Here is a 72,089-nt window from a genome sequence, read left to right as displayed (position 1 = left end):
TTTTATCTCTAGCTTCCTTCCCTTTGGACGCCACCATGCCTAAAAGCATGATCACAATGGGGCTCAAAGTTGACGTTTGAAATATTCCCTACAGTTTTTGGCGACTCTACTGGGGAGGATTTCTAATTTTGATTCCTAAAATTTATTTTGGCAATTTACTTTAAAATGAGTGGATGAGACTTGAAAAATTCTAGATATTCATTGTGCGTAATTTTAAATAACATTGTGGCATAAGCATAAAAAGGTCCGCATTGTGGCATAGGATTTTTACATGTAGGAAAAGCCGGAAATATCTTTCACAACTAGAATAAAAAAGATACTACGAAAATCGGAAAATCCGAAGAACACTGAAAACTGCCACGAAACGTAGGAACTGTCGTGAGACGACAGTGTCTATCGCGATACGATATTGCTATCGGCACGCGATAGACCCTGTTTTCTCGCGCCGAGTTCTTTCGACATCGAGCCAGGAATCTGCCTTCTTGTTTTGACCGATTCTAGTACTATCTCGTCGATTCTACTTCCTGATTGAGTTTTCCCTTCTTTTCTGAACCCATATGCGTTCTACATGTGGCTTTAGCCCTTGAGAATTCACGCTCCATCTACCCAATCGAACGCTCCGTGCAAAGACGGGTGTATTCGAGTTTGTGAATTCACCAAACCATAGAAGTACGTCTAACTTGCGGGGTCCCATCCATACGCGCCAACCCTTCCAAAGGTAAGGCTTCCGCGCGAAGCATCCGGACTCATAACCATGGACCCTCTTTGACCACCATAATCCCTGAACTTTAGAGAACTAAGGCCATGGTTAGGTTGACAACTCATTGCATCATGTTGTGACTATTTGACTACTTGAGCATTCCTTGCTTGCGCATACTTTATTTGTGATTAAGCTAACCTCTTGTGTTGACATTTTTTTTTTTTGTAAATAAAGTCTGAATTAAGTAGCTAATAACTCAAAAGGACTTTGCTTAATCAATTGATTAATTTATTTGGATCAATAAAGCCTAAACATATATGACTTAGAAAGATTATAGGCTTACCCTTTCGAAAAACTATCGAAAACAAATTAAATTGACGCCACACTTCGATTAGTGCCTCAGAACGTTAGCTTTATCGCGACGAGATATTCATATCGCGTTGCAATAGAGCCAACGCGATGTGATATTTCCATCGCTTCGCAATGGTTCGGTTTTTCTTTCTGAGTCTTTGCGTCAAATCTAAAATTTTAGGATCAATTGATTAATTTATAAAAAATGAGGTCTTAACTTAGCCCTTGTTTGAGTTTAATCATGTAGTCCAATGGTCATTACACGAGTCTTGAGCATGTTACTTTCACTCACGAGTTAATGCACACACTTTGTATATGTCTTTCACCATGACCATGTCTAGAGTCTTGTGTGCATTTTTCCTTCATTTTTTTAGGGGGGCAAGTTGGATATTATCCTCCCAACATTAACCATGTTGCTTAACATTTTTTTAAAAATTTGATTTAGTCCCCATACTTGATTCCCAAAATATGCACCCACTTTTTGCTTTTTTAACCCGATAAAAAAATTAATAGTCAATTTGAGTCAAGTCATTAAAAGAGTCAATGGTTTAAATTACAGCGCTTGGTCAAGGAGTGAAGGGCGTTTAATCAAGGATAACATTTTCGTTCAAGTACTACTCTTTGATAAACCGAATCGACATAAAAAGAAGTTTGTAATAATGGCCAGTCTAAAAGAATTCGAGAAGCTTCAACACATTGTCAATGGACTTGTCGAGATGCTTAAGGGGCTTACCACTCAAGTCAACGACCCTAGCAAGCAAGTGACAGTTGAAATCATCAAACGCATGGAAGATAGCTTGAGTCAAATCTATAATGACTACAAGTACCTTGGAATTAGCTCCAAAGGGGTCTCAGTGGACAAGGATCTTCTTCCATAGAAGTTCTCTACCAATGACATCCCTAAATTCAAAGCCATCGATAGTCCTTACTTCCATATGAGAGCCTTTGAAACAATCATGGAGATCAAAGGAATTGACAAGAAGGTCTTCCCTTCACTCTTCTCACTTTCTCTTGAACCAGTGAGCCAACAATGGTTCTTCTCCATGGACACCGAGAAGACCGCTACATGGGAATCCATTACACATGCTTTCATTTATAGATAAAAATTTAATATTCAAGTAGAAACTGATCATAGGGAACTTGAAATACTTAAGCAAAAACAGAACGAAGGTTTCACAGCCTTCTACAATAAGTAGAAGAAACTTCTGCTAGAAAATTGAAGTTCTTAGTGAGAAAGAGTCTGTAAGGATGTTCATCAAGAACCTCCAAGAAAAATATCAAAAGCACTTGAAATATCAATGCAATTTAAATACTTTCAAAGCTGTCTATAAAGTAGACATTGAAATTGAAGATGATCTTGCAAAACAGAAAACTGCTAACGATAGTAACAATAGTGGCTGGAAAGGAAAGAAGAACGACAATCCTTATTCTTCCAAAAACACCCACTCTAGTAATAATGTGAGTACCTTTAATCTAAATGATGTCCTAACCATGAATAATCAAGGACAAAAGAAGCAATTTAGAAGAGAATTCACCCTTGTTGGGATAAGCTACGACACTACTTTCAATCTCTTCATGCCAGGGTACTTATTACTCCCATTGGACCTATACAGGATCCTCCACTTGAAAGGAGGACATCTAATTGGAACCCGAACGCACACTGCAAGTACCATCAAGGCAGGGGCCACTCTACTGAAAGTTGTTGGAAATTGAAAGAAGCTATCCAACACTTGATTGATAACAACAAACTTCCAGTGCCTTCTGCTAGTAAGAAACCAAGTACCAATACTCCTCCACTTTCAGATTCCCTGGCAATTTCTGATGAACAAGACCTGAAGGATCCATCACTTTTTATCAAGCTAATTGAAGATCCTCCCATCGAAGAAGATCATGCCATCAAAGAAGAAGAAGAGATTTTCTTTGTGCCATGGATGATTTCCAAGAAGAAACTACTAATAAAAACATTGCTAGTCAAGGTCGTACTAGGGGCGGAATATTAATACTCTGCAAGAAATAAGTCTTGAACTTCAAGTTCTTTATAGGATGGTAGAAAAAATGGAAAATAGACATATCCTCGAAAAGGAAAGTGATTCCTCTCCTTCGGACACCGTTGGAAGAAAGCCCTTTACTTTCTACGTTGCTAAGCCACAAGTAAGAAAAAATAACAAGGCTTACTCGCCTATAGGCACCACCTAAGAAAGAGCCTTCGACATGCTCCTTGAAAGGGTATGGTCAAGCCTCTTGAGCAAAAGCCATTCGAATCCCTTAAAGAAAAGACAAATTCTACTGCAATTACCACCAATCTGGAGGACATACAACTGAAGACTGTTTCAGGTTCAAGTAATATATCCAAGGACTTGTAGATAATGGAAAACTATTCATCAAAATCCCAAAATTAGATAGCAGTAAAATTTGGGACGAGGATGCCAATATTAATGGGATTTGGGACAGCAATGATGAAGATGTGTACCTCAATGACATGGAGGAACCACCACTTGCTGCGCGTTACCCTGTTGAAGACTATAATGACATTTGAGATGAGGATGAGGACTCCCCAATCAATATGCTTACAAGGTCTGGGAGATTACAACCACCGGTCACAATTGTACCTATACCTACAACTCAACAAGTTCCAACACCCATTATAGAAGATAATGATATTGTCAAACAGCTCAAAAAGACTAAGGTTAAGATGAATGTTTAGAAACTCCTAGCTTCATCTCATGAACATATGATCGTAGTGGTGGATGCTTTGGCTAAGGTTGAGATGCTTTGGCTAAAGTAGTAATAGACTCCGAGACTACTCTAGAGGGATTGTCCAATTTCCTCACAAGTGACCTCCCTAGTCCTATCAACTTGATCACCTTTTCTAGACAAGGATCTACCCCTAGAAGGTGATAAACACAATAAAGCTTTAAACCTTACGGTGGTGTGTACCAATGACCCTTGTAGACAATGGTTTGGCAATTAATGTGCCCATTTTGTACGGCAAGAACGTTGGGAATAAAGGATGAAGACTTGTCTTCATCCGCACAAGGCATAAGGGCCTATGATAATACTCGTCACCAAGCCCTAGCGACCATCACTATGAATGTCACTGCAGGAGTCATTGAACATGGTACTACTTTTCAGGTAGTAGACATCAAGGCGTCATTCAACTTATTGCTGGGACGCCCTTGGCTTCATGACCTTAAGGCCGTCCTTTCATCCCTCCATCAACAAGTAAAGGCAATAGTTGGTGGAATTCCTTTCACAATCGATGCTTTTCCTATGAGAATCAAAGCGGTAGTTACACCAATCATTAACGTGGAGCACAACGAAAACGAAGAAGATTGGTGGGGCTTCAATGCAAAAGAGGTCTCATTTATTGATAAGGACGAAAAGACCCCACTTGACTATAACCCCCACTCAAATCTCGTGGTCAATGCTATTCTTAAGAAACAAGGACATTTTCCTGGAATGACTTTAGGAAAGAAGAAAGGAATAGCTAATTTAATGAGACTACCTAGCCTCCCTAAGATGGATACTTTTGGACTTGGTTTCGAACCAACTTTAGAGGACCTTAAGCGAGTCCGGGAAAAGTCTAATAAACGAAGGAGAACTCGCACCCAGAAAAATGCAATGCCAATGGAATCATACCCTCTCACTTTAAATGGACAATTCATAAAAGAAGGGAAAGATTATCCATGCTACGAATTTTCAAAACCGCTTGTTAGATATGGGATACGCCAGCTTGGTTTCGAAATTTTTCAAGATAGCAATTTTACAAGGAGCGAGTACCTCCATGCTTTGCCTTAAATGTCATGGGTCTCCTCTTTGGGTGAAAGGAATGGTGTCCGATAGAGGGTTCAAAATTATTAGAAAGCTAATTCTTCAGTGAGGTCAAGTGATTGGAATACCTAGGTGAAGGCCGCTTCCGATCAATAATATTAATGCATAATTAATATTACAGCTTAATCTCGACTGAACCCTTATGGTCGCACCCGAATCGAATAACCGATCCGAATCGACGAATCAATTTGATGGATTAGATGAGTCATTAGAGTATTATGAACAAAGACGTCGGATATCGAACTTAGAGCGTCGCAAGTCAAGTCGAATTTAGAATTTGACGAGACGTGAAATCAAGAAAGCGACAAGTTCGAGCCTAGCCGTTGCCTTGCATTGGCCTAGCCATGCAAGTGCTAGGCTAGGCGAGGTCACCAACCCATGCGTATCATTGGTGCCTAACATACCCTAGCACACGCACACCGCCAGATGTGTGCATGCGTGTGTATGGTGTTGTTGTGCATGGCTCAGCGTGCTAGCATAGCAGCGCTAGCCATTACATCATGCTAGGCTAAGCACCAAGCCCCTCGCTAGCCCGAAAGCATCGCAAGGCCAGCAGCATGCAAGTGCTTGCTGGGCCTTGTTATCGCAAGCATCGCAGGCATGATGCCTTGTATGCTTGCTAGCACCATCGTAGCCTCACACCAAGCTATGCACTCGCACAACACACACATCGCAGCAGCGTGCTGTGTGTGCGTGTGTGTAGCTTAGCGTGCTTGCTAGCGAGCAACACCAAGCCCACGCCACTCGCATAGCAAGCAGCACCAACCAGCATCACGCAACAGCATCGCAGCGATGCATGCGTTGGCTTGCTGTGTGGCTGCACATGTGCGTGGGCAAGCTGGCCAGCAACCCAGCCTTGGTGCTAGGCGCCAGCGCTTAGCCAGCCAAGTGGAGAGGTGGTCCGATTTTTTTGTGTGGGGACCAAGGGTTGGTGTTTGGCTTGGGGAGCAAGGTGAGTTGGTCCCCCTTTAGTGGTCCTCACCTACTCTCTCTCCCTCCTTGTGCCACTTGTAGCTTGTTGATTGATTTGCATTTTATTTTGTTTTTTATTAAAATAAAATAGAGAAAAATGCAAATCTCCCAAACTGATGGGAGGATGGAGATCAAGTCTCCATTCCCTATAAATACCCAAGTTTTGGGTTTTGGGAAGAACAGTTGAGTGGAACTAAAATGGAATCTCCTTAGAAAAGTGAGAAAACCTTAAGTTTGTAATAGTCTAGTTTTTATTGGTCAAGTCTCGACTAACTTTTGGGACTAAGACCGTTTGGGTCGGGTCGAGGGTGTGAGCCGTAGAAGGTCGTCGTACTTACGAGTGTTCGGCTTTGAAGTAAGAGCTCATGAATCGAGTGAAGCATGCGTCAAGGGTAAGAATGTCTTTTTCTCTTTTTCTATTTTATGTTGTTAATTATGTGATTAAATATTTAGTTGCTTTAATTAGTGAGCGGGTATTGGGCGGGTTTCTCTTCCGCGTAGCATTGGATGCTACGAAACCCAACAGCGATATCGGAGTCGCGCTCAGTTTAATTATTTTAACTAATAATTAATTGGGGTGATTTAAAATGGATTTAAATTCTGGTTTTGCTTTCTAATTAGATTAGAAGCTCGTTTTAATTAGTTTTAATCTCATTTTTACTAATTTTGGCCTACGAACCCAAATTTTGACTAAAAAATAGTGATTTTTGGGTGGAATCGATGTTTTAAATCATTTTTTTACCCTCTTCAAAAACTGTCCAGAAGCCAAAGTCCACCTAAAAACATGTTTTTTCGAGGAGTTTTTCGTTTTTGACGAAAATTTTTAAATCTTTAAACCTTGATTAATTATGGCTTGTCAAAGGTAGATTAAATGTATGATTGCATCACTAATCTACTGCAATTATAAACCTTATTAAGCATATTTATTAAGTCATAATTGATGCTTAATTTGGTGAGTTCATTTTTCACATATGCTTGAAATTTTCACATTTTTGCAAATAAATTGCTTCAAGTGTGAATGTTTATGGTGAACTTGTAATTTGAAGTTCTTAATATGTTAAAGATCCAATCTTTAATTTTTTATTTGGTTGGAACTTTGATTGCTAAATTCCATGTTGAACTAATTTTTGGATTTAATCATTTTTAAGTTGATTAAAGTCCTAAAATTTCAAAACTTGTTGTTGAAATTTAATTAATCTTCATATTGGAAGATGTAATTTTTTCAATTATACACAAGTTATTGTTAGAAATTTTTCATTGGATGAAAGGGTTTATTTTTCCAACCTCCTTAATTTTTTCAAATCTCATTATTAATTTATATTTGATTAAATTAATTATGAGTGTAGCCCTTTAATTTTGTAGCATCAAGATAGACCTAAATTGATTTAAAGAATTGTTCTTGAATAATTTAGGCTTTTGCACTATTTAAATTGAATTTAATTAAGTTGGACTTATTTTATTTTTCATTTTGCTCTAAATTGGTTCTAAAATAAATTTAGAAGTAATTTTATGTCACACATATATCGGGATTAAAATCTCGAGATAAAAGCACGCAAATCTAGGTAAAATCACCCAAGCGCCACCAAGGCTAGCCGGGCTGCTCACGTGGCTTCCTAGGTGCGCATGGTGGTGCTCCCACCTCAACTTGACGCTGATGTGTGGCGGGCTGGGAGTGCACACTTGGTGCATGCTTGCTGCGTGGTGCGTGGCTGCTAGACGATGCTCGCAAGAGCTACTGGGCAGCAAGGCAGCGAGCCCTAGCAGGCCAAGCACGCACAAGCCGCAACCTTGGTGCCTAGCAAGCCTAGCCCCATGGCTAGGATGCTAGGCAACTCGGTTTTAGTGGGATGATTTTTATGTTACGTGGGCTATGAGTTTTGCGAATTTTTGCCGTTTTAATTTTATTTAATTATTTTAACGAGGCTAGGCCTCGGTTCTTCCGGCTCTTGCAAAAATAATTTTGATAAAATTTTGGTTAACTGACTTAATTAATTGGATTAATTAAGTTGGATGCGGAATTTAGTGGGAGCTTCGTTAATTGCATGAACTAATTACATCTTAATCACATAAAATATTTAACAACTTTGACTAGTTTTAATTAGGAGCGTTAATTGGATTAACCACCTTAGTTAGTTACTAGTTTGCTCGTGTTATGCATTGTTACTTGTTTATCGTTGTAAAATGCATGGGCCATTCACATATGGTGAATGGATGAATGGAATGTATATTGTTTCACAGGTTTTGTGAAATTGGCAACTAGTGGGGGCTCGCCTAGGATAGAAAACACAGACTGCGATCCGTTATGTATATTTGTAAATCTAAATACGGTCTGTGTACCGTTGCGTATTTTTGAACCTTAATATTTAAATTATTCCTAGTCGTAGTGGCTAATAGATGCTTAGTTGGCGGAGATGTCTCGAAGACGGCGTTTCTAAGAAGACAAGCCAAAGAAGTTGCATCGGAGACCCTTGAAGATTTGAAGATTTCAAGGGGTCATGCTAGTTGCCAAATGCATCTTATACTTATGATTTATATATATTGTGTTTATATATGATTGAATTGTATGATAGATGCATGTTTAGGATTTCAAATGTTGCGATGATTAATTAAGTTCACTTAATCAACCAACATAGAAACCCTAGGTCCCTATAATATTGAGCCAAATTTTCCATTCCAAGAACGACACTTACCGAACTAAAGCGCGTGGTGATGGGCTACGCCAAAGCGAAGCATCACCGCTTCCCTAGGAACGTAAGGTATACTAGGTATACAAGTCGTCTTGGTTAAGCTCAACGATATCAGTAAGGTGTCCTTAGATGTCGTGGCAATAGAGATAAAAATATCAAGGAAGCATTAGATACGATGTTTTATCCAACCAAGAGTAGCTTGGAGCTATTAGCAGTTGGATTTCTTACCCTAAAATATTATGTGTTAAGACAAGCCAAAGCATGCTTAATCACTTTCTGATTTTTGGGATCTTGGAATCGTTTTTTTCTCGCCTAAAAGGGAATAATGTTAATGCGTGGAAAAAATGCTTAATAAGATTGAAAATATGCATGAATACTTTAAATATCAAACTGATTAGTTTATGAATGGTTTTTCATTCTTTTAATTATAGAAAATTGTCTGCAAGTAACTCAAACAACAAGTTTTCATTACGCTCAATTCTCGACAAGGAGAAGTTGAATGGGCCAAATTTTCTTGATTGGCAAAGGAACTTGTGTATTGTTCTCATGCAAGAGAAAAAGGAATATGTCCTTGATGAGGAAATGCCCGACACTCCCAATGAGGAGGTCACTCAGGCTACCCTTAACCGATGGCAAAGTGCTAATAGGGATGTCAAGTGCATCATGCTGGCCACAATGTCTCCGGACCTTCAAAAGACATTCTTTGTAAAGTAGACGACTTTTGAGATCATTTTTGAACTTCAGAATATGTTCCAAGAGCAGGCCCGAACTGATCGGTTCGAAAGCCACAGGCAGATCCTTGAGAGAAAGCTTAAGAAAGGAGAGCCAGTCGGCCCACATGTTCTTAAAATGATTGGATTATTTGAGAACATGGAAAAGCTTGATGCTAGGTATTCAACCGAGATGGCAATTGACATCATTCTCCACTCGCTGCACAAAGGCTATGATCAGTTCACGATGAACTATAATATGCACAGCATGGAGAAAACTCTCACCGAGCTTCATGGTATGTTGAAGCAGGCCGAGCAAACCCTCAAGGATGAGGGGAAGCATGACATGCTCACGTTGAGAAAGGGCAAGCCATTTGTTGCTAAGAGCGGCAAGGACAAGAAAGTAGCCTCTTCTTAATCCGATTCCGAATGTTTCTACTGCAAGAAGAAAGCACATTGGAAGAGGGATTGCCTCAAATTCAAGGAAGATAAGAAGAACGACATCGTTGCTTCTGTATCAGGTATTTTTGTTATAGCTTGAAACTTTGCTAGCAAAACATCATGGGTATTAGATACCGGATGTGGCTCGCACCTTTGTTCCAATGATTAGGGACTAAGGATAAATAGAAGGCTAGAGAAGGGAGAGGTCGAGCTTCGGGTCGGCAATGGAGCCAGGATGTCTGCCATATCCATTTGAATTCTCAGTTTATCTTTGCCCTCTGGGCTTGTTTTAGAACTTGACAATTGTTATCATGTTCCAAGAGTTACTAACAACATTATTTCAATTTCGGCGTTAGACGCCAAGGGATTTGAATTTCGAATTAAGAACAATAGTTGTTCGTTTTATTTCGATAATGTTTTATATGGTATGGCATATTCAGAAAATGGTGTTTATGTGCTTTCTCTAGACAAACAAGTTTATAACATTGAGAGCTAAGACCATTGAGTCGAATCAAACCTACTTGTGGCATTGTCATCTTGGCCACATTAACATCAAACACATTAAGAAACTTCTTCATGAGGGTATTCTTGATTCATTCGACTTGGAGTCGTTTGAAAATTGCAAAGGATGTCTGTTAGGCAAGATGATAAAGCAACCATTCTCCAAGTTGGGAGAAAGGGCTAGTGACTTATTAGGTCTAATACATACAGATGTATGTGGACCAATGAGTTCACCTAAAAGGAATGTTTGTCGATATTTCATTAACTTCACGGACGACTCTAGTAGATATAGCTATGTTTACCTTATGTCGAACAAATCTGAATCTTTTGAGAAATTCAAAGAGTTTCAGAGTGAAGTTGAAAATCAACTTGGCAAGAAAATAAAAGCACTTCAATCGGATCGAGGTGGCGAGTATTTGATCCATGAATTCGACGATCACTTGAATGAAAATGGTATTCTTTCATAGTTGACACCTCTCGGAACTCCACAATGTAACGGAGTGTCCGAAAGGAGGAATCGAACCTTGTTAGACATGGTTCGATCAATGATGGGTCTTAGTGAACTTTCTATCTCTTTCTGGGGACACGCACTTCTAACGCGGCACTAACACTGAATCATGCTCCGTCAAAAGCTGTCGAAAAGACTCCATATGAATTATGGACGAAAAAACCTCCACAGTTGTCTTTTCTTAAGATTTGGGGTTGCGAAGCATATGTCAAGAGATTCATTTCTGACAAAACTCACCCAAAATCTAACAAGTGTTTCTTTGTGGGCTACCCAAAAGAAACCAAGGGGTATTACTTCTACAACAAATCCGAGAACAAAGTGTTTGTTGCTCGTGATGGTGACTTTTTGGAGAAGGAACACCTTTCCAAAATGACAAGTGGGAGGAAAATCGAACTAGACGAAGTTAGAGAGGTCGAGCAACAAAGTCAACCTGACAAAACTGACAATCAAAGTGCTTTAGAAGCAGCTAATGACATTGGTCAGCGTCAAACCGACAATGCAAATGCTTAACCTAGTACCCTGCGTAGGTCGCAACGACTAAGATCTCATCCAGATAGATACCTTGGTATTGTCTTAACCAAAGACCAAGACGTCCTATTCATGGAAGGTGATGAGCCAGCGACTTACAAAAAAGCTATGACGAGCCCCGACTCTGCAAAATGGCAAGATGCCATGAAATCCGGGATGGACTCCATGTCTGAAAATCAAGTCTAGGACTTGGTTAATTTGCCCGAAGGTTACAAACCTATTGGTTGCAAATGGATTTTCAAGTTGAAAATAGACAAAGATGGAAATGTATCTATATACAAAGCTAGACTGGTGGCAAAAGTTTACAGGAAAATTCACGGAGTTGATTATGATGAAACCTTGGCCAGTCGCAATGCTTAAGTCCGTCCGGATTATCCTAGCGATTGCTGCATATTACGATTATGAAATATGGCAAATGGATGTCAAAACCGCCTTCCTAATGGGATTTTAGAAGAAACTGTGTATATGACACAACCGGAAGGTTTTGTTGATCCAAGCAATGCAGGGAAGGTATGCAAGCTAAAGAAGTCCATTTATGGACTAAAGCACGCAAGCAGAAGTTGGAATCTGCGATTCGATGAAGCCATTATTAAGTTTGGTTTTGTCAGGAATCCAGAATGTTGTGTTTACAAGAAGGTCAGTGGGAGTGACATCGCATTCCTAGTTATATATGTCGATGACATATTGCTCATTGGAAACATCACTAAACTTTTAGAGTCCGTAAAGGGTTGGCTTGGTAAGTGCTTTTTAATGAAGGACTTAAGAGAGGTACAGTACATATTAGGCATCAAGATCTATAGGAATAGATTTAAAAGGATGATTTGATTGAGCCAAAGTACTTATATTGATAAGGTACTGGCACGATTCAACATGGAAGGGGTTAAGAGAAGGCACCTACCCATGTCCCATGGCATAACTCTCAGCAAGAAGCAGTGTCCAAAGACACCTGATGAGCGAGAGAGGATGAGTCAGATTCCATATGCTTTGCTTATTGGGTCGATCATATATGCCATGATATGTACTAGGCCGAATGTATCGTATGCCTTGAGTTCTACGAGTCGATACCAATCATACCTAGGAGAGGTGCATTCGACTGTGGCCAAGAATATCCTAAAGTACCTGAAAAGGAACAAGGATAAGTTTCTGGTCTATAGTGGCTGTAATGATTTGGTTGTTGAAGGTTATACTAACGCGAGCTTCCAAACTGACAGAGACGACTCCAAGTTGCAGTCAGGGTACATATTCTGCTTAAATGGAGGAACGTATAGTTGGAATAGTGCTAAGCAAAGCACCACTGCAGATTCTACAACTGAAGCCGAATACTTGGCAGCTTCGGAAGCAGTTAAGGAGGCAGTTTGGATTTGTAAGTTCATTAGTGAACTTGGTGTTGTACCCTCCATCAAGGGTCCGATGGACCTCTATTGTGATAATAATGGAGCTATTGCTCAGACCAGGGAGCCAAGGGAACACCAGAAGGTCAAACATGTCAAGCGGCGATTTCACATGATAAGGGAATGGAAGTCCGAGGGTGAAATTAGAATTTCTAAGATTAGAACGGACGACAATGTAGCCTATCCATTACCTAAACCTTTTCCTCGATCAAGTGAAGCACAACAAGCACGTTGAAGCAATGAGAATCAAGCATGTTGGAGATTGGCTTTGAATTCTCTGTACATGTGTTTTAATTAAACTTGATGTCTTAATGTAAAACACTATGTTGAACCATTCAGTTTTGGAGCAATTAAATTTTCAGCAAATTTAATATTACTCCATTTCTATTTAATTGTGGCTTAGAATTAAATAATGAGTCCATTCGATTATTGAGAATATTCAAAACATGATATCAAGACCATGTCTTAGATAAAGAAACACCTATTAAGTGAACATTGAATATTTAAATCAAAAATCATCCCTAATCAAGGTCATTTAAACGATAGACGATTAATGACCACTTGAGATTAGTGTGTATTATGATTTATAGCGCCATTTCTTGTGCTACGAGGACATGATTGTCATAAATCATTTGCACAGGTATTAGTTTGGAACTATACCGAATCGACCTATGAGAATACTTTAATATATATAAAATCGTCATAAGTATATTTCTCATTATATCTATCGGAACCTTTTTTCCTCGACCATGAGTATTGCAAGTTCTCTTGTTTGAGTACTAGTCGTTTTGATGTTGTCAAACGTCTGCCGTAAATGGGGATTATAACGACAAAACTCAGGCGACTAGGTCCTCTCAGTAAGGGAAGCTTATAATACAAGACTGGGAATGTTCCCCTATTAATAATAGGGAATATGTCTTTATTGTTTACAAGGCCTCTCGAAGGGATTGACTGTGAAAATGCATGGCCGTGCTCAAATGGATTTTAGAAATAATCTGTTTATTGAAAGTCAAACGCGGGAATCGAGAAACACTTCTGGATATAATAAGGATGACGAAGAATCTTACCTTATAGTTCATGAAGAGACATTAAGCAACATAGGAAAAGGCCTATACACTAATTGCACACTTGTCTGGAAGGACTAGTGGGAGATTGAAAGGAATGGTGTCCTTCTAACAAGTGGATTATTCCGATAGAGGGTTCGGAATCATTAGAATCCTAATTCTTCAGTGAGGTCAAGTGATCGGAATGCCTAGGTGGAGACCACTTCTGATCAGTAATATTAATGCGTAATTAATATTATGGCTTAATCTTGATTGAACCCTTCGGGTCGCACCCCAATCAAATAACCGATCCGAATCGACGAATCAATCTGATGGATTAGTTGAGTCATTAGAGTAATACGAAAAAAGACGTTAGATATCGAGCTTAGAGCGTCGAGACCGAGCGTCACAAGTCCAGTCGAATTTAGAATTCGACGAGACATGAAATCAAGCAAGTGACAAGTTCGAGCCTAGCCGTAGCCTCGCATTGACCTAGCCATGCGAGTGCTAGGCTAGGCGAGGTCACCAACCCATGCGTGTGTGTGGTGTGGCTGTGCATGGCTGGGCGTGCTAGCATAGCAGTGCCAGCCATCGTATCATGCTAGGCCATTCACCAATCTCCTCTCTAGCCCGGAAGCATCGCAAGGCTTGGTGCCTTGCGTGCTTGCTAGCATGCTATGGCCTGGCGCCCAGCTCTTTGTAGCCTCGCACCAAGCTATGCACTCGCAGAACACACGTATCGCAGCAGCGTGCTACGTGTGCGTGTGTGTAGCTTAGCATGCTTGCTAGCGAGCAGAACCAAGCCTACACCACTCTTATAGCAAGCAGCACCAAGCAGCATCGCAGCGACGCATGTGTTGGCTGGCTGTGTGGCCGCGCATGTGCGTGGGCAGGCTGACCAGCAGCCCAGCCTTGGTGCTAGGCGCTAGCTGGCAGCCAAGGCAGGTTGCTAGCCAGCAAAGTGGCGAGGTGGTCCGGTTTTTTTGTGTGGGGAGCAAGGTGAGTTAGTCTTGTTTTTATGGTCCTTACCTACTCTCGCTCCCTCCTTGTGCCACTTGTAGCTTGTTGATTGAATTGCATTTTATTTTGTTTTTTATTAAAATAAAATAGAGGAAAATGCAAATCTCCCACACTGATGGGAGAATAGAGATTAAGTCTTCATTCCCTATAAATACCCAAGTTTTGGGTTTTGGGAAGAACACTTGAGTGGAACTAAAAAGGCATCTCCTTAGAAAAGTGAGAAAACCTTAAGTTTGTAATACTGTAGTTATTATTGGTCAAGTCCCAACTAAATTTTTGGACTAAGACCTTTCGGGTCGGGTCGAGGGTGCGAGCTGTAGGAGGCCGTCGCACTTGCGAGGCTCGGGCTTTGAAGTAAGAGCTCGTGAATCGAGCGAAGCACGCGTCTAGGGTAAGAATGTCTTTTTCTCTTTATCTCTTTTATGTTGTTAATTATGTGACTAAATATTTAGTTGCTTTAATTAGTAAGCGGGTCTTGGGCGGGTTTCTCTTCCGCGTAGCGTTGGACGCTACATAACCCAACATTGGGTATGAAAAGAATGAGCCTAAGCGTGTCGACGACGACTCCGCGCTTATACAAACTGTGTTACAACGAAAACTTTGACCCCTCCAAGCTCATCACCCCAGTAGAAGGATTACTCAAGGGATGGCGCAAGACCGTGAAGGTGACTACTCCAAGTGGAAGGAAGATATCCATAACTACGGGATAAGGACCCATGTTTGATGAGTCTGAGTCTTCCGATTCATAGTTTGAATCTAAGTCCGAGTCTTCCATTGATGGATCTTCTAAGTCCTTAGCAGTTTAACCTTCTTCTATCCCACCTAGTCTAGCACCTACTCCTTGAATAGTTAGTAGTCAGGTGCCGTCAGACCTTTCTCTTTTTGATGTAATGATTCAAGAATTCAATAATATGTCTTCTTCTTCTTACTTCTCGTGCTATTCCCTTACCCAAGAGGATGAGCATTTCTTTTCTAATAATGAAAATGATAAAATAATAATTAAGCAATGGAAACACTTGAGAATAAAATGGCAATAATTGAGGAGATCGAAAAAGTTAATATTTTAAAGGATCCTATCATTAAAAGAGAAGTTAAAATTGGCTTAACTCTAAATCAAGAGGAAAGAACTCAATTAATTAATCTACTTAAAGAATTTATCAATGTTTTTGCTTGGTCATATGAAGATATGCCAGGAATAAACAGAGAAATTGCTCAACACACTATATCACTAATTCCGGGAATGAAACCTGTAAAACAGAAGTTGCGTTGAATGAAACCCGACGTAGCTCTTAAAATAAAAGAAGAAGTTCAAAAACAAATAACTGCAAGTTTTATCAAGGTATCGAAATATCCAGAATGGGTCGCCACGTGGTACCAGTTCCCAAGAAAGATGGTAGAGTAAGAATGTGTGTGGACTACAGAGATCTTAACAAGGAAAGTCCAAAGGACGACTTCCCTTTACTACACATTAACATCGTAGTAGATAACACAACCAATCGCGCACTTCTCTCGTTTATGGACGGATACGCAGGTTACAACCAGATTCTTATGGCAGAAGAAGACATGGAGAAAACGTCTTTCATAACACCATGGGGCACTTACTGCTACACGGTAATGCCATTTGGGTTGAAAAACGCGGGTGCCACGTACCAAAGATCAGAAACTGCCTTGCTTCATGATATGATGCACAAAGAGGTCAAAGTCTATGTGGATGACATGATTGTTAAATCAAAAGATCGCTTTGGACACCAAGTAGCCTTAAGAAAAATCTTTGAAAGGCTTTGAAAATACAACATGCGGCTAAATCCTGCCAAGTGTGCATTTGGGGTTACCTTAGGTAAGCTCTTAGGCTATGTCATTTGCTCTAGAGGAATTGAGATAGATCCCACTAAAATTAAAGCTATCATGTCCATGCCACCGCCCAAAACCGAGAAGCAAATTCGAGGATTTATTGGCAGGTTGCAATATATAAGTAGGTTCATATCAAAGCTCACCACGATATGTGAACCAATTTTCAAGAAACTCAAGAAAAATGAAATGTACCAGTAATATGAGACAATGAATGTCAAGAAGCCTTTGATAAGATCAAAGTCTACCGTGCAAATCCTCTTGTGTTAGCGCAAGCACTACCAATAATTCCTCTTCGCCTATACTTGACAACCACCAAGGAAACAATTGGGGCTATGCTCGCACAAGAAGTAGAAGGAAAAGAAAATGCCATCTACTACTTAAGTAAAAAGATGCTTGAGTACGAAATTCGCTACACACCACTTGAAAAGTTGTGCCTCGCACTTATGTGGGCCACAACCAAGTTAAGACATTACATGCTCGTCCATATAGTCTATGTGGTATCTCGAATGGATCCCCTTAAATATCTCTTTGAGAAATCCACACTTAATGGAAGGATATCTAGATGGATAGTGAACTTAGCTCAATTCGACCTAAGATTCATGCCCCAAAAGGCTATCAAAGGATCTGCGGTTTCGAATTTCTTAGCAGAGTTTCCAATTGAGGATTCAACTCCAGTGCAAATGAACAACTTTACAGATGAAGAGTTGATGGTCACTGAGGATGATACATGGACATTATACTTTAACGATGCATCCAACCAGAAAGGGTGAGGCGTAGGATTCTTATTATTATCACCTAAGGAAGAACATGTCCTAATCTCAATCAAGCTCGACTTCCACGTTACCAATAATGTTACGGAATACAAAGTATGTGTGGTAGGCTTCGAAACAACCTTGGCATTGGGAGTCAACTAACTTCGGATATTTGGAGATTCGTCCCTTATCATCAACCAAATTTCTAAAAGATGAAAGGTGAGGAGCGAAATCCTAGCTCTATATCAAACCTATTTGGAAACCCTCACTGATTAACTCAAAAGAGTAGAATACAATATATCTACCAAGGAAAGAAAACCGATTTGCTGATGCCTTGTGAAAACTAGCCTCAATGGTTAGGATTCCTAGAGAAATTGAACAAGTTCCCTTAACCATAGAAAGAAGGCATAAGCCTGCCTATATTCAAGCTATTGAGGATGAAGAAGTAATTTAAGAAGAAGAAGAAGAACCCTAGTATACAAACATCCTCAAATATGTCACCAAAGGGGAATATCCACCTAACACTGACAAAAGAGAAAAGCGTGTCTTAAGACTCTTAGCCTCACAATTCGTACTCATAAACGATGAACTTCATAAAAGAGTACCTAAAGGAAGAGCCCTTCTATGCGTGGGCAAAAAGGAAGCTTAAAGAGTGATGAGAATCATCCACGAAGGAGCATGTGGGACACACATGAATGGCAAAATGCTGGTTTAAAAAATCATGTGTCAAGGCTATTACTGGACTACCATGCAAAAAGATTGCCATCAATACGTGAAAAGATGAGCAAAAGGTCAGATATATTACAATTTGCAACATGTTCCACCATCACTCCTCTACACTTACACATCTCCATGGCCATTCTCAACTTGGGGAATAGATATCATCGGAAAAATCACCCCCTATAACGGGAGGTCATAAATACATTCTCGTTGCTATTAATTATTTCACTAAATGGGTTGAAGCAGCGTCCTACGCAAAACTCACTGCAAAACATGTGGCACTCTTTATTGAAAGGAACATCATATATAGATACAGAGTCCCGCATGAAATGATAAGTGACAATGGAACTCAATTTCAAGCGGAGTGTGAAGACCTGCTTAAAAAGAATGGAATTTAACATCACCACCCCTCTTCATATAGGCCTTAGGAAAATGGTACAGTCGAAGCAGCCAATAAGAATTTAAAAACAGTCATTGAAAAGATGATAGAAAACTATAAGGATTGGTCTAATAAACTCAAATTTTCCCTTTGGGGTTATTATTTGGGTTTCGTAGAGACCATCTCTACGCGGAATAGAAACCCCCAAGACCCACCCCAATAATTAAAGCAATAAAGCATGAATACATATATTTAAACAATAATTAAGAGAAGGGTGAAAGAAGATTATACCCTTGAAGCGTGCTTTGCTCGTAACCCGAGCTCGTACTTCGAAGCTAGAGCCTCACAAGCGTGAAGGCCTCCAACGGCTCGTACCCTCGACACGACCCGAACGATCTTTGTCTTGCGGGTTAGTCGAGACTAGACCAAGTAAAACTAGAGTATTACGAACTTAAAGGTTTTCTCACCTTAAGGGAGATACCTCATTGAGTTAAACTCAAGTGTTTTCCTAAATGCCCAATACTTGGGTATTTATAGGGAAAATCAACTTGATTTCCTATTCTCCCACCAATGTGGGAGATTTGAATTTCCATCATAAAATGACAAGCAATCAAATATCAACAAGTGGCACAAGGAGGCTGAGAGGTTAGGTGAGGACCATCACCAAGGGGGGGGACCATTGCATTGCTCCTGAAGAGATTCCTCCAAGCCATAGTCCCCACAAGACAAAACCAGAACCTCTCATGTGGCTGGTTGGCAGCCTGCCTTGGTTGCCAAGGGTGCCAGCTGGCGCCTAGCACCAAGGCTGGGCTTGCTGGCCAGCTAGCCTACGCACACACGCAGGAGGAACACCATGCATGAAGGGTGCTTGTACCTAGCGCTACCTGCTAGGCGCTGGTGCTGCTTGGCTAGCACGCACGCATGCACAGCACAAGCATGCATAACGAGCTGTTGTACGAGTGCTATGCGTAGAATGCTTGCGGCAGCACTACTTTTTGCGAGGCACCAGCATGCTAGCACGCCTAGCGCGCCAGCGATCCTGGGCATGCTACACCACACGCATGCACGAATCTTGCGATGCTTGTGCCATGCGATGTGCGTGTTGCTACGGGTTCTTGCCTAGCCTAGCACTCGCATGGTTGGCCCAATGCGAGGCTACGACTTGGCTTGAACTTGTCACTTGTTGATTTCCCGTCTCGTCAAATTCCAAATTCGACTCGACTTACGACGATCGGTCTCGACACTCCAAGCTCGATATCCGACGTCTTTGATCGTAATACTCTAATGACTTATCTAATCCTTCGGAATGATTTGTCGGTTTGGATCAGCCGTTTGATTGGGTTCGACCTGAAGGGTTTAGTCAAGATAAAGTTGTAATATTAATTATTCATTATTATTACTGATCGGAAGTGACCTCCACCCAGGCATTTCGATCACTTGACCTCACTGAAGAATTAGCTTCCTATTAATTCTGAACCCTCTATCGGAATAATACACTTGTTGGAAGGACACCATTCCTTTCAATCTCCACTTCCGGACAAGTGTGCAATTAGTGTATAACCCTTTTCCTATGTCGCTAAATGTCTCTTCATGAACTATAAGGTAAGATTCTTCTTCATCCTTATTACGTCCAGAAGTGTTTCTTGATTCCTGAGTTTGACTGTCAATAAACAGATGATTTCTAAAATCCATCTGAGCACGGCCATGCATTTTCACAGTCTTGCTCTTCGAGAGGCCTTGTAAACAACAAAGACATACTCCCTATTGTTAATAGGGGGACATTTCCAGTCTTGTACTGTAAGCTTCTCTTACTAAGAGGACCTAGTTGCCTGAGTGTTGCCGTTATAATCCCCATTTACGGCAGACGTTTGACAACATCAAAACGACTAGTACTCAGACAAGAGAACTTACAATACTCATGGTCGAGGAAAAAGGTTCCGATAGCTATAATGAGAAATATACTTATGACGATATTTAAATCTCTTAAAGTACTCTCATAGGTCGATCCGGTATAGTTCCAAACCAATACCTGTGCAAATGATTTATGACAATCATGTCCTCGAAAACGGTGCTATAAATCATACTACACACTAATCTCAAGTGGTCATTAATCATCCATCGTTTAAATGACCTTGATTAGGGATAATTTTCGATTGTAATATTCAATGTTCACTTAATAGGTGTTTCTTTATCCAAGACATGGTCATGATACCCTGTTTTGAATATTCTTTAAAATCGAATGGACTCATTATTTAATTCTAAACCACAATTAAATAGTTTGTGGAATTTTATTAGTAAAATTGTATTCCACCATGAAACTTTTCAACGTTTCATCTTATGATAAATGGTTTTCCCCAAATGTATCAAGAGTAACACTCTTCACAAAACATTTATAGAAATCACACCCATATTTAATATGCTTGATTTCTTTCATGCAATCTGGTGAATGTTTTCGTTCACTTATTGCATAGGTTTAGCTACTATTACTTTGCAAATCTTAGCATCTTCATTATCTAACAATTTCATAATAAGATGATAAAATTTTGAGAGTGTTATGGATCATATGTGATTTAGGATTTATTGTCCAAGTGATGGCTTCCACTCATTTTCATGACTTGAGATCTTTCAACTTGACAACCTACAATGTTCGACAACGAACTTTCCATTGAACACTTTCTTATTATTGCCTTCCAGGCAACAATATTCTCAAAATATATTTCAGTATACATTCTGATGGTGCTTTGCTCGGATTTCATTCCGAATGGCTCACAATGATTTGGCAGACCCTAATCACTTGTGATTATGGAAATTTACCTTAAATTTCCGCACATTATACATGGATGCACGTCCATGTTACCATTCTCAAGCCACGACGCATTCTAGCTTGTGCTTATAAACGACTTCCTTATTAAGGATCTAATCCTAGCTAAGGATGTGCTTGCAACATCAATTCTCAAATTAAATTTGTTTCCATGCATCAAGAACTTATCCCCTTTTTACTTATCAAAGTACTCTGGATTTTTCTTGATCATAATCTAACGATTCATCACTTAGATTTAAATTGATTGGTATTTTATATTTCTCATGCTCTAAGCATGTTAGTTGAGTGACGACTCCATATCATAGCATGTATGATGGTTTTAATTGCAGAATTATTCCCAATATATTCCATTTGTGTGACCTTTTAGCTCATCCAGTTTCACTGAATCTTGCTAAATTGTTTTCTATGTGATACGGTTAAAAGTCTCTACTAGAGTCTTTCTTGTTTGACTTAGTATTTGCCCAGCTTATACCCAGTTCAAAAATTTACTTAGTTTTTTACATATGGGTCGAAAGCCTTTTCAAGTCCTTCATGTTTAACACGGTAAATTCCTCTACTCATTTAAACATTTCATTAAGTCTATCCAATAGATCTTAATTCCCACTATGTACTAAGTATCGCCTTTTGCTTGGTCCATTGTCGAAAATCCTTTCAAATCTAAGCATTTAGCATCTGATAGTCATTTCACAATAGAGTTCGTAAACTTCTTGTTGGACCATTCAAGATTGACTCTTGCTCCCACTATACTTCTTGTCCATAAGAATTTCTAAGATTCTCCATAAGTCAAACCTTTTATTGACTTTATGAGAATACATGTTCTAATTCCTTCATGCCATGCTTCACTTAATCCCGCAATGGATTTCTTGAGCTTGCTTTCGAATCTAGCATTATTTAGATTCTCAAAACCCTTAGACTATTTCCATAGTCTCTTCCTAAAATCCCATTTTAGGAAGGCGGTTTCGTTATCTATTTCACCATATTTTACATGTGCAATTTTGCTAGAATAATCACGAAAAGACTTAAGCGTTCCGATTGGTGAATAGGTTTTTATTAACATCAACGCCGTGAATTAATTGTATCCTTTTCAACCAATCTAGCTTTATTTGTGATTGATGGGTCTTTCACCCTTCATGAAAATGAATCAAGTTCCAAACATGATTTACAAACATGGAGTCTATTTCGGATTTTATGGCCTCTAACCATTATTCGGAATTTGGATTTGTCGTAGCTAATTTACAAGACAGTTTTCCCTCACCATCTAATGGTAAATAGTATGCTTGTAAGTCTTAGGGGTTTATTTCTAACTTAATAGAAATTTATATGATTCAATCCAAGCCTATGGTGAATTCTATACCTATACGGGTAATTGCATCAAATACTGAGTTTCAAGGTGCTTTTAAAGCCCTTTGATTATATTGATCTTACTCTACCACTTCTAAAGTTTTGTGAGTATTGAATTCTCATTTAAGGCACTTGTATCAATCATTCTCATGAAGCCCTTCTAAAGTCTTCGGAGATTCTCAGTTCCAGTTTGTTGCTCTCCATAGTCATCGAGTTCATTTTCCTCCACTTGTTGTTTTGGAAATGTGTTACTTTCCAGAAAGACATCACTTAGAGCAACAAATACTATTTTCTCAATTACGTTGTGGAGGTAATGCCCGTAGTCTCACTTAAATACTTACAAAGAGACATGTATATTGTCTTTGGGTAAAAGTTCGTTGTGAAACAAACAATTAGCTCCCACTCGAGCTACCTCGAGTCACTTAGCTCCCACTGAGTCAATGAACTCCCACTGAGCTAAGAGCCCTAGACATATACTTGAAAAGACGCTAGAAACTATTTCTATCCATAACTGAATATGGTGTCCTTTCTTAGCTTTGACAATTTTGTTTAGTGTAACATTAGTCCTTTGTGCAAATCTTTAAAAGAGCTTTATAGGAGGGATGTGATCCATTATCTTTCGAGTCATTTTTATACTTCACTGAACATTTGAGCTACTCAAGGTCCAGTTTGTTCACATTTAATGAATGTAGTCACATTCTTTCAAATTCTTATGAGACGTTGAAGTAATGGAATCCTCTCTAGTTTTTGGAGTCAATTGTCTATGCCAAACACAATAGCTTCTTTCTTTGTTGATTTCAACAAGTAAGACTTACTTGTCTTGGAACGATTCCGAATCGATCAACTATCAAGAGTCTATCTAATAGAGACTTGAGTATGTTCTTGTCAATGTGACATTGCTAAAGATGTTTGGAACACAAATCATGTTCATGACTTGAACTTTTGAGTTTTCATGTCAGGGAAATGTTTGTTTATAATCAAGCATTCTTGACTCATGGGTTAGACAACCATGCCATTCAAATAAAACCAGCAACTATTGCTCTTTATTGAATGTGAGTCTTTTCATGTTTAAACGGATCGTTTGCTGATCATGGAACACAATAACCATTATTTGTTCCAGCCTTGGATCAAAAGGACTTTAAATAAAATAAGTGACCTTACAATTGCTATAACACTACTTGTTTCATTCTAAGCTTGTAAGTCAATAACTTGGCTTGTCTTCAATGGTTTGAGGTCACTTTCAAAGTGGAACACTCAAACAGTATCCAATACTCATGGGTCGAAAAGGAATCTTATTCCTTTCCTTTGTTACTTGTTTCCTATATTTATTATCATACACCATCTCATAACTTGAAGAACCATTTCTTTAAGTGCCTTGACTTTTACACTTTTTTAGGTTTAATTAAGCATCTAATGTCCCGTGAAACAAAGTTCCATCTTTTCCTTCAATTCGTACTTGAATTGCTACATCAATGAGTCCTACTCATTAGTGTATGAAGTGAAAAGATATGTTGGTTGTCAACTATTGACAATTTGAGTTTTTCAACTCAACATTTCATGTTCATCAAAACTACCCAGTATTTTGAATACATGATTTCCAACCGTCCTTTCGGACTTAAGTCATGAAAGTCAATTATGAGAGGTTGTATTTTAGAAATGCCTTTCCATTCTTTGAGAACCATTCTCAAAAGATTTCCTTTACCAATCATTGAAAACAATATAATTTGATTTAGAATTCTACAAATATAAGTGCAAAGTATAACCATTTATCAAGTTCATAACATAATAATTTTGAAATTCAAAGCATACATGCAAACTTTCAATCTTATTTCGCGTCTTATCCACGCATTAAGATTTGTCCCTTTTGGGCGAGAACAAAACGATTCCAAGATCCCAAAAATCAGAGAGTGATTTAGCGTGCTTTGGCTTATCTTAAAACTTAATATTTTAGGGTGAGCAATCCAATTGCTAATAGCTCCAAGCTACTCTTGGTTCGATAAAACGTCGCATTTAATGCTTCCTTGACATTTTATCTCCATTGCCACGACATCTAAGGACTCCTTACCGATATCGTTGAGCATAACCAAGACAACTTGTATATTACCGATATCGTTGAGCTTAACCAAGACAACTTGTATACCTAGTATACATTACGTTCCTAGGGAAGTAGTGATGCCTCGCTTTGGCGTAGCCCATCACATACGCGCATCAGTTCGGTAAGTGTTGTTCTTGGAATGGCATATTTTAGCTCAATATTTTAGGGACCTAGGGTTTCTATGTTGGTTGATTTAAGTGAACTTAATTAATCATCGCAACATTTGAAATCCTAAACATGCATCTATTATACAATTCAATCATATATAAACACAATATATATAAATTATAAGTATAGGATGCATTTGGCAACTAGCATGAGCCCTTGAAATCTTCAAATCTTCAAGGGTCTTCAAAGCATCATCTTGACTAGACCACATAGAAATCACCGTCTTGAGACGTCTCCGCCAAGCATGCGATTTCTAGTTACTCGACTAAGATTAATCTAAATATTAAGGTACAAAAATAATTAACGGTACGCAGACCGTATTTAGATTTACAAAAATACGTAATGGAACGCGGTCCGTTTTTTCTATCCTAGTCGGGTCCTACTAGTTGCCATTTTCTCAAAATCGTGTTACATAACAAGCTTTCATTCACCCATTCACTATATGTGAATGGCCCATGCATTTTACGACGAAAACAAGTAACAATGCACAACACCCGAAAACTAGTTACTAACTTAGGTGATTAATCCGATTAACGCGCCTAATTAAATAATTAAACCGACAAATTTTTTTTGCAAAAGTCATAGCCTAAAATTAAGCAAAAACGACCCACCCAAAAAACTTGTGGGCTGCGCACTAAGGCTGCTATGCAGCCCTTGGTGTTGCGCCTGCTATGCTGGGTGCTAGCATGCTCGCCTAGCGTAGCACGCTACGCTAGCCAGCACCAGAAGCACGTAGCGCATGCTGCGCATGCTAGCATGCTTGCTGGCCCCTGGCAGCATATGGCAGGCTGGCTGGGGCTTGCTGCCATGCTGCCCAGCAGCTTGCCCAAGCATCTCTAGCAGCCTAGGCCACACACATAGCAACAGGCACCACGCAACGAGCTCGCCACACAGCATAGTAGCATTACGAGACTAGGCACCTTGTGCATACCTAAGGCAGCCACATGTGGGCTGCGTGGGCAGCACGGCTAGCCTTGGTGGCGCTTGGGTGTTCTTGCCTCGATTTGCGTGCCATTTCTCGGGATTTTAATCCCGATTTATGTGTGAGATAATATTAATTCTAAATTTATTTTCGAATTAACTTAAGGCAAAATGAAAATAAAACAAGTCTAACTTAATAAAATTCAATTTTAGTGGTGCATAAGCCCAAATCATCAAAAATTACCTTTGAACAATTTAGGTCTTTCTTGATGCTTAAAATTGATAAAGGGCTAGACTCATAATTAATTTAACCAACATGCAACTTAATAATGTGTTTTGACAAAGTAGGGAGTTGGAAAATAAAACCAATCATCTAATGAAAAATTTTTCAACTTTTAACTTGTGTAAAATGACAAAAATTACATCTTCCAATATGAAGATTAATCATGATTTAATCACAAGTACTTGAACTTTAAGGATTTTAATTAACTAAAAATGACTAAATCCTACATTAGTTCAACATGTTATTTAGAATCAAAGTTCCAACCATTTAAACACTTAAAGATTGGATCTTTAATATACTAGAAACTTTAAAATTTCTCATTCACAATAAACATTCACACTTTAATGCAATTGATTTGCATGATTGTGAAATAACAAGTTTATGTGAAAATTGATCATACCAACTTAAGCACACATTATGACTTCATAACCATGCTTAAAAGGGTTTAAAATTGCTGTAGATTACGGATGCAACAATGCATTTAATCTACCCTTGACATGCTTAAATTAATCAAGGCATAAAGATTTGAAATTTTTTGTCAAAAACGAAAAACCCCTCGAAAAACATATTTCTGGGTGGATTTTGGCTTTTGGACAGTCCTAAAAGGGTCAGAAACGATTTACAACATCGATTCCCCCCAAAAATCACTATTTTTGAGTCGAAATCTGGGTTCGTCAGCCAAAATTAAAAAAATACGAATTAAAATAATTAAAATGAGCTTCTAATCCAATTAGAACGCACAACCAGAAATTTAAATCCATTTTAAATCACTTTAATTAACTACTAATTGCAATAATTAAAAAGAGCGCGGCTTTGATACCACTTTTAGGTTTCGTAGAGACCGTCTCTACGCGGAATAGAAACCCCCAAGACCCGCCCCAATAATTAAAGCAATAAAGCATGCACACATATATTTAAACAATAATTAAGAGAAGGGTGAATGAAGATTATACCCTTGAAGCGTGCTTCGCTCGTATCCCGAGCTCGTACTTCGAAGCTAAAACCTTACAAGCGTGAAGGCCTCCAACGGCTCGTACCCTCGAACCGACCCGAACGATCTTCGTCTCGAGGGTTAGTCAAGACTTGAACAAGTAAAACTAGAGTATAACGAACTTAGAGGTTTTCTCACCTTAAGGGAGATGCCTCATTGAGTTCAACTCAAGTGTTTTCCCAAATGCCCAATACTTGGGTATTTATAGGGAAAATCAACTTGATTTCCTATTCTCCAACCAATGTGGGAGATTTCCATATCCATCATAAAATGACAAGCAATCAACAATCAACAAGTGGCACAAGGAGGTTGAGAGGTTAGGTGTGGACCATCACCGAGGGGGGGACCATTTCCTTGCTCCCTAAGGGATTGCTCCAAACCATGGTCCCCACAAGACAAACCCGGAACCTCCCATGTGGCTAGTTGGCAGCCTGCCTTGGCTGCCAGCTGGCGCCTAGCACAAGGCTGGGCTTGCTGGCCAGCCAGCCTACGCACACACGCAGTAGGCACGCCATGCATGTTGGGCGCTGGTGCCTGGCGCTACTTGCTAGGCGCTGGTGCCTGGCCTTACTTGCTAGGCGCTGGTGCCTTGCCCCTGCTTGCTGGCCACACACACACATAGTGAAAGCACGCACAGCATGCTGCTACGCTAGCAAGCACGTACAACACGTTGCGACGGCTGATGCTGCTTGGCTAGCACGCACGCATGCAAAACACAAGTACGCATAACGAGCTTCTGTGCGAGTGTTATGCGTAGCATGATTGCGACAACATTGCTTTGTGCGAGGCACCAGCATGCTAGCACACCTAGCGCCCCAGCGATCCTGGGCATGCTACACCACATGCATGCACGCATTTTGCGATGCTTGTGCCATGCGATGTGCGTGTTGCTACGGATTCTTGCCTAGCCTAGCACTCGCATGGTTGGACCAATGCGAGGCTACGACTTGGCTTGAACTTGTCACTTGTTGGTTTCCCGTCTCGTCAAATTCCAAATTCGACTCGACTTACGACGATCAGTCTTGACGCTCCAAGCTCGATATCCGACGTCTTTAATCGTAATACTCTAATGACTTATCTAATCCTTTGGATTGATTCATCGGTTCGGATCAGCAGTTTGATTGGGTTCGAACCGAAGGGTTCAGTCGAGATAAAGATGTCATATTAATTATTCATTAATATTATTGATCGGAAGCGGCCTGCACCCAAGCATTCCGATCACTTGACCTCACTGAAGAATTAGCTTCCTATTAATTCTGATCCCTCTATCGGAATAATATACTTGTTGGAAGGACACCATTCCTTTCATTTTTGCACGTCAATCCGATCATCCACATGAACTAAGCCGTTCTCCCTATTTTATAGAATGGACTTCATCCAACCTGTAGAGCTGGAAATACCTTCTTTAGGCGTAGCACTCGAAAGTAAGCTTGATGAGGTCGAATGGACAAGGGCACAATATGAAGAGCTTCTGCTTGATGAAAAGCGACTAGCACAATATGAAAAGCCTTACATCATGCCCAATGTTACCGAACCCACATGGCTAGACACTTTAACAAAAAGGTTAAGACAAGAAACATCAAGGAAGGAGACTTGGTGTTAAAAGCACTCAGAAAGAATGTTCTAGATCTAAGAGGCAAGTTTAAGCTTAATTGGTCCGGACCATACATTGTAAAAACTATCCTATGTGGAGGCGCAGCTAAACTAGCAGACATGGATGGTAATGAATTTTCGAATATGTCAAATCTTGACCAACTTAAGAAGTTCTACCCATAATTTAATTGAGTTCTATGCTCAAGAGAGCTACGTTTGGCCTGATTTCATGACAAGGATACGTAGGCAACCCTATTCGGGGTGCGACCACTTTAATTTTTCAAAATCCCGCCTTTTTACATTAACACATCAACCCAGCATCAAAAAATTTGAGCATCGCAACAAATCAGGAACCAACGCACTAGGATAGTACCATCGCGCTGCGTCAGTAGCATCGCTCCGCGATGGAAGTCGAATTTTGCCATTTCAAAACCGTAATTTGAAAGGAATAGTGTCCTTCCAACAAGTGTATTCTTCCGATAGAGGGTTCAGAATTATTACAGGGCTAATTCTTCAGTAAGGTCAAGTGATCGGAATGCCTAGGTGGAGGCCGCTTCCGATCAGTAATATCGAGGTACAATTGATATTACAGCTTAATCTTAACTGAACCCTTCGGGTCGAACCCAATTGAATCACCGATCCAAGATGACGAATTAATCCGAAAGGATTTAATGAGTCGACAGAGTTTTACGAATACAGACGTCAGAAATCAAGCCTAGGGCGTCGAGAACGAACGTCGCAAAATCACAAGCAACAAGTATGAGCGTAGCCCTAGCTAGGCTAGGCTAGCTCATTGCAAGCCTAGGCGCACCATGGTGTGCTAGGCACTATTGCAGCCTAGGCGTGCCATGGCAGCCCATCGCAAGCTAGCAACATGCTAGGATGGGTGCCTGGGTGCGCATGGCAGCTATCGTAAGCCCCACAAGCACCAGGCAGCCCATCGCAGCTAACAGCGTGCTAGCCTGGGTGCCTAGGTGCGCATCGGCACTATCGCAGCTCTATCGCCCAAGCACAAAACCCATGTGTGTGTGCGTAAGTGTGAGCACCATCGCAGCCCCTAGCACCACGCACAACACCATCGCAGTGCTAGGCACATGCGTGTGTGTACGTGTGCGTGTGCACCATAGCACAACAAGCTGGCAAGAAGCGCTGGCCTTGCGTGAGTGCTAAGCACCATCGCAAGCCACGCAACAGGCACAACTAGCTGGCAGGCAGCGCTGGCCTTGCGTGTGTGCTAGGCACCATCGCAGGCCACGCACCAAGCACAGCGCTAGTGCGTGCTGGCCTGGATGCACGTAGCTGTGCGAGCATGGGCGTGTGGTGCTGGCATGCTAGGTGCTATGCGTATGCTGGTCATGGCTATGCTAGCTATGCAAGAGCCACGCATGCATGTGCGTGTGCCTGCGATAGCAAGGCAGCAGCGCCTAGCGCCCAGCACAAGGCGTGGCTCGCTAGCAGCACGCAAGTGCTGGGCTTGGTGATGCGTGGTGTGCCAGCCAGGCATGCTAGGTGGCTGTGCGTGCTGGCAGCACCAGGTGGCAGCCAGCCTAGCTGCCTTGAAAGTGGCGGTTTAAGGAGAGGTGGGGACCAAAGCCACCAAGCTTCCCTTGGGGAGCAAGGCAATGGTCCGCCCCATGGGATACGGTCCTCACCTAACCCATTCTCTCCTTTTGCCACTTGTTGGCTTGTGATTGCTTTTACCTAATTATTTATTTTAGAATTAAATAAATTATTGCAATTGCACATGATCCCACATTGATCATGAAAAGGGGTTTCAAGTCCCCATTCTCTATAAATACCCACTTGGTTGGGATTTTTAGAATACAACCTTGAGTAGAATTAGAAAGGCAACTCTAAGAAAGAGTAAACCTTTGATTCGTAAAACTCATAGTTATTTTGTCCAGGTCTTGACTAACCTTCAAGACTTAAGCCGCTCGGGTCGGGTCGAGGGTATGATCCGTCGGAGATCTCGTCTTTCCGGGATTTTGAAGTAAGAGCTCTTTCAGAGCGAAGCACGCGCCAAAGGTATAAATATTTGTCTTAATCTTGTTTGATTAAGTTTACGTTTCTTGTTAATTGCTTTAATTAAGGGGCGGGTCTTGGTGGGTTTCCTTCCGCGTAGTGTCGGGTCACTACGAAACCCTACAGCGGTATCGGAGCCACGCTCCTTTTAATTTTTGAAATTATTGTTTAATTAAGGTGTTTTAAAAGAATTTATTTTCTGGTTCATGTTCATCTAATTAGATTAGATGCTCGTTTTAATTAATTTTTAAAACTTGATTTTAATTTCAATTTGGCTGTCGAACCCAGATTTTGGCTCAAAAATAGTGATTTTTGGGTGGAATCGACATTCTGGAATTGTTTCAATCCTTTTAGGGTTGTCCAGAAGCCAAATTCGAACCAGAAACCCAATTTTTCTGGGGTTTTTTGTTTTTAAACGAAAATTTTAATTCCTTTTAAGCCTTGATTAATGCAAGCATTACAAGGTTAGATTAAATGCACATTTGCATCACTAATCTACTGGTTTTAAAATATCCTTGAGCATAATAATGGAGTGTTTATTAGTGCTTAAGTTGATATACCAATTTATCACATAAACTTGTTTTTCACAAATTTTGCAAATAAATTGCAATGAAGTGTGTAAACTTGTTGTGATTTTGCATTTTAAGTTCCCAAATAATGTTAAAGTTCTAATCTTTAAATGTTTAAATGATTGGAACCCTAACCCTAAATTCCATATTGAACAATGTTTGGATTTTTCATGTTTGGTTGATTAAAATCCATTAAGTTCAATTACTTGTGAGTAAAATTTGATTAATCTTCATATTGGAAGATGTAATCTTGGTATTTTACACAAGTATGCAAGTTGGAAAATTTTATCATTGGATGGTTAATTTATTTTTCCAACTCCCTTTTATCAAATCCATTATTAATTTGCATATAGGCAAGATTAATTTTGGACATAGCTCATTTTATTTTAAGAATAAAGTTTGACCTATTTTTGTTCAAAAATTGAAATTTTGGATAAATTTATGCTTGTGCACCAATAAAATAAATTTTTTAAGTTGGACTTAATTTTATTTTATTTTATTTTCCCTCAAATTAATTCTAAAATATAATTTGGAATTAATTCATGTCACGCGTAAATCGGGATTAAAATCCCGAGTCATAGCACGCAAATCGTGGCAAAACACCCAAGTGCCACCAAGGCTAGTTGAGCTGCCTAGCAGCCCACATGTGGCTGCCTGTGGTGCGCACAAGGGTGAGCCATGATGTTGCTATGCGTTGTTGTGTGGGGGGGGAGGCATGCCTGATGTGTGTGGGCAGTAGCTGGGGCTGGCTTGCGAGGGATGCTGCTGGGCAGCAAGGCAACAAGCACCAGCCCAGCGCACCACGAGCATCAAGAGGCGCCTGCTAGCAGGCCAGATGCTCGCAAGCACCAGCGTGTGAGCAAGCATGCGTAGCAATGCTAGCAGGCAGCTAGGCTACAGCACTGCTTGCTAGGCACAGCAGGCCTCACCCACGCACCATGGCGCCATGCCATGGGTTGCCTACCAGCCATGGTGCAAACCCACCAAGGGTTTTGATGGGTGGTTTTGCTTAAGCTTGAGCTATGATTTTGCGAATTTTTTCCGTGTTAATAATTTTAATTAATTATTTTAACAAGGCTAAAAACCTCGATTTTCGATTTTGCAAAATTTTGACAAATTATGGGTTATGCCGACTTAATTAATCGGATTAATTAAGTACGGATGCAGAATTTAGTGGGAGCTTAATTAAGTGCGTAAGCATTTTGTGTTTAGAAATAATGGATTAAACCACTTTGACTAGTTTTAATTAGGCGCGTTAATTGGATTAACCACCTAAGTTAGTTACTAGTTTTGCGTGTTTAATTATGTATTTCGTAAAATTGTATGGGCCATTCACAAATAGTGAATGGGTGAATGGAAAATTGTTTTCAAAACAGGTTCTTTGAAAATGGCAACTAGTGGGGCCCGACTAGGATAGAAAATACGGACTGCGTTCCGTTGTGTATTTTTATAAATCTAAATACGGTCTGCGAACCGTTAAGTATTTTTGTATTATTAGAATAATCTTAGTCGTTCTAGCTAGCTTCTTTTATTTCATTTTGGCCAAGATGTCTCAAGACGGCGTTTCGACGTAGACGAGCTAAGATGAAGACCCATGGAAATTGAAGATTTCAAGGGGTCATACTAGTTGCCAAATGCATCTATTTTATGCCTTATATATTGTTATTATATATGATTTCTAGGTGAATGTCTAGGATTTCTATTATGTTGCGACGATTAGTTAAGTTCACTTAAAAAAACCAACATAGAAACCCTAGATCCCTTAATAATATTGAGCTAAAATTTGCCGTTCCAAGAACAACACTTACCGAACTAATGCGCGTACGTGATGGATTACGCCAAAGCGAGGCATCACTACTTCCCTAGGAACGTAAGGTATACTAGGTATACAAGTTGTCTTGGTTAAGCTCAACGATATCAGTAAGGAGTCCTTAGATGTCGTGGCAAAAGAGATAAAATGTCAGGAATGCATTAGATGCAACATTTTTTCAAACCGAGAGTAGCTTGGAGCTATTAGCAATAGGAATGCTTACCTTAAGATAATTAATGGTTAAGACAAGCCAAAGAATGCTTAACCATTTCTTGAAATTTGGGATCTCGGAATCATTTTATTCTCGCCCATAAGGGACAATCTTAAAAATGCGTGGATTATATGCTCAATAAGTTTGAATATGTGCATGAACGCTTTAAATTTCAAATTATTTATGTATGAATGGTTTTTCACTTCAAATTCTTTCAATTGTTGAAATCATGTCTGCAAGTAACTCAAACAACAACCAATTCTCTTTGCGCTCAATTCTCGACAAGGAGAAGTTGAGCGGGCCAAACTTTCTTGATTGGCAAAGAAATCTCCGCATTGTACTAATGCAGGAGCAAAAGGAATACGTCCTTGATGAGGAAATGCCCGACGCTCCCAATGAGGAGGTCACTCAGGCTGCCCTTAACTGATGGCAAAGTGCCAATCGGGATGTCAAATGCATCATGTTGGCCACAATGTCTCCGGATCTTCAAAAGACTTTCTTTGAAAAGGAGACAGCTTTTGAGATCATTTCTGAGCTTCAGAATATGTTCCAAGAGCAGGCCCGAGCTGAAAGGTTCGAAACCCACAGTCAGATCCTTGAGAGCAAGCTCAAGAAAGGAGAGCTAGTCAGCCCGCATGTTCTCAAAATGATTGGATTATTTGAAAACATGGAAAGGCTTGATGTTGGGTACTCAACCAAAATGGCAATTGACATCATTCTCCACTCCCTTCACAAAGGCTATGATCAGTTCAAGATGAACTATAATATGCATAGTATGGAGAAAACCCTCACCGAGCTTCATGGTATGTTAAAGCAAGCCGAGCAAACCCTCAAGGATGAGGGCAAGCATGACATGCTCATGGTGAGGAAGGGCAAGCCGTTCAAACGTGCGGGCAAAATGAAGAGCTTTAAAGGGAAAAAGAAGAAATTCCCGCCTAAGTCAAAATATGCCAAGGGCAGCAAGGACAAGAAGGCAGCTTCTTCTAAATCTGATTCCGAGTGTTTCTACTGCAAGAAGAAGGGACATTGGAAATGGGACTGCCTCAAATTCAAGGAAGATAAGAAGAACGACAATGTTGCTTCTTCATCAGGTATTTTTGTTATAGACTTAAAATTCGCTAGCAAAACATCATGGGTATTAGATACCGGATGTGGCTCACACCTTTGTTCTAATGCTCAGGGACTCAGGATAAGTAGGAGGCTAGAGAAGGGAGAGGTCGAGCTTCGGGTCGGCAATGGAGCAAGAATGTCTGCCGTCTCCGTTGGAACTCTCAGTTTGTCTTTGCCCACAGGGCTTGTTCTAGAACTTGAAAACTTTTATCATGTTCGTAGAGTGACCAAAAACATTATTTCAATATCGGCGTTGGACGCCAAAGGATTCGAATTTCAAATCAAAAACAATAGTTGTTTTATTTATTTTGATAATGTTTTATATGGTAAGGCACATTCAGAAAATGGTCATTATGTGCTTTCACTAGACAAACAGGTCTATAACATCGAGAATACTGCCAAAAAGGCTAAAACCATCGAGTCGAATAAAACCTACTTGTGGCATTGTCGTCTTGGCCATATTAACATCAAACGCATCAAGAAACTTCTTCAAGAAGGTGTTCTTGACTCATTCGACTTAGAGTCGTTTGAAAATTGCAAAGGATGCTTATTAGGCAAGATGATAAAACAGCCATTCTCAAAGTTAGGAGAAAGGGCAAGTGACTTATTAAGTCTTATACACACGGATGTATGTGGACCAATGAGCACACCTGCAAGACAAGAATACCGATATTTCATCACTTTCACCGACGATTATAGTAGATATGGCTATGTCTACTTAATGTCGAATAAATCTGAATCCTTTGAGAAATTCAAAGAATTTCAGAAAGAATTTCAAAATCAACTTGGCAAGAAAATTAAAGCACTTCGATCGGATCAAGGTGGGCGAATATTTGAGCCATGAATTTGACGATCACTTGAAAGAAAATGGAATTCTTTCAGAATAACAACTCCCGAAACTCCTCAATGGAACGGAGTGTCCGAACGGAGGAATCGAACCTTGTTAGACATGGTTCGATCAATGATGGGTCTTGGTGAACTCCTTATCTCTTTTTGGGGACATGCGCTACAAATAGAAGCACTAACACTGAATAGAGCTCCGTCAAAAGCTGTTGAAAAGACTCCATATGATTTATGGACTAAGAAACCTCCTAGGTTGTCTTTTCTCAAGATTTGGGGATGCGAAGCATATGTCAAACGATTAATTTCGGACAAACTTCACCCCAAATCGGATAAGTGTTTTGTTTCGGGGTTTTCTGATGTCCTGCGGGAGAGTTACAATTCCGAGACTGGAACCGGACGCCTGTACCTGCAAAACAACGGAGACACCTGGTGGTGGGAGCTCCGCCTCCAACGGTCAAGTTAGTACTTGATTAAGGAGTAATTAATGCGGAAATTAAAGTGATTGGGTCTCTCTAAGTGAGAGTGTTTAATGTAGGTAATATGCTTTGTTAGCGTGATCAGCCTGTTATCTCTGTCATCCCCCTTAATGAGGATTAAGGGAGGTATTTATAACCTTGGGAAACGTGCCAATCCTAGGTTTAGGTTAACATAGGGCTGATTGGGTTTCCCTCGGAAGTTGGGCCTGGGTGGCCGGTTATCCCAGGTGTCATGGGAAGGACACATGTCGTGTCGTAATTGGTCTAAGGTGGACGGATCATTGCTTGACACGTGGCAGGCTCCTATTTGCCCATGTGACGGACACATGGTGGAACCTGATTGGTCCACTTGTCAGATGGTAATTGGTAGGAGCAAAATCCCCTAATCATTTGCCCCTCAGAGGTGGCACGTGACTGGTCACGTGTTACCTGTGACAGGTGTCGCACTGTAACAGGCGACGGCCTGCTACAGGTGTCACTCGGCGAAAGGCCGAGAGATTCTCCCGCCCAAATTTTGAATTCTGGAAGTGACCCTTCGCCTTCTCACTTCGCCTATATAAAGGAGTGTTGACTTCAGTCATTTTCACACTTGAGAACTTTGCGAGAGAACATTCGGACCCATGAACTTGCTCTGACATTTTGGACCCTTTCTGCCTACCTCCTGCTCTGACAAGCCGACTGCACAAGATTTTCAGAACTCCATCAACGTCACTCGTTCAGGTAACCGTCGGTTCTCTTACTCTTAATTGTCTTTTTATTTTATTCTTTTTTGAAATGGCACCACGGAAGCACACGACACGACCTAGGTTAGTGATCAGTCGGTCATCGGGGACGGCTGAATCTAGGACTAGGAGTGCCGCCTGCCCTTTTCTGGACCCATCTTTGCCCTTTATACAAAGTCCGACTGTATCTGTGTCTATGCAGAGCATGATGGCCAGAACAAAAAAGACTGCCAGGATCTCAAATTCAGACGGCTCCTCCCGCAGGGTGCCGATTAGTGAAACATCTGACCAGGCGCCAGATGTGGAAGTGAAACAAAGCGGCTTGAAAGCCGGCTGTTCTGAGGGAGGAATCAAAGTGACCCCTTCCCATTTCACAGTTGACAATTCTTCATTCTCTCCTGCTCCTTTTAAAAGAGAGGAGGCGGGCCCCTTCGGGAGAGGGGAGGAGTCGTCCTCTTCGGACTCGTCAGAGGACGATTCCGAGCCTAGCTCTTCTGGCCATGCTTCTCTGGACATAGAAGAGAAAAACAGTCACCTGCAAGAGGCGAGGCTTTCTCACGCAGTTGAGAAGGGGGACAATTGGGCGGCGCCATCCGCCTCTTACCGAGAGCAAAATACCCCCTACTACTGCACGGTACCTCGGGGCCGGATCACAGCCATGCAAGAGAAAGTGGAGAGCTTTATCGCAAACCACACAATGGGCCCCGGCTTTTTAGTGTTTGTGCCGGATCCAGAAGACACAGTCGTCTGGCCGGCTGGTACCAGCTATGATAGCGCCTGCTTTGGCTTCTACGAGGCGGCCATCAAGGCTGGGCTGCGCTTCCCATTACATCCGGTTGTTCAGCGGATCTTGAATGGGTATGAGTTGGGGTTATGGCTGTTAGCCCCGAACTCCTAGGTCAACGTACTCGGCTATGTGGCCGGGTGCGAACTGCACGGGGTGGAGCCGAGCTTCGAGGCTTTCGCCCACATGAACTACCTCAGCCGGACCCCTAAGTTAGGCGGTACCGGTTGGTATCAATTGACGAGCCACAGGGGCTACTTCATGACGAGAGGTAAAGCAAACAAATGGAAGGACTGGCGGAGCACCTTCCTCATCATTGAGAGTTCAGACACAGAGCTGAACAAGCGCTTCAACAGGTGGAACAGGAATCCGCCCCTTCTTGCAGGCGGCCGCAGCATGCCGCCTGTTCCCCCCAAGGCTAAGAAAGAGATCCTAGATAAAGGACTCTTCAAAGTAGAGTCGAAGGTGAACTCTACTTCAGGGGTACGAGAGCAAGTACCCCTGCACTGCGTCCCGAGCTTCAAATGGCTCTACGACGAGTACTTTTTGGCCTCCTGTGGCCTCAGTAGTCGGTGCTCAAGAGGTAGCCGGCCTGTCGAATACTCTGTTGTTCCATTCATTTCTTGTTATGACTTATTAACTTTGCTATTTATTTTTGCAGCGGATGCCATGACCAAAATTACCGCCTCCAAGACTGCGGCGGCCATGTTGCGGGCCTCCATCATGCAACAAGCTTCAACCGACTCCCCCAAGAAGGGGGCACCCTTGGTGGGCTTCGAACCTTTCACCCTCTTTTTGGAGTTGTGTTTATGCATATACTGACTTTTTTCTTCTTTTTTAGACGACCGCTCCAAGAGCTTCTTCTTCCCAACAGCCGGACCCCAAGGCCCGGAGGACGACTGTTGCGAGCTCTCCTGGTTCTTTCAGGAAACATGCGGCGGCTGAGAAACAGCCGGCCACTTCTTCTAAAACTCCAGCTGGGCCGCCTAGAAGTATGAAGTTGTCCTTGTAAATTTTTAGACTTGCTCCCTTTTTTACTAGGTCTAATCCGTTTGTTTATGCTTGATGCAGCCGGCCCTCAGGAGCCTGACTTGGTAGAGGTGGCCAAGTCTATGATCAAGGCCGTCCCTCCAGCTGAAAGGGAGGCGGTCAGGGGTGTCGGCACCCTTGACCTAGACGGGATTGCAGGGGTCCTTGCTGAGGTATACTTAGCATATTTTTGAGTTTTTGAATTCCAGGACGCCTGTTTTCTTTTTTGTTTGGAAACTGACGCCTGTTCCCCTTTTTACTTAGGCCTTGCTCCGAGTGAACGGCCTTCGCAAGCCGCTTGACCGGAAGAACAAAGAGGTAAAGGCTGCAAAAGCTATGGCCGCCTCTGACTGTGGTAAGGCAATGTTTCAAATTGCCCAAAATGAAGTTATGACCATTGATATTCTTTATTATCAGGCGCAGGCTACCGCCGCTATTCTGGCTCAGTTAGAGGCGGCCCAGAAGAGGAATGGCGAGCTGGAGGCGACCACCAACAACCTCAAGGCCGAGCTGAGACCTCTTCGCCACAAGATGTCCTCATACGAAGCCTTGGAGAAATCCTTGGCCAACGTAAAGGAATGCCTGGTGACCCAGGAGAAGAGTCTTACTCAGGAGCTCTCGGAAAAGGCCGAGCAAGAAAAGAAAGAGCTGGTCCGGGAGATGATGGAAGACTCTTCTCAAATCCAGCGCATGACTTGGGGCCGCATCTTCCACAATGCCGACTTTGCCTCATGGGAAAAAATGTACCGCCAGTGTTCTAACACATATAATCAAGAGATCCTGGCGGCTGCTGAGGAAGAGGCGTTGGAGGAAGCGTTGGAGGAGGAGGAGCCGGTAGTGGCGCTTGTGCCGCATGGGGGTAATGCATCAAAGAAGGATGCAGCTGAAGCCGAGTCTAGCAAGAAGAGTGCTGACCAGGCGGCAACTACTAATATTGAAGATCTGCCCCCTTCTTAAGCTTTATGTCTTCTTTCCACGGCCTGCGTGCCGTTTGTTTTGTATTTACCCGGCCAGGGGGCCGGGGCTCTGAATATTTTGCCGGTCTTTGATGACCGGCTTCTTTTTAATGATTTTTTTTTTTTTTGCTTCAAATTTGTTTAAGTATTGAATATTCTGATATCCAATTGTACATTATACCGACTGTTTTACATGGCCGATAGTTGCAGACAGGTACGAATAGTTAGTCACGCCGCCTATGCCCCTGGACGACTGGTTGTCTGTTTCCAGGATAGACTATTAGTCGGCCATTTATCCAATCGGTATTCGAACCATTTTAAAGACTGGATCCCCTTTAGGCAGGCGGTCCTGTCATTTGTAAAATTTACCAAGTAGGAAAGTGGTTTGACCAAGTAAACATGATTTTTACCTAGTTGCCAAGTAACTGAGTAGTAGAGGTATCAAGCGGTTGGTACCGGTTGTTCCCCTTTATTCGCCAATGTTTGTTGGCTTTTAACTCACGTTGTTAACCTAGCAGGAGTAGTGGTTGAGAGCCCCTGTTTGCTAAAAACAGGCGGACGACTCATACCTTTAAGGCTCCATACTAAGTTTGAGAGAGTGACTATGAGTTAACTTTGGAGTTACTCAGTCGCCGTCACTCCTGCTTGAGTAGTAAAGGCACCAGGCGACGGAGGCCGGCTGAACCTTTTGATTCGCCAATGTTTGTTGGCTATTAACTCAAGAGGTACCCCCTGCATTTATCCCAAGTAATATAGGCGGTCATCTGACTCAGATGTCAACTGCTACCACTGGTTTGGTTAGTGATAGAGTTATCCTTGTCTCAAAAACGGCTACGTGGTTGCCCTTGGGGACAGTCGTATAGGTGCGGTGTAATTAGTTTATAGAGCAATGTTCCACCCAAAAGGGAGCTGCTCTCTGCGACGAATTTCATCCGGAGGGATGCCGCCGGACGCCTGCTATGATGTTGGGACAGGTCGTATTAGTTTTGAAGATTTGATCAGTTGGCTTGGCGCCTGGTCTGATCATTCAGATTTGATCAGTTGGCTTGGCGCCTGGTCTGATCATTCGGCCTGTGGCCTTGGTTAGTTCTTGGTGAACGTAGGTGCTAAGTAAAAGGAGGGTAGCCGCCTGTTAGGCACAGGGTCGTCCAGGCCCTAATCTTTTTTAGCTAAGTATAAGGGGGGTGGCTGTGTGTTTGGAACCAGTCGACCCTCTTCTATAGAGAGTAGCCGACTATATGTCCAGACGACATGCCCTTATGATAAGTAAAATACTCGATGGAGAGTAGCCGACTGTAAAGGTACAGGCGGCATGCCCCTCTGAAGATAGAGTAAAATACTCGATGGAGAGTAACCGACTGTAAAGGTACAGGCGGCATGCCCCTCTGAAAGAGTAAAATATTCAATGGAGAGTAGCCGACTGTAAAGGTTCAGGCGGCATGCCCCTCGGAAGAGAGTAAAATTTTCAATGTAGAGTAGCCGACTGTAAAGGTACAGACGGCATGCCCCTCTTAAGTAAGAATAAAAATTAAACATGGAGAGTAGCCGACTATTTGTTAGTAGGCGTGCCCCTCTTAGTACAAAATTGAATATTAAGTGCAAACTTTTATTAAGTAGCCCTTGATTATTTACATCATTCAAAAGAAATATTTCTTAAGATTATCTACATTCCAAGTGAGTCTAATGCCAGGCGCATGGCTTCCCAGTTTGCCTCTTCTTCATATAGCATTACTCGAAGAGTCGGCTCGTAGTGTTCTATTGGAAGAACAGCTTCCGCACCATAAGTTAGGAGGAATGGAGTTTCTCCAGTCGCCCCTTTTTTAGTCGTCCTAATGGCCCAGAGAACATGTGGTAATTCATCCGCCCATAGGCCGCCTGCTCGTTCAATCTTTTTCTTGAGACCGTCTGAGATGATTTTATTAAAGGCTTCTACCTGGCCGTTTGCTTGTGGACGGCCGACAGATGCAAAGTAGTGTGCAATTCCTTGGTCACCCAACCAGCTTTTGAGAACAGGCGTCTCAAATTGGGGACCATTATCAAAAACCATAGACATGGGAACCCCGAACCGAGTGATGACATTTTTCCAAATGAATGAAATTACATCCTTCGTCTTGATTTCCTATACAGCCTCCGCCTCTACCCATTTAGTGAAGTAGTCGACGGCAACAAGTATGTACCTCCTTCCGCCTGTAGCAGGCGTATATGGACCCAGAATGTCCATGCCCCACTTAGCAAACGGTAGTGGGCTATGAATGGTAGTGAGGTCAGTAGCCGGACGGTGAATTAGTTCGCCAAACCTTTGGCACTTGTCACACTTTTTCACCATCACCATCGCATCTGCTTCTAAGGTAGGCCAAAAGTAGCCCTGCCGCCTTGCCCGTTGAGCAAGCGTCCTACCGCCTATATGGGAAGCACAGTAACCAGAGAGAAGATCGTCTAGTATCTCTCGTCCCTTTTCTGGAGTAACACACTTTAAGAAGGGTTAAAGGTACCCCCTTTTGTGAAGTTCTCCCTTTATTATTTCAAAACTGGTTGCTCGTTTTTTCAGTGCTGCCGCCTGTTGATGATCATCCGGCAGGGTACCATTTGCCAAATATGCCCTAATTGGATCCATCCAGGTTGAGCTTCTGTCTAGGATTCCAATAGGGTCTTCCTCGATGCTTCTCTTCTCCATTACTTCCCAAAAAACAGTTCGAGGAGTATCAGAGGAGGCGGATGATGCTAATTTTGACAGTGCATCCGCCTGGTTGTTTTCTGATCTCGGCACTTGGATCAGATGGAAATCCTCAAGGGAGCCGACTCCTTGTCGGACCGCCTGTAAATACTTGATCATGGCCGGATGGATTGCTTCATATTCGCCATTGTACTGACTCACTATCAATTGTGAATCGAAACAGGCGTCTATTTTTCTTGCCCCTGCCGCCTTGCACATGCGGATTCCGGCTAGTAAAGCTTCATATTCTGCCTCATTGTTTGAGGCCTGAAAACTGAAGCGTAGAGCATACTCGTACCTGTCGCCCTCCGGCGACTGACATATGACGCCTGCTCCACAGCCATTTGAAGTAGAGCTTCCGTCCACATATACCTTCCAGACTTGGTCTGGAACTTGAGAGTCAGGGGGACGAGTCATCTCAACAATAAAGTCAGCAAAGGCTTGCCCCTTCACTGCTTTTCTAGGCTCGAAAGTAACTTCGAGGCTCTGAATTTCTATGGCCCATTTGATCATTCGGCCTGACGACTCCATGATGGTCAGTGGCAGCTTGATAGGTTGGTCTGTATACACGACGACTGCATGTGCCAAAAAGTAGGGCTTCAATTTTTTAACAGCCATGAAGAATGCAAGACCAAATTTCTTCACTAAGGGATACCTCAACTCGCCATTTTTCAGTACGTGACTGACAAAGTAGACCGGGAGCTGACAACCGTCTCTTTCAGCAAGGAGAACAGCGCTTAACACATGATCAGAGACGGCCAGGTACATGTAGAGTACTTCTTTGGGCAAAGGGCTGACCAGCCTCGGCAAGGAATGCAAGTGAACTTTTAATTTCTGGAAGGCGGCCTCAGCATCCGGCCCCCATTCAAACCTTGCCTTTTTCTTAATTGCTTGGAAAAAGTATAGGCATTTGTCGCCTGATCGGCTTAGAAATCTTCCCAAGGCCGCCAGACAACCTGTTAACTTCTGAACCTCTCGGATGGTACGAGGCGACTGCATGTCAATGACCGCCTGCACCTTCTCAGGGTTCGCCTCTATTCCTCTCTGATTGATAAGGAATCCGAGAAATTTCCCAGACTCAACTCCAAAGACACATTTCTTGGGATTGAGCATGACATGGTGCCGCCTGAGTGTGGCGAAAGTTTCTCAGAGGTCCGACAGATGATCTTTCTGAAGTTTAGACTTGACAATCATATCATCAATGTATGCCTCGACGTTTCTCCCAATCTGATCAAAGAACACAGTGTTTATCATTCGCTGGAAGGTAGCCGGGGCATTCTTAAGACCAAACGGCATGACCGTGTAACAGTATAACCCCTGATCAGTGACGAAGGCCGTCTTCTCCTGATCTTTCTTCCATAAAGGAATTTGATGGAAACCAGAGCAGGCGTCCATAAAGCTCATCAAAGAATGGCCGGCCGTTGAGTCGACTAGGTTATCAATTTTAGGCAGAGGGTAGCTGTCTTTGGGGCACGCCTTGTTTAAGTCTGTGTAGTCTACACACATTCGCCAGGTGCCATTCGGCTTTTTAACAAGCACCACATTTGCAACCCAGTCTGGGAAGTAACATTGCCGAATGAACCCTGCATCAAGTAATTTTTTAACTACGGCGGCTGCCGCCTAACTTCTTTCTTCGCCATGGTTCCGCTTCTTCTACCGTACCGGCTTCTTTTTCGGATCCACGGCCAGTTTATGTACCGCCAGATCAGGACTAATGCCTGGCATTTCATGGACTTCGAATGCAAAGATGTCCTTGTATTCTTTCAATAGTTTGTGAAAGTTGTCACCTAGGACTCTCAGAGCAGTCGTCCCAACTTTGACTGTTCGGTCAGGACGTGAGTCGTCTAGGATCAGGTCTGTATGCTCACCAGCTGGCTGACGGCGGAATTCATCCGACCGCTCCTCTGCCAATGATTGCTATTTTCTGTCTTTTCTTGCGGCCCCTGTCTGGGATGCCTTTCTCTTCTTGCCGCCTGCTTTTTGAACAGGCGCACTCTCCTTGACATTGTCAAGGTCTATTTTTCCACCACTCGACCCAGTGGCTTTAACAGTGGGCTTGACATCCGAGAGATAGCACTCTCGGGCCATCCTCTGATCTCCCCTTAGGGACCCGACTTTCCCATTATCCCTCTCAAACTTGAGCAACATAAGAGATGGGATTATAACAGGCTTGGAATTATTCAGGGTTGGTCGTCCTAGAATCATGTTGTAGGCCGAGAGTTCTTCTACTACCAGGAACCGGACTACCATGTGTCGTCCTTCCCCTTTTTCGCCCAGGCGGATGGGTAAATCCACTCGTCCCACTAGGTGGACGACTCCTCCTCCAAACCCTACTAAAGGGTGGGATGCCGGATGTATGCAATCAGTCTGATATTTTAGTTTCGACAGACATTTGCTACTGATGAGATCTGAGGAGCTTCCGGTATCTATGAGGATTCGGCCAACTCTCTGGTTGGCCACTTTACATTCAATAACGATAGGGTCGTCATGCGGCCCTCTTACCCCTCCTAGATCTTCTTCAGTAATGACAATCTCAGGAAATGAATATTTGGAGGGCCGTTCTTGGTGAACGGAATTTACATCTAACTGCCTGATATTGTCTTTGTTGCCCCTAATAGTGGGGTCGCCTCCTGAGAAGCCGCCTGCAATGGAGTAGACGACTGCATCATCTGTATCGGAGCTGTCGGCCTGTTGATTCTTTTTGGCCGACTGCTTTTTTGAGGAAGTGTTCCCCGTAGATTTCTTGACATAAGTGTCAAGATCACCTTGCTCAGCCAGGCGGTCCAGATACCGCATGAGACTGATGCAGTCATTGGTGTGATGACCAACATCTTCATGATAAGCACAGAATTTTTCTTGGTTCCGGTTGTTTGCAGAACCCTTCATGGGGACCGGCTTCTCAATTGAGATCCGTCCCTTGATTTCTTTTAGGATAAACTGGTTATCCTTGTTAAACGCATACTTTGGGGAGTATGGTTTGAATTCTTTTTTCTTTTTCTGGGCCGGCTGTTTAGAGGAATCATCCGCCCAGACCTCTTTTCTTTTCTCATCTTTGTTGGACGACTGCTTCTGTCGTCCTTCTCTTTTGTCGGACCTTTTACCGTCCGACTGTTTTCCTGTACTACAAAGATCAGTCTCCTGTATATAGGCTTCCGCTTCAATCAAGGCCTCTTGAAGAGTCGCCACCCTCTTTCGGACCAAATCAAATTTGAAGGTCGACCCGTCCTTCAGACCTCTGAAAAAGTCAGTATAGGCTACTTCATCCGGTAACCCTTGAATCTGTATTCTCATCAGGTTAAACCGCCTCATGTAAGAACGAAGCCCCTCCTTCTCGCCCTGCTGAATTGTTCCTAAATCAAGGGTCGTCTTCTTCGCAGGGATGTTCATGGCGAAGTTGGAGGTGAATAAGTAAGCAAGCGTCCTGAAGCTATTTACACAACCAGTCGGCAGGTTGCCGAACCATTGTTGTGCGATTCCTTTGAGAGTCGCGGGGAAACACTTGCACCAAGTGGGATCATCCAACCCTTGAAGGTACATCAGGTTGGTGAAGGCCATAAGATGGTCTTCTGGGTTAGTAGTGCCGTCATAGGCGCCTACTAATACATTTTTCACTTTGGCCGGCTGAGCGGCTTCAGTAATTTCCTTGGAGAAGGCCGACGGCTGTTCACCAAGTCTAAGCAACCGTAGCTGCCAGTCCATAGGTTGGACGTTTTTTGCTGCATGTCCACCAAACGGAGGTGGCTGTAAAAAAATAATGTTGTTGCGGCACAAACGGTAAGTTTGGTACCGCTTGGTCGCTATGAAAGCCAGACTGACGGGAGGTGCCGCCTGACTGACTCTCATGATACGACTGCGTATGCCTCATTGAGGTATTTCGCAGACTGTCTTGGAAGTTTGAAGTAGAGGCCGACTCTGACAATCGGTCACTCTTCTTTTGCCCTAGCAGTAGCCGAGCGTCTGTGTATGATTTCCTCGACCCGTCCGCCTGAATATGACGAACATGTTTCCTATTTCCTGGAGTAGGAAAACGGTATTTTGTGAAATCAAGGGCAGTCGCCTCTCGCCCTTGAACTGGCTTCCTCTTCAGTGAAGTGGAAGGTTTCTTAGCCGACTGATCCTTGTCCAGAGCAGGCGGCTTCTTGTTGATCAACTCTTGAATTTCTCCCTTGAAGTCCCTCATGAAGGTCATGAGTTCGTTCCTTATGATGGGAGCAGACCCATCAGTCGGCTGCTGCCGAACAGGCGGTGCGCCTGCTGGCTCGCTTCCTGTTTGAAGATGTTCTCGTTCCCTCCTTTCGATATGACGGGTACGTCGGGCCCTTAGGGTCCCGTCTGAAGCTGTGTGAGCTTCAACTTCAAATTCACTCTCAGTATCGTGGTCCGACTGAACTTGAGGGTCGTCTAGGGGACGCCTCTCTTCAGGAGTCGGTACAGACTTGGATTCCATCTCAGAAGTACTCTCCCCACAGACGGCGCCAAATGTTTCGGGGTTTTCTGATGTCCTGCGGGAGAGTTACAATTCCGAGACTGGAACCGGACGCCTGTACCTGCAAAACAACGGAGACTCCTGGTGGTGGGAGCTCCGCCTCCAACGGTCAAGTTAGTACTTGATTAAGGAGTAATTAATGCGGAAATTAAAGTGATTGGGTCTCTCTAGGTGAGAGTGTTTAATGTAGGTAATCTGCTTTGTTAGCGTGATCAGCCTGTTATCTCTGTCATCCCCCTTAATGAGGATTAAGGGAGGTATTTATAACCTTGGGAAACGTGCCAATCCTAGGTTTAGGTTAACCTAGGGCTGATTGGGCTTCCCTCGGAAGTTGGGCCTGGGTGGCCGGTTATCCCAGGTGTCATGGGAAGGACACGTGTCGTGTCGTAATTGGTCCAAGGTGGACGGATCATTGCTTGACACGTGGCAGGCTCCTATTGGCCCATGTGACAGACACATGGCGGAACCTGATTGGTCCACTTGTCAGATGGTAATTGGTAGGAGCAAAATCCCCTAATCATGTTTCTTTGTGGGATATCCAAAAGAAACCAAAGGGTATTACTTCTACAATAAATCCGAGAACAAAGTTTTTGTTGCTCGTGATGTTGTCTTTTTGGAGAAAGATCACCTTTCCAAAATGACAAGTGGGAGGAAAATCGAACTCGACGAAGTTCGAGGGGACGAGCAACAATGTCAACCTGACAAAACTGACAATCTAGATACTTTGGAAGCATCTTAAAAGATTAGTCAGAATCAAACAGACAATGTAAATGCTCAACCGATTACCCTACGTAAGTCGCAACGGCAAAGATCTCAACCAGAGAAATACCTCGGTATCGTCTTAACCAATTATCAGGACATCCGAGTCATGGATGGTGATGAGCCAGCGACATACTAGCAAGCTATGACAAGCCCCGACTCTGCAAAATGGCAAGAGGCCATGAAATCCGAGATGGACTCCATGTCTGAAAATCAAGTCTGGGACTTGGTGAATTTGCCCGAGGGTTATACACCCATTGGTTGCAAATGGATCTTCAAAGTGAAGACAGACAAGGATGGAAATGTATCAATATACAAAGCTAGACTGGTGGCAAAAGGTTATAGACAAGTCCACGGGATTGACTATGACGAAACTTTTTCACCAGTTGCAATGCTAAAATCCGTCTGGATCATCCTAGCGATTGTTGCATATTACGATTACGAAATATTGCAAATGGATGTCAAAACCGCCTTCCTTAATGGAATTTTGGAAGAAACTATGTATATGACACAGCCAGAAGGTTTTGTCGATCCAGGCAACGCAGGAAAGGTTTGCAAGCTGAAGAAGTCCATTTATGGACTAAAGCAAGCCAGCAGAAGTTGGAATCTGCGATTTGATGAAGCCATTAGCAAGTTTGGTTTTGTCAAGAATCCAGATGATTCTTGTGTATACAAGAAGGTCAGTGGGAGTGCTATTGTATTCCTAGTCTTGTATGTCGATGACATACTGCTCATTGGAAACAACACAAAATTGCTGGAGTTCGTAAAGGGCTGGTTGGGAAAGTGCTTATCAATGAAGGACTTAGGAGAGGCACATTACATATTGGGCATCAAGATCTACAGGGATAGATCTAAGAGAATGATTGGATTAAGCCAGAGTACTTACATTGATAAGGTACTGGCTTGATTCAACATGGAAAATGCCAAAAGAGGGCATTTACCTATGTCCCATGGCATAACTCTAAGCAAGAAACAGTGTCCACATACACCTGTTGAGCGAGAAAGAATGAATCAGATCCCATATGCTTCGCTAATCGGATCGATCATGTATGCCATGATATGTACAAGGCCAGATGTATCGTATGCCCTGAGTGCAACGAGTCGATACCAATCGAACCCAGGAGAGGCGCATTGGACTGCGGCCAAGAACATCCTTAAGTACCTGAAAAGGAACAAGGATAAATTCCTGGTGTATGGTGGCCACAAAGAACTGGTTGTTGAAGGTTACACTAACGCTAGCTTCCAGACTGACAGAGACGACTTTAAGTCACAGTCGGGGTACATATTCTGTCTGAATGGAGGAGCGTTGAGCTGGAAGAGTGCCAAGTAGAGCACCACTGCAGACTCTACAACTGAAGCCGAGTACTTGGCCGCTTCAGAAGCTGCCAAGGAAGCTGTTTGGATTCGCAAGTTCATTAGCGAACTTGGTGTTGTACCCTCAATCAAGGGGCCGATAGACCTCTATTGTGATAACAACGGAGCTATCGCTCAGGCCAGGGAGCCGAGAGAACACCAGAAGGTCAACCACGTGCAAAGGAGATTTTACATGATAAGGGAATGGAAATCCGAAGGTGAAATCAGAATTTGTAAGATCGGCACGGATGATAATGTGGCCGATCCTTTGACTAAACCTTTGCCTCAAGTGAAACACAACAAGCACATTAAGGTAATGGGAATCAAGCATTTTGGAGACTGGCTTTGAAATTCCTTGTACATGTGTTTTAATTAAATATGATATTTAATGTAAGACACTGTATTAAAACCATTCATTAATGGAGTAATTATTATTTGTGCAAAATTATCCTTCACCCCATTACTATTTAATTGTGGTTTAGAATTAAATAATGAGTCCATTCGATTTACGGAAATATTCAAAACAGGGTATCAAGACCATGTCTTGGATAAAGAAACACCTATTAAGTGAACATTGAATATTAAATCGAAAAGTGTCCCTAATCGAGGTCATCTAACAGATGGACGATTGATGACCGCCATAGATTAGTGTGTAGTATGATTTATAGCACCGTTTCTTGTGCTGCGAGGACGTGACGGTCATAAATCATTTACACAGGTACAGTTTGGAACTGTACTGGATAAGACCTTTGAGAGTACTTTAAGAAAATTTAAAATTTTGTCATAAGTACATTTCTCATTATGACTATCGGAACTTGTTTCCTCCGACCATGAGTAATGTGAAGTTTTCTTGTTTAAGTACTAGGCTCTTTGATGTTTCCAAACGTCTTCCGTAACTAGGGATCATAACGGGAACACTCAGGAGACTATGTCCTCTTAGTAAGAAGAACTTACAATACAAGACTGGGATTGTCCCCCTACTAACAATAGGGAAATTGTTTTGTTCTTTACAAGGCCGCTCGAAGAGCGAGACTGTGAAAATGCATTGCCGTGCTCAGATGGATTTTAGAAATCATCTGCTTATTGACAGTCGAACTCAGAGATCGAGAAACACTTCTGAACGTAATAAGGATGAAAGAATATTACCTTATAGTTCACGAAGAAACATTAAGTGACATAGGAAATGAGCTATACACTGTATGCACACTTGTCCGGAAGGACAAGTGGGAGATTGAAAGGGATGGTGTCCTTCCAACAAGTGTATTCTTTCGATAAAGGGTTTAGAATTATTACAGGGCTAATTCTTCAGTAAGGTCAAGTGATCGGAATGCCTAGGTGGAGGTCTCTTCCGATCAGTAATATCGAGGTACAATTGATATTACAACTTAATCTTAACTGAACCCTTCGGGTCGAACCCAATCGAGTCACTGATCCGAGACGATGAATTAATCCAAAAGGATTTAATGAGTCGATAGAGTTTTACGAATACAGACGTCGGAAATCGAGCCTAGGGCGTCGAGACAAAACGTCGCAAAATCACAAGCAACAAGTATAAGCGTAGCCCTAGCTAGGCTAGGCTAGCTCATCACAAGCCTAGGCGCACCATGGTGTGCTAGGCACTATCGCAGCCTACGCCTGCCCTGGCAGCCCATCGCAAGCTAGCAGCATGCTAGCATGGGTGCTTGGGTGCGCATGGCAGCTATCGCAAGCCCCACAAGCACCAGGTAGCCCATTGCAGCTAGCAGCGTGCTAGCGTGGGTGCCTGGGTGCGCATTGGCACTATCGCAGCCCTATCGCACCAAGCACAACACCCATGTGTGTGTGCGTAAATGTGAGCACCATCACAGCCCCCTAGCACAACGTACAGCACCATCTCAATGCTAGGCACATGCGTGTGTGTGCGTGTGCACCATAGCATAACAAGCTGGCAGGCAGCGCTGGCCTTACGTGAGTGCTAGGCACCATCGCAGGCCACGCAACAAGCACAGCTAGGTGGCAGGCAGCGCTGGCCTTGCGTGAGTGCTAGGCACCATCGCAGGCCACGCACCAAGCACAGCGCTAGTGCGTGCTGGCCTGGATGCACGTAGATGTGCGAGCATGGGGGAGTGGTGCTGGCATGCTAGGTGCCATGCGTATGCTGGTCATGGCAATGCTAGCTATGCGAGAGCAACACATGCATGTGCGTGTGCCTGCGATAGCAAGGCAGCAGCGCCGAGCGCCCAGCACAAGGCGTGGCTCGCTAGCAGCACGCAAGTGCTAGGCTGGGTGATGCGTGGTGTGCCAACCAGGTATGCTAGGTGGTTGTGCGTGCTGGCAGCACCAGGTGGCAGCCAGCCTAGCTGCCTTGTAAGTGGCGGTTTAAGAAGAGGTGGGGACCAAAGCCACCAAGCTTCCCTTGGGGAGCAAGGCAATGGTCCCCCCCATGGGATATGGTCCTCACCTAACCCATTCTCTCCTTTTGCCACTTGTTGGCTTGTGATTGCTTTTGCCTAATTATTTATTTTGGAATTAAATAAATTATTGCAATTGCACATGATCCCACATTGATCATGAAAAGGGGTTTCAAGTCCCCATTCTCTATAAATACCCACTTGGTTGGGATTTTGAGAATACAACCTTGAGTAGAATTAAAAAGGCAACTCTAAGAAAGAGTAAACCTTTGATTCGTAAAACTCATAGTTATTTTGTCCGGGTCTTGACTAACCTTCAAGACTTAGGATGCTCGGGTCGGGTCGAGGGTACGATCCGTCGGAGATCTCGTCTTTTCGAGATTTTGAAGTAAGAGCTCTTTGGGAGCGAAGCACGCGTCAAAGGTATAAATCTTGTTCTTAATCTTGTTTGATTAAGTTTATGTTGCTTGTTAATTGCTTTAATTAAGGGGCGGGTCTTGGTGGTTTTCCTTCCGCGTAGTGTCGGATCACTATGAAACCCTACATAATTAACTACAACAGTTTCAGCTTATTTCGAAGATATTTTGACTTCCGTACTGAAATTATTCTCGAAATTACTCAAGATGTTTTCATTGCTTAAAAATATATTTTTCAACAACAAAGGAATATTAAAGACAAAATTTGATTTAATTTAAAGCTAAAAATTGCATTAATAATTGAAATAAAATTGCATTTACATTATTAATGACCTAAACGCTTGAAAAGAAATAGACTTAAAATTAAAAATTGTCTAACAACATTAAGAAAAGCAATGCTCTAATCTTTCTTCTCCTTTTGAACCCTCTTCCAATTCTTGTCTAAATCCTCTTCATCCTCTAGCTCCATTACCAATAAGGAACCATTAGACGACCGAACTGAGACCTTAGAAGTTTAAGTTTCTCCCTTCGCAAAAAATCCCTACTTTCTTCTCAACCCAAGCCTTCTTTTCCTTTTTCATAGGATCATCCTTCTTTTTTCCTTTACCCTCTAAAACACTCTTCTTCTTAGGTATGGTAGGAGTCTTGAATTCAACTTTTGAACCTAAACGATCCTTAGGAGGAATCTTCTGTCACCTAAGCGGTCTTTCATGTTTAAAGAGAACTGCTTCTTCCTTCTTACAAGGCAATTTGGAGTATACTTCTTAAAATTATCAGAAGCACTAATTAATTCAAGCCTCTCCAGTAGCAAGACCTGCAAGAATAGAAATAAATTGTTATTACTCTACAAAATTACATATTTTGATTTCTGTCATTAAAAGTGTTAATTTTCTACATGTAATACTACTGGTGATCCTCGAAGTGGTGCTTTGGGATCCTTTTTCAATTCATCTAAGCTAAGCAATGTTTCTCCAACAATTAAAGGCATTGGATTTCTCCCAGCATCAATTTGCTCCATAACAGACGCTAATATAGCTTGACTCATATGGACACTACCACTAGTAAGAAGAAATTGGCTAAACATGCAATAAAGAAAAGCTCTCCTTCTGTATATGTGGAACGAATCAAACTTAGTTCTATTAAATAAGAAAGATGGAAATTTTCTCAAATTTATTTCGTTTCCATGGACTATAGAATTTTAATCAGTTTCCCTAAGGTTATAATAACGCTCAAAATCTTTGTAGTAATATTCACACACAGTGGGAATTACCGCAAGGTCTAAAAAGGGAACACCAAATATAGCACCAAATTCTTCCGGCAGCGGGCTAATCTCATCATTCCGTAGCCTAAAGCAGTGAGTGTTGGGGTCTCAATATTCTACAGCAGCATGAATAAAATCACTATCAAGATCTACCCCTTTGATGCCCAATAAACCCCCCATATTTTGAATGTCATTTCTTTTCTCTCCCTACCAGTTAAAGAACGACACCACTCACGAGTAGTTTCACAAAAATTCTTAGACATGGTTGCTAATCTATGAAAAACCAAAAAAGTTTAGAAAAAGCTAATGGCTCGAATTATGCAAAATATGCCTTATTTGGGGGCTCTTTATAAGCAAAACTGGAGCACAAATCGAATTTCATTCAAACTAGGATTTCCCAGGTCCATCGCGCCGCGTAAAAAATATTGCACCGCGATAGGACCTGTCGCCTATGTTAAGAGAAGCGCGGCTCGTTTAGCCATTGATTTGATTTCGACTCAAATTTGTACTTTGATTTTTCCGAATTTTATCTAATTCTTTTCACCTTTCCCACCTTATCTAATTGTTTCACCTTCCCCTACAATAACACTTTTAGTAAATCTTAATTCATTTGGGAATTTTCTTTTTAAGGAATCTCAAATTTATTAAATTTTATAACTTATTTTCTTTTTTTCATTTTTTCTTTTATGGGGGAGAAAGTCGGATACCCTCCAATAATAACAAAAATGACAGAATTTTTGCGCAAATTTTCACACAAATTCTCACACTCACATGCACATAAATAATTGTAAAAAATGAAAGGACCAAAAGAAGTACATAAGTAAAGTCTAGTGTATATACATGAGTCTCATAAAAGAGTCAATAAATGTATAAAACAAAGCCCTGGATAGTCAAGAAACAAATACAGACACAACTATGGCGCCGAAGGACGTAAATCCCGTGGGATTCCCATCACATCATACAACTCAGCACACCATGGAGTAGACACCGGGCTAGGATCACTACCACCCGTCGTTAGGATCATAATCATAGGACCAGGCCACTAAGTACCTCCGTGGGACCCATACTGCTGAAAACTCCCACCAGCAAAGGGAGTAGACCCCGGCTACAGCGAGGACGAGCTAAACTTGACGTCCCATCACCGGGCTGAGATGATGGACCAGCCACAAAAGCATTCGCGGACTCGAAAGGGCGAAACACTAAAGTACCATAACCGGGTGGTCTCACCTCCGACGGTGATGAACTACCATCATTATCACTTACTGCCTGCCCAGATGCCTCCTGCCTCTCTTGGATCTCCAACGAGGTACGTTGATGCCTCGCTCCTCCCTCTCTAGAGCCCCCCTAGCCTCGAACGAGTGCGTGACCAAGGAATAGGCTGAAACAAAAACAAAGAAATGCAAGTCAGGCATAAGGAAACAAAACTAAAAGATAAAAAGCAATGACATATAGACATACCAGCACAACATCCTCCGTACATTAACACGATGCTCGATGGCTCCATCTCGCCAGCTGGTAGCGAAAGGCATCAACGGCAGTTGCCATCCGAGTCACCACCTTGCGAGAGAACTGCAAAATCAGACAATGTTAGGAAAGTAGAAAATATATACAGCAGACAAAAGAAAAGGGTGACAACCTACCAATGTCTGATTGCGGGGAATGGATCGCTCCACTAATCGCCACCCCTTCGGGGCCGGAGGGACCATCTACTCGATGGGTGCATGAATCCCTTTATAGAGGATGGACATACGAGGAGGCACGAACTCCGTGATAGGAATAGTGTCCTTCAAACAAGTGTATTATTCTGATAGAGGGTTCAAAATTATAAGAAAGCCAATTATTTCAGTGTGGTCAAGTCATCGGAATGTCTAACTAGAGGCCGCTTTCGATCAGTAATATTAATGTATGATTAATATTACAGCTTAATCTTGGCTGAGCCCTTCGGGTCACACCCCAATTGAGTAACCGATCCTAGGCGAAGAATCAATCCAAAGGATTAGATGTGTCATTAGAGTATTACGAACAAAGACATCGGATATCGAGCTTAGAGCGTCGAAATCGAGCGTTGTAAGTCGAGTCGAATTTAGAATTCGATGAGACGACAAATCAAGCAAACGATAACTTCAAGCTAAGTCGTAGCTTCGCATTGGCCTAGCCATGCGAAGGCTACGCTAGCATAGGGCACCAACCGCATCGCATGGCTATGGTGTGCGTGCTAGGCTTGCTGGCCTAGCATGCTTGCGGGGTTGGTGCTCCTAGCACTAGCACGCATGGCTAGGCTAGCCAAGGCCTTGGCAAAGGTATCAAGCAGCTGGCGCGTAATAGCGAGCATCACCCCTCGTAATCATTGCACCAGGTGCTAGCGTAGCACGCTGCGCATCGCTAGCGAAGGATGCACCCAGCAGCAGCCCACTAGCAAGCGCAGCCTGCGTGCTGGGCTGCTCGCACTCGCTGCCGAGCTGGCAGGCAAAACTAAAGTTAGATGCGTGTGGGGAGCCCGTCCTTAGTGGATTGCTTGGGGAGCAAGGGGAGGTTGGTCCCCCCTTTTGGTCCTCACCTAACCCCCTTGCTCACCTCTTGACACTTGGCATTTGTTGATTCACTTGCATTTCAATTTGATTTTTGAATTAAAATAAATTGAATAAAGTGCATTTTTACCAACTCTCCCACATTGATGGGAGATTGGAATTCAAGGCTGCCTTCCCTATATATACAGATCATTTGGAATTGGGAAGGGACTCTTGAGTTGTGAATTCTAATACTCTAACTTTTCTGAGGCTAGCCCTGACTAAGCTTCGGGGCAGGGACCGTTCGGGTCCGGTCTCAAGGGTGAGAGTCGTTGGAGGCTTATGCATTTACGGAGCTTAACGCTTTCAAGTACGAGCTCATAGAAAGAGCAAAGCACGCGTCAAGGGTATGATCGTCTTTCTTTCTCTCTCTTAGTTAATTAATTATGTGATTGTTAATTAATATGCATGTTTAGTTACTTTAATTTGTGTGCGGATTTTGGGAAGGTTTCATTTCGCGTAGTTTCGGACACTACGAAACCCAATACTCCGCAGGCTCCTCCGGCTCGTAAAAAAAACAAGATCCAACAGTTAGACATCGTTGGGGGCTATAAGAAAAATTAAATGGCTAGTCAAAAATGCACAAACCTCCTCACGGTAGGGTGGCAAAGCTTGTCGAGGATATAACACCTCCGCGTAAGGACGGTCCGGGTAGCTGTATATCCGCTAGTCCTCGCCTATCGCCCCAAACGCCACATGGATCCGGAGATGCTCCTGACTCATCATCTGAGAAGGAGGATCGGCGGGAACCACATGAACAGCCGAGGAGTGCTGGATGGCCACCCTCTTGCTCAGGTACCATACCACTTCGTAGGTACCCTAGAAAAAATGCCTCTCAGCTGTGTCCTGAGAAGCTAGCCAAAAATCTCCCAAGCCAGCCCATGGACGATACTGGATTTCGGGGATCTACAACAAAAAGAACAAGTGAGGAACTTGTGATGAAACCCAAGAAGCGAGAGATAAAGGATGAAATCTTTACCTTAAGAATCGTAACCCTAACAACGGCAGCATAAGCTAGACCAGCACGACGTTCCTCCCAGCTTGTAGCGATTGGGAGTCCTCTGGCTCAAGGCCTAGCTGACGCTAGTGAAGGGAAATACTCGTAGAGCCAGATCTATGAGAAGACAGAAAATTTAAAAATTGACAAACATCAAAGGGGAGTTTAAAATCACTAGACTAGAGGAAATGTACCTCTATGATCTTCCAGAAGCTAGAGAGAGAAATCTCTTTCCTGCACTAGCGTTGGCGGTAAGCCAACCGCAGCCTCAAGAGCAAATCGGCATAGTTAACACTGGCCCAGTCATATGTGCTGACCTGTTGAAAGTTGCGTAAAGCAGAGAGTTAGTGCAGTAGAACGCGACTTCCCCTGTCAGGAGAAAAGGTCCCCGATAGGAGAATAAGAACAAAAATGCGAACCCGCTGTGCTGGGGTAGTCGCATCATCCTCAAAAGCCTCCATGAACAGCGCCCTTTGACCTATTCTCATGCTCGTCTTCAACCTCTGAGCCTCAGCAACGGCCTAGTGAAAAACCGGACCTAGTAGCTCTGCAATCTCGGGAGAAACTAGAGTGTGCATCCCGTCTACAGGAAGTCCAGTAGGAAGAAACTCGAGGCCGGTGATGATAGGGAAGTTGAGAAGGGTGATGGTCATCTCACCTCATGGAAAGTGAAATGTGTTTGTTGTGTCCCAGAAGAACTCCAGAATACCTCGAACAATGCGACGACTCTCTCCCCAAGGATGAAGAGTCGTGGCAACACGAAGGAGGGGAGTCAATCCGCAGGATTCCCAATGAGCTCTCATCGCCCCGTTGCCTTCAATATGGCAGCGATAGATAAACAAAATCGTATCATTTCTCGAGCCAAGGCAACGAATGTGCTCCTCAGCAATTCCCAGCCGAACGATATGGGAAATGTGGTTGACTGGTTGAAAAGTCAAGGTGTGCTCGTCCCAGTCAGGGAGTGACCATCCCCGGTTGGTAGAAGCGCCCTTACCCTCGCCTACAGGCTCGTCCTCTAGGTGAGACGGGCGAGGGCGTGAGCCAGAACCTCGGCGTCGGGTCATGCTATTCATTGTTGACAAAAACTAGTGAATTAAAGGTTTTGTAGTGTCTAAGTTCGCTTAGCAGCATGATACTATGTTCGTCAAAAACAAAATACAAAGTACAAAAACAAAGCATGATTTTGATTCGCACAGCAACATAAATTTTTCGCACCAAAAAAATTTCTTGCAAATTTACAACAAGTATTTCAACAAATTAAGCACAAAGAGCAAGAAAAATCATCAAGACAAGCCACATTGTACTCATGAACCTAGAGTGTTCAACAATGGTAAAATGCTCGTTTCTTCACCAAATCAAGCAATTCTAGTCTCAAATTACACACAAAGCAATGTACAAGAACATACAAGCAATTTCATGGCAAAAGACTCAATGAAAATTGAGTAAAAAGCATAAACTCATTTTCGGGTTTAGCATGAAACGCGGCGTACATGCACAAAATTCGCCAAAAATAAGAGGAATTTGAGCAAAACATACATAGATCGGTAATCTAGGATTGAAATGCGTCGATTTACAACAAGTTTGAGCGATTCCGGTTGAGAAACGACTATTGGGTTTCGTAGCGTCTAACCCTTCCAAGACTCGCTCACTAATTAAAGCAACCAAACATGCAATCACATAATTAACAACATAAGAGAAAGAAAGAGAAAAGACATTCTTACCCTTGATGTATGCTTCGCTCGATTCACGAGCTCTTACTTCAAAGCTCGAGCCACACAAGTGTGACGGCCTCCAATGTCTCGCACCCTCGACCCGACCCAACGGTCTTAATCCCAAAGGTTAGTCGGGACTTGACCAAATAAAACTAGAGTATTACGAACTTAAAGGTTTTCTCACTAATGATGAGATACCTTATTGAGTTCCACTCAAGTGATTTTTCCCAAACCCAAAACTTGGGTATTCATAGGGAAGGGAGCCTTGATCTCCCTTCTCCCATCAATGTGGGAGATTTGCATTTTCCTCTATTTTATTTTAATCAAAAATAATATAAAAATCTAAGGCAATCAACAAGCTCCAAGTGTCACATGGAGGGAGAGAGTAGGTGAGGACCACCAAAGGGGGGACCAAATCACCTTGCTCCCCAAGCCACACACCAACCCCTTAGTCCCATCCTCTTGACCGGCTGACCATGCCACATGGCTAGCTAGCAGCTTGCCTTAGCTGCCAAGGCTGCCAGCTGGCGCCTAGCACCAAGGCTGGGTAGCCCAGCCAGCCAGCACACATCATACGCGCAGCCATCCAGCACGCATTACATGCGCAGCCAACTAGCACGCATGCGATGCTGCTGTTGCTGCTGCTAGGCGCTGCTACGCTATGCGATGCTGCTGCTTGGTGCGAGGCTGCGAAGAGCTGGCACACACGCACAGCATGCTGCGATGGCTGGCTCTGCTTGGCTAGCAAATGCATGCTAGGCTTACGTCATGCTTTGCGATGTGCATGGTAGCTTAAGCTAGCCTACCTCTCATATGGCTAGGCAATGAGAGGCTACGGCCTAGCTCGAACTTGTCACTTGTTGGATCTACGTCTCGTCGAATTCTAAATTTGACTTGACTTACGACACTCAGTTTCGACGCTCTAAGCTCGACATCTGACGACTTTGTTCGTAATACTCTAATGACTCATCTAATCCTTCGGATTGATTCGTCGTTTCAGATTGGTTATTCAATAGGGCTCAGTCATGATTAAGTCGTAATATTAATTATGCATTAACATTACTGATCGGAAGCGGCCTACACCTAGGCATTCCGATCACTTGACCTCACTGAAGAATTAGCTTTCTAATAATTCCGAACCCTCTATCTGAATAATACACTTGTTGGAAGGACACCATTCCTTTCAACGAGCAAGAACGAAATCTTTGAAGTTTCGAGCAAAAACGAGCAAAAAACTAACAGCCTTTGCGAAATGAGGAAGAAAGGGGTTTAAATTCGCGAACTGCGAATTTATCGCGGCGCGATAATTCTAACGCGACACGATAGACCCAATGCGGCACGATAGGATCAGTCATCACGCGATACGACTGTTGTTGTTCGCGTCAGGCTTTGTGGGTCCTACAAATTGATTTTGTAGTCCACACTTATCTAGCTGAGCTTATTGGTATGACACTAAGCCTTTAAGTCTCATGATGAGCACTTGAGTTGCTTAGTAATCTGCCCGATTACGATCTTGATTGATGATCGACCTGATGACGATCACCTTATTAATAAGCGCCTAAGCATTGGCTCATTACACTTAAAAGCTCCTAAACATTGGCTCATTACACTTAAAAGCACCTAAGCATTGGTTAAACGCGCACTGCCAGAGCATATTACACCTAAACATTGGTTAAGCATATCTAAAGCACCTAAGCATTGGTTAAGTCCACCTAAGCATTGATTGGGCATTTTTCATTACACCTAAGAATTGGTTAATCCCGCCTAAGCATTGGCGAGGTTTGGGGATCACTAAGCATTGTGATCTTCAACGACTTTCCCTAGGGTGTAGAGGTTGTCACCATTAATTGGTCCCGTCTAAGCATTGGCAAGATTAGGGAGATGACGATATACTGCGATCTTCAACGGTGTCCCTAAGCATTGTGGGGATTGTCAAATGGCGAAGCACTGCCGTGGCAAACCACTACCACAACATCAATAACAGCGGCAAAGCACTGTCGTAGCGAAGCACTACCACATCCCAACACCATACGTCGTTTAGGAGACTTGAATATTCCAAGCCCTTCTCGAAGTTGCCTTCGACCTCGATGTGAAAGGTTGATAGTTCTGAGAGTTTGGTCCCAAATCTATGTTTAAATTCTTATTTGATTTTTAGTTTGGTTTATTTCTTTCTTGAAGTTACTAACGTGTGTGTTGTTTTGATAGAAAGAGATACGAGGCATCAAAGTGAGTAGATCTACTATCTTTATTCCTTGCTTTTGATATAGAAATCATGCTTAGAACATTATATTATTTCTACTATCACGTTAGGATGTTATTTTAATTCCTAGTATCATGTGTAGGGTGTTGATTAACATTCCTAATATCATGTTAATGTCTAGTATCATGTTTAGGCTAAAGCTTTGATTTTTATTGTTAGTGACATGCTAGGGTTTGTTATTAATCGTTTAGTATCATTCCTAGGATCTTGCTATTAATTATGCTTTAATGATGATATTATGATGACTGTTGTGTCAATTAATTATTACATTGTTTGATTATTCATAATTTATTGTTATTGCTTTATCACGCTCTTTCTTACAGGTTTAAAGGGAATTTGTACTTAAAATCAAGACTAATAAGATCATTAATAACTTGATTATAGGTTAATATGATTTTAATTTAAGTGATCACCAATAATAGATTTATTTGTGCATTAATAATCAACCAGCGTAGATTAAACGGGTTTAGGGCTAGCTTGTTGTATGTATGTTGATCGGAAAGCGCACATTAATATCATAAGGATTAAGTAGAGGCCGATTTAGGGCGGGTTCAATCTCTTTTAGATTGGATTCGTACCATCATCCCCGAATATCTAGTCATGGTTCCGGACCACTATGGAGTTAGCAATCTCCGTGATCGTGAATGTGGTGTAACCTTCACACCCGTGAACGGTTTACAAGTTCCTAAAACTTGTTGGCGACTCTTTTATCTCTAGCTTCCTTCCCTTTGGACGCCACCATGCCTGAAAGCATGATCACAGTTGGGCTCAAAGTTGATGTTTGAAATATTCCCTACAATAGTCAACCAACATAGATTAAACAGGTTTAGGATTAATTTGATGAATGTATGTTGATCGAAAAGCGCACATGAATATCACAAGAATTATGTAGAGGCCGGTTTTGGGCGTGTTCAATCTCTTTTAGGTTGGATTTGTACCATCATCCCCGAATATCCAGTCATGGTTCCGGACCACTATTGAGTTAGCGATCTCCGTGATCGTGAATGGGGTGTAACCTTCACACCCGTGAACGGTTTACAAGTTCCTCAAACTTGTTGGCGACTCTTTTATCTCTAGCTTCGTTCCCTTTGGACGCCACCATGCCTAAAAGCATGATCACGGTGGGGCTCAAGATTAATGTTTGAGAAATTCCCTACAGTCCGTATGATCGTCGGCCGGCTATGGCCTCAACTCTTTCTTGCGCTTCTTGCCAACTTGGTTTGTTTGGAGTGACCTTTCTTTGGAATTTTGCACGGATGCAGTCACATATCCGAGTAATGTAGACTTCATGGCCAGCTGATTACATTCTTTGGTCATCTTCTGATTTCCTTGAATGGAACCTATCTTCCCATCTAACCGCTCAAACTTCATTAACATCAAGTGAGGGATGATTACTGCCTTTTTTGATGTCAAAGCTGGGAGGCTGATGATAACATTTTAGCAAGTGACCTCCTTAACAACTAGGAAGCGGACGACCATGTCCCTTGATTCTTCCTTCTTCCCAAATCGGACAAGCAAGTCTATCCGTCTGAATGTCAATAAAACTCCCACCGAACCCAAGCAACGGGTGAGACATATCCTTTAGGGTGTCCTCTAGGAACTTTAGATTCTTCAAACATGCTAGACTAATAATGTCGGACGAGCTGCCGGTGCCTTTTAGCACTCGTCCGACCTTCAAATAGGCAACTTTCAAGATGAACACCACGGGGTCATAGTGAGGTACCTTGATTTTGCCTCGGTCTGCCTCACAAACCGTCACTTCTAGAAAGGTTTCGGCCTTAACCCCTTTAGTGTGCATCACATTTTCAAAATTCCAAGCATCCAGCTTGATTCCCTTCATGGTAGGGTCGCCTGCAGCAAAACCGCTTGATATGACGGTCACAAACCCTGAGTCTGTGCTGTTTCCATCATCATCTTTTTCTTTCTCTTTTTCTTTCTTCTTCTCGGATTTAATGTCTGTGTGAGAGTAGGTGGACTTGGACTTCAAGACGTACGAGTTGAGCATGCCCTTCTCGGCTAGTTTATCCAGCAACCTCTTCAAATTGTTACAGTCGTTTCTGTCATGCCCCACATCCTTGTGGTAATGACAAGACTTATTTTTTTTTCTGTACTAGGCCGGCCCTCTCAAAGGCTGAGGCTTCTCGAACTCAAACTTGTCTTTGATTTCCATCGAAATTGAATAACAATATTTGTTGTACTCGTACTGACGTTCGTACGTCTTGGCTTTCTTTAACTTTGTCTGTTGGCAGTCGGCCACCCAGACTTCTTTTCTTTGTTGCTTCTTTTCTTCTTTTTGCCGGACGATTCTTGTTGAGAAGATTGTTTCTTCTCTGCCCCCTTGGCCGGCTCTTTTGATTTTGTAAGGGAACAAAAATCAGCTTCCTCAATATATGATTCGGCCTCCTGCAGAATACCTGCGTATGTCCGAATCTTTTTCCTGATCAGATCAAACTTGAATCCATTATGCCTTAAACCTCAAAGGAACTCCGAGTAGGCCATCTTATCTGACAAATTCTGAATTTGAGCTTTCTAACTGAAATTGATTCGACATTCATCTAATCCAAGGGCAATTATTATTATGATTTGATTAACTTACTAGTCGTCATATCCTTTAAGGTATAAAATCTACTAAATTAATCAAACCCCTTTATATATGGACTAGGCGAAATGCCGAATAAAGGGGCATACTGAAGGTTTTATGTCTTCGTCAAGTGCAATTACTAGATATATCAAGGATCACTATTATGGAGATCATTAGTTCATTCTTTTGGGTTATCATTGTCTGTTGCACGATATGATAAATTATCTTTAGGCTAGTCAAATAGTCCCAAAGCCCAATAGAATGGATCCTATGAGGTCACATACAAGGGTATTGGATTGGACAAGTATGGAGACCATTAATGGGCCTCATGAGGTAATGACAAACTATGTAAGGAGTTAGGCTAGAGTAGTTAGAATTAAGTTAGGAGTTTGGGCTTCACATGGACTCTAATTATAGATGTGACCTATAAATAAAGTCCTTGCCAATTAAGACATCCCAATTAATCATACAATAAATTGTGAAGCAAGGCAACCAAACTCCCTAACCCCATTCTCTCTCTTACACACGCCCCTCTCCCTCTCTCCCATCCGTACGGCCGCCCCTCCTTGGTGGTGTGTGGTGTTTGTGGTGGTTGCTCGTGGTTAGTTCGTCTCTCTCCTCTCCGTAGAAGGTTGATTGAAAGGGTTCAATCACGACTAACTAGCATTAGAGGAGGTTCAATTTATTCCCGTGAACCAAGTAGAGGAATCACGTTTGGGGTTCTAGTTCTCCTATTGTTCATGCTCGATCACACGTGGAATCACGCTTCAAAGGTATAATTATATGTTCTTTATGTGTTGTGCATAATTGGTTATTAGATGCTTATGAATATGATTCATGAAATTCCTCTTAAAGTATCTAAAGTCCTACAGTGGTATTAGTTAGCCTTATGCATGTACACATATTTGTTTCGGGGTTTTCTGATGTCCTGCGGGAGAGCTACAATTCCGAGACTGGAACCGGACGCCTGTACCTGCAAAACAAACGAATACTCCGAGTGATTGGAGTTCCGCCTCCAACGGTCAAGTTAATACTTGTTTAGGGAGTAATTAATGCGGAAAAAAGGTAAATGAATCTCTCTAGGTGAGAGTGTTTAATGTGCGTAATCCCCTTTAATGAGGATTAATGAAGGTATTTATAACCTTAGGAAGCGTGCCACTCTCTAGGTTTAGGTTAAACCTATGGCTGACTGGGCCTCCCTCAAGGGTTAGGCCTTGTTGGCCGGTTAACCCATGTGTCACGGGGTGGACACGTGTCGTGTCGCAATTGGTCCATGGTGGACGGATCACTGACTGACACGTGTCAGGCTCCTATTTGCCCACATGGAGGACACGTGGCGGAACCTGATTGGTCCACTTGTCAGATGGTGATTGGTGGGAAAAATTCCCTAATCATTTGCCCCTCACAAGTGGCACGTGACTGGTCACGTGTTACCTGTGACAGGTGTCGGATCGTAACAGGCGACAGCCTGCTACAGGTGTCACCTGGTGAAAGGCCGAGAGTTTTTCCCGCTCAAATTTTGAATTTGGGAGTGACCCTTCGTCTTCTCATTTTGCCTATATAAGGGTGTGTAGACCTCAGTTATTTTCACACTTGAGAACTTTTTAAGAGAACACTCGGACCCCTGAACCTGCTCTGACATTTCCGGACATTTCCTGCCTACCGCCTGCTCTGACAAGTCGGCTGATACTCAGACTTTCCAGAACTTCGTCAACTTCTCACTCGTTTAGGTAACCGTCGGTTCTCTCATTCTTTTACTTTTTTTTTTCCTTTTTGAAATAGCACCACGGAAGCACACGACACGACCTAGGTTAGTGATCAACCGGTCACCGGGGACGGCTAAGTATAGGACTAGGAGTGTCGCCTGCCCTTTTTCGAACCAATCTTTGGCCTTTATACAAAGTCCGACTGTCTCTGTGTCTATGCAGAACATAATGGCCAGAACAAAAAGAACTGCTAGGATCACAAATTCGGACGGCTCCTCCTACCAGGTGCCGATTAGTGAGACATCTGACCAGGCGCCAGATGATGAAGTGAACCAAGGCGTCTTGGCCGCCGACAGCTTTGAGGGAGGGACCAAGGTGGTCCCTTCCCATTTTACAGTAGACATGTCTACATTTTCTCTCGCTCCTGTTGAACGAGAGGAGGCGGGCCCCTCTGGGAGAGGGGAGGAGTCGTCCTCTTCGGACTCTTCAGAGGACGAGTCCGACTCTAGTTCATCCAGCCATCCTTCTCTAGACACAGAGGAGAGGCACAACCGCCTGCAAGAGGCGAGGCTTTCTCATGCAGTAGAGAAAGGGGACAATTGGGCGGAGCCATCCGCCACCTATAGAGAGCAAAACACCCACTACTACTGCACGGTTCCAAAAGGCCGGATCAAGGCCATGCAAGAGAAAGTGGGGAGCTTTATTGCGAACCATGTAATGGGCCCTGGCTTTTTAGTTTTTGTGCCGGATCCGGAAGACACAGTCGTCTGGCTGGCAGGGACCAATTACGATAGCGCCTGCTTTGGCTGCTATGAGGCGGCCATCAGAGCTGGGCTGCGCTTCCCCTTACATCCGGCCGTTCAGCGGATCCTGGACGGATATGAGTTGGGGTTATGGCAGTTAGCCCCAAATTCTTGGTTCAACGTTCTCGGCTATGTAGCCGGGTGCGAAATGTATGGGGTGAAGCCAAATTTCGAGGCTTTCGCCCACATGAATTATCTCAACCGGACCCCTAAGGCAGGCGGTACCGGCTGGTACCAATTGACGAGCCACAGAGGCTACCTCATGACAAGAGGTAAAGAAAACAAATGGAAGGATTGGAGAAGCACCTTCCTTATCGTTGAGAGTTCAGACAAGGAGCTGAACCAACGCTTCAACAGGTGGAACTGAGATCCGCCTCTTCTTGCAAGCGGTCGCAGCATGCGGCCTGTTCCTCCAAAAGCTAAAAAAGAGATCCTAGACCGAGGACTCTTTAAAGTAGAGACCAGGGTCGACTCTACTACAGGGGTACGAGAGCAAGTACCCCTGCACTGCGTCCCGAGCTACAAATGGCTCTATAACGAGTACTTCCTGGCCGCCTGTGGCCTCAGCAGTCGGTGCTCAAGAGGTAGCCGGCCTGACTAATACATGCTTTTGCAGGAATTATTTTTATGAGCTTTCCTAACTTTCGCCTTTATTCATGCAGCCGAAGCCATGAGCAAGATTACCGCCTTATTGACTGCGGCTGCTATGTTGCGTGCATCCCTCATGCAGCAACAATCTTCAGCTGACTCTCCCAACAAGGAGACGCCCTTAGTAAGTTCCCAGCTTTTGCCTTTCTCCTTATGTTAAAAAGGTTGGATTTATACATGTACTAACCGTTTGTGTTTGTTGTTTTTTTTGTTTTTGTTTTTTTAGACGGGCACACCAAGAACTTCCTCCTCCCAACAGCCGGACTCCAAGGCCCGGAAGACGACTGTTGCGAGTTCTCCTGGTACTGCCAAGAAACATGCGGCTGCTGAGAAACAGCCGGCCACTCCTTCTCAATCTCCTAGCAAGCCGCCTAGAAGTATGAAACTGCCCTTCTAGATTTGGACCTACTTTCCTTTTGCTTTCTCTAACATTCTTGTTCACTCTTGATGCAGGCGACCCTCAGGAACCGGACCTGGTCGAAGTGGCCAAGTCCATGATCAAAGCCGTCCCTCCGATGGAGAGAGAGGCGGTCAGGGGTGTCGATACCCTTGACCTGGATGGAATAGTAGGGCTTCTTGCTGAGGTATACTTGGCATATTTTTGTTGTTAATTCCAGGACGTCTGTTTTTTATTTGAAATCTGACGCTTGTTTTCTTTTACTTAGTCCTTGCTCCGAGTAAACGGCCTTCGCAAGCCCCTTAATGTGAAGAACAAAGAGGTAAAGGATGCTAAATCTATGGTCGCCTCTAACTGTGATAAGGCAATGTTTCAAATTGCCCAAAATGAAATTTTGACAACTGATATTCTTTATTATCAGGCGCAGGCCACTTCTGCTATCCGGGCTCAGTTTGAGGCGGCCTAGAAGAAAAATAATGAGTTGGAGGCGACCATCCAGAACCTCAAAGCCGAGCTGAGGCCTCTTCGTCAAAAGATGTCCTCATACGATACCTTGGAGAAATCCTTGGCGCATGTCAAGGAACGCCTGGCAACCCAGGAGAAGAGTCTCACCGAAGAGCTCTCGGGAAAGGCTAAGCAGGAGAAGAAGGATTTGGTCCGGGAGATGATGGAGGACTCGTCCCATATCCAGCGCATGACCTAGAGCCGCCTCTTTCCAAATGCCGAATTTGCCTCTTGGGAAAAACAATTTCGCCAATGCTCTAAAAGGTATAACCAAGAGGTCCTGGCGGCTGCTGAGGATGAGGCGCTAGAGGAGGCGGAGGATCCGATTGTAGCCTTGGTGCCGATTGGGGTAGATGCGTCCAAGGATAGTGAAGCTGAGGCCGAATCAAGCAAGAAGAATGCTGATCAGGCGGCGGCTGCTGTTGTTGAAGATCTGCCCCCATCCTAAACTTATGTCCTCTTTTTTTTCTTCGGCCTTCGTGCCGTCTGTTTCTTTTTTACCCGGCCAAGGGGCCGGGGTCTGAATATTCTGCCAGGCTTTATGACCGGCTTATTTTTGTATCTTTACCCGGCCAAGGGGCCGGGGTCTTGAATATTTGTGCCGGTCTTTATAGCCGGCTGTTAATAGAATTTAGGCGACCATCTTTTTAGGTCGCCTTATCTATCAAAATTTCGAATTGTGCTATCTTTGCTAAGTGTCGAAACTCTGATATCCAGTTGAATGTCATACCGACTGTTTTTTATGGCCCATAGTTGTAGACAGTTATAATGTAGGAACTTCCTATGCCCCTGGACGACTGATTATCTGTTTCTAGGCTAGGCGATCAGTCGGCCATTTATCCAACCGGTCCCTAACATATCTTGATGGCTGGTTCCCCTTTAGGTAGGCGGTTCCGTCATATTTTTTGAAATTGGCCAAGTAAGAAAGTGATTACCTACTTGCCATGGTTTTAAGTAGTAGAGGCACTAAGCGACATAGGCCGGTTAGTCTCTGATGTGAACTTAGTAAGAACAGGCGACATATGAACACCTTTTTAGTTTCAAACCAAGTTTTAAGGAGTGACTATAAGTAAACATGATCATTACTTAGTCGCCGCCACTATTGTCTAAGTAGCAGAGGTATCAAGCGGCGGGAGCCGATTGTTCCCCTTTATTCGCCAATGTTTGTTGGCTATTAACTCAGAAGGTACCGGCTGTACTTATCCCAAGTAATTCAGTCGGTTATCTGACACGGATGCTAACTGCACACACTTGTTGGAGCAGTAAGAGGTATCCCTGTCTTAGAAATGGCTACGTGGTTGTCTTAGTTAGACAGTCGTATAGGTGCCGTGTAATTATTTTATAGAACAATGTTCCACCCAAAAGGGAGCTGCTCTCTGCGACGAATTTCATCCGGATGGATGCCATCGGACGCCTGCTATGATGTTGGGACAAGTCGGATTAATTTAAAATTTGGATCAGTTGGCCCGGCGCCTAGTCTAATCATTTCGGCCATAGGCCTTAGATAGTTCTTGGTGAATTATGTGGGAGAGTAGCCGGTTGTATAGAAAAAGCGGCATGCCCCTCTTAATTGAACGCATAAATAAAAAGCATGGAGAATAGCCGACTGTTTTACCAGTAGGCATGCCCCTGTTAATACAAAATAAATGAAGTGAAATAGCAAACTTTTATTAGGTAGCTCTTAGCTTTTTACATCATTCAAAAATAATATTTTTTGAGATTATCTACATTCCTGGTTCGAGGCAAAGATTGGTCGTCTGGTGTTTCCAGGCGGTAGGTGCCATCCCGGACTTCTTCATAGATTCAGTAGGGTCCTTCCCAGTTGGGTGATAATTTTCCGGACTCATTAGCCCTACCGACTGCTTCCATCTTTCTTAGTACAAAGTCTCCCACTTTCAGTGGACGCTTGTGTACTTTTTTGTTATATGATCTGGTCATTCTCAGGCGGTAAATTTCATGGCACAAGACTGCATTGCCCCTCCTTTCTGGGAGTAAGTCCAGGAATAGGCGCATGGACTCCCAGTTCGCCTCTTCATCGTATAACATTACTCGAAGAGTCGGCTCGTAGTGTTCAATTAGGAGAACAGCTTCCGCACCATAGGTTAGGAGAAATGGAGTCTCTCCTGTTGACCTTTTTTCAGTCGTCCTAATGGCCCAGAGGACATGTGGTAGTTCGTCTGCCCATAGGCCGCCTGCGCGTTCAATCTTTTTCTTGAGACCGTCTGAGATGATCTTATTAAAAGCTTCTACTTGGCCGTTTGCTTGCGGACGACCGACTGATGCAAAGTAATGTGATATGCCTTGGTCTCCCAACCATCTTTTGAGAACAGGCGTCTCAAATTGGGGACCATTGTCAAAAACCATAGACATGGGAACCCTAAACCGAGTGATGATATTTTTCCAGATGAATGAAATCACATCCTTCGTCTTGATTCCCTTGACAGCCTCTGCTTCTACCCATTTAGTAAAGTAGTCGACTGCAACAAGTATGTACTTCCTACCGCTTGTAGCAGGCGTATAGGGACCCAGAATATCCATGCCCCACTTAGCAAACGATAGTGGGCTATGGATGGTAGTGAGGTCAGTAGCCGGACGGTGAATTAGCTTGCCAAACTTTTGACATTTGTTACATTTTTTCACCATCTCCATTGCATCTGCTTCTAAAGTGGGCCAAAAGTAACCCTGCCGCCTTGCCCGTTGAGCAAGCAACCTGCCGCCTACATGGGAGGCGCAGTAACCAAAGTGAAGATCTTCTAGTATCTCTCGCCCCTTTTCTGGAGTAACACACTTCAAGAAGGGTTGAAGGTACCCTCTTTTGTGAAGTTCTCCCCTTATCATTTCAAAACTGGACGCTCGTTGTTTCAGTGCGGCCGCCTGGTGATGGTCATCTGGCAAGGTGCCGTCTGTCAGATATGCCCTGATTGGATCCATCCAGGTTGAACTTCTATCTAAGATTCCAACAGGGTCTTCCTCGATGCTTATTTTCTCCATCACTTCCCAGAAAATGGTTCGTGGAGTATCACAAGAGGCCGAGGATGCTAATTTTGAAAGAGCATCCGCCTGGTTGTTTTCAGATCTTGGTACTTGAGTCAGATGAAAATCTTCAAGGGATCCGACTGCTTGTCGTACCGCCTGTAAATACTTGATCATAGCCGGATGGGTCGCTTCGTATTCTCCATTGTACTAACTCACTATCAATTGTGAATTAGAACAGGCGTCTATCTTTCTTGCCCCAGCCGCCTTGCACATGCGGATTCCGGCTAGTAAAGCTTCGTATTCTGCCTCGTTGTTCGAGGCCTTAAAATTGAAATGTAGAGTATACTCGTACTTGTCGCCCTCTGGCGACTGACATATGACGCCTGCTCCGCAACCATTTGAGGTGGAGCTCCCGTCCACATATACCTTCCAGACTTGGTCTGAAACTTGAGAATTAGGGGGGCGAGTCATCTCTACAATAAAATCAGCAAAGGCTTGCCCCTTCACTGCTTTTCTGGGCTCGAATGTGACTTCGAGGCTCTGAATTTCTATTGCCCACTTGATCATCCGGCTTGACGACTCCATAGTTGTCAGCGGCCGCTTGATTGGTTGATCTGTATACACGACGACTGCATGTGCCAAGAAATAAGGCTTCAATTTTTTGACGGCCATGAAGAGAGCGAGGCCGAACTTTTCCGCTAAGGGATACCTCAACTCAGCATTTTTCAGTACATGACTGACAAAGTAGACCGGGAGCTGGCAGTCGTCTCTTTCAGCAAGAAGGACAGCGCTTAGAGCATGATCAGAGACGGCCAGGTACATGTAAAGCACTTCTTTGGGCAAAGGACTGACAAGCCTCGGCAAGGAATGTAAGTGAACTTTCAATTTTTGGAAGGCCGCCACAGCATCCGGCCCCCATTCAAACCTTGCCTTCTTCTTTATGGCCTGGAAAAAGTAAAGACACTTGTTGCCTGATCGACTTAGAAATCTTCCCAAAGCCGCCAGACAACCTATTAGCTTCTGAACCTCTCGGACGGTACGAGGCGACTGCATGTCGATGACTGCCTGCACTTTCTCTAGGTTCGCCTCTATTCCTCTCTGATTGATGAGGAATCCGAGAAATTTCCCAAACTCAACCCCAAATACACACTTCTTGGGATTGAGCATGTCATGGTGCCGCCTAAGTGTGGCGAAAGTTTCTCGGAGGTCCAACAGATGATCTATTGGAAGCTTAGACTTAACAATCATATCATCAATGTATGCCTCGACGTTCCTCCCAATCTGGTCAAAGAATACACTATTTATCATTCTTTGGAAGGTGGCCGAGGAATTCTTCAGACCAAACGGCATGACCGTGTAGCAGTATAACCCTTGATCAGTGACGAAGGCCGTCTTCTCCTGATCTTTCTTCCACAAAGGGATTTGATGAAAGCCAGAGTAGGCGTCCATAAAGCTCATCAAAGCATGGACGGCTGTTGAGTCGACCAAATTATCAATTTTGGGCAAAGGGTAACTGTCCTTGGGGCACGCCTTGTTTAGGTCCGTGTAGTCCACACACATTCGCCAGGTACCATTCGGCTTTTTAACAAGCACAACATTTGCAACCCAGTCTGGGAAGTGACATTGCCGAATAAACCCTGCATCAAGTAGTTTCTTAACTTTGGCGGCTACCGCCTGACTTCTCTCTTCGCCATGGTTCCGCTTCTTCTTCTGAGTAGGTCCGTATGCTCACCAGTCGGGTGAGGGCGGATACGTCTGACCTCTCCTCTGCCAGTGATTGCTATTTTTTCTCTTTTCTTGCGGCCCCCAATTGGGCAGCCTTTCTTTTCTTGCCGCCTGCTTCCTGAGCAGGCGCATTCTCCTTGACAGCGTCAAGGTCTACTTTTTCACCACTTGACCCAGCGGCCATGACAGTGGGTTTGATATCCGAGAGGTAGCACTCCCGAGCCATCTTCTGATCTCCCCTTAGGGAGCCGACTGTTCCATCATCCTTCTCAAATTTAAGCAACATAAGAGATATGATAATGACAGCTTTTGAATTGTTTAGGGTGGGTCGTCCCAGGATCATGTTGTAGGCCGAGAGCTCCTCAACTACTAAGAACCGGACCACCATTTGGTGACCCTCCCCCTTTTCACCCAAGCGAATGGGTAAATCCACTCGCCCTACCGGTTGGACGACTCCTCCTCCAAACCCTACTAGAGGGTGGGATACCGGATGTATGCAATCAGTCTTGTATTTAAGCTTTGACAGACATTTGCTACTGATAAGGTCGGAGGAACTACCGGTATCTATGAGGATTCGGCCAACTCTTTGGTTGGCCACTTTATATTCAACAACAATTGGGTCGTCATGCGGCCCCCTTACCCCTCCTAAATCTTCTTCTGTGATAATAATTTCAGGGAACGAATTTTTGGAGGGCCGTTCTTGGT

This window comes from Chenopodium quinoa, unplaced genomic scaffold (genome assembly GCF_001683475.1).
Source record: "Chenopodium quinoa cultivar QQ74 unplaced genomic scaffold, ASM168347v1, whole genome shotgun sequence".
Taxonomy (NCBI): Eukaryota; Viridiplantae; Streptophyta; class Magnoliopsida; order Caryophyllales; family Amaranthaceae; genus Chenopodium; species Chenopodium quinoa.
This window is presented reverse-complemented; position numbering follows the sequence as displayed.